The 59,683-nt window shown below is 39.6% G+C and overlaps 1 protein-coding gene and 1 pseudogene across 2 annotated transcripts; one reads left to right on the forward strand and one right to left on the reverse strand.

The window, feature by feature from the left end:
- The first annotated feature begins 4,911 nt into the window (after window positions 1–4,911).
- Window positions 4,912–5,204, forward strand: LOC124099009 (mitochondrial import inner membrane translocase subunit Tim8 A-like; annotated as a pseudogene).
- A 22,990-nt stretch (window positions 5,205–28,194) lies between these two features.
- Thsd1 (thrombospondin type 1 domain containing 1) lies at window positions 28,195–55,886 on the reverse strand. 2 transcript variants are annotated; one of them, XM_046454290.2, is made up of 5 exons: window positions 55,695–55,885; window positions 52,652–52,791; window positions 47,100–48,065; window positions 35,725–35,883; window positions 28,195–30,303 (listed from the first exon to the last, which is right to left on the reverse strand). In XM_046454290.2, exons 2-5 carry the CDS (start codon window positions 52,707–52,709, stop codon window positions 28,919–28,921), a joined length of 2,568 nt encoding a protein of 855 aa, XP_046310246.1. In that variant the 5' UTR covers window positions 52,710–52,791; window positions 55,695–55,885; the 3' UTR covers window positions 28,195–28,918. The 2 variants fall into 2 exon arrangements, with proteins under 2 accessions (XP_046310246.1, XP_046310247.1); XM_046454291.2 differs by lacking the exon at window positions 35,725–35,883 and having other exon boundaries at window positions 55,695–55,886.
- Between the last annotated feature and the right edge of the window lie 3,797 nt (window positions 55,887–59,683).

The following is a 59,683-nucleotide window of genomic DNA, read 5'->3' on the forward strand; positions in this document are numbered from 1 at the left end:
GACTTCTCCTAAATGCAGTGTAGGACTCTGGATTGGATCCAGACTCCCAACAAGAGAAAAAAGACAGGAGAGGAGCACTCCAAAAATTACAATAAGGTCGATAATATCATATCCATAATATCATATCATATCAATAAGTCGATAGTATCATATCCATGTTAATTTTCTGATTATGACATGAAAACTGGGTGAAGGATATACATGAAGTCTCTACTATTTTTGGCAAATTTTCTATAAATGTAAGTTATTTCAAATCAACACTTTCATTGGTAGGACTTTGGTTCAAGTCTTGCTTCTAGCATCTGTTAATTCTGTGATCTTCCTGTAACTCGGTTTCCGTGCTAAACAATGAATTAGGATGGAGGCTGCTTCAGTCCATCTGGAGCACTGTGAAGTGGCTTTTGTACCTATGGGGTTTGTCTATTTACTTCAGGAAAGCAAAGGACCATGGATCCGCAGTTGCTGAAAAAAGTTCTCTTGAGAACAGTCATGAAATTGTTGAGGCCAATCATCTCAGAGGTTCAATTTGCCTATTTAAGGTGGAATGATACAGGCCTGGAGAATTGTTCCCAGCACATGAAGGACCAGAAGCTGCTTTGACAGCTAGCTACATGGCAAAAGGAAACTTACTCAGCCAAGTAAATTTTGCTAAGGGGAATTTTTAGACTAGAAGAAAACATAAGGCTACAATCACACCTGTTAAAGAGTAGTGGACTCAGGGCTGGGGATGTGGCTCAAGCGGTAGCGCGCTCGTCTGCCATGCGTGCGGCCCGGTTTCGATCGTCAGCACCACATACAAACAAAAAGATGTTGTGTCTGCCGAGAACTGAAAAATAAATATTAAAAAAAAAAAAGAGTAGTGGAATTAAGAAGGATCATTTTGTTTCAAAGTTTCCTTACTGTTATCATTGTCTTTTAAAATTTTTAAATATATCTATATATTTTTAAGCTTATACTTCTAGTATTGTCGAAAATCACCAGTTCTCCAGTCTAACGAAGCAGAATATCCCAGGAATGTTTTGGCAATTAAAAAGCAAGTCAGCTTGGCAGTGATCATTTCCCTGGATACCCTCCCACACACCCACATGCTCATTTCTCCCGACCGCGGCGGACATTCCAGACTCTCTCCTTCCAACAGGATCCACTTCCCTCTGTGTGTTTCCCTGCAGAAACCTGGAGTCTGATTGAAGCAAGAATCCGAGTTCAAGGACAGCCTCCAACAAAGAGGGCTCCCTCTTTTCTTTATGATCCCCAAGTCAGCAAGGTTTCCTTTGGTCTGGGACAGTCAGATCTCATCCTCTTCACAGTTCCACTTTATTCTCTGGTATCAAAATTCTACTCATGAAGATTTGCTTTCAAGGCAATAATGAAGTGTTCTTAATACTTTGCCCCACCTGGTATGGTTTTTAAGTGTTTATAGGAAGTTGTTTTGTTTTCCACATTTACTGGAAAATTTCTGAGCCAAATCTCTGTAGAGTAGAAATCATCCAGAAACATCTCTGGGATCCCATTTAGAATGGTTTGCTTCCAGAAGAACTACAAGACCTTTTTATGGCCTGACCCTCTGAGTACACATACCCATGCGGCCCAAGGGAAGCACATGCTTTCTGCGTTCTTCAGCTTCCTTATGACACTAAGAAATGACATGTCCACAGGAACAGTCTAGATCTGCACCTGTTGGGATTATAATTGCCTGGAGCTCTGCTTCGTAGTTTAATGTTAGCCATTTATTCCAAGGAAGTTATTCTTCAACTGTAAAATGGGTATTGTGGTCATATCTACTTTATTTTTTCCATTTATTTGTTGTATTAAGTCATACGTGACAGTATTTTGACCTATTATACATACACAGAGTGTCACTTCCCATTCTTGCAGTTACATGATGTGAGTGTCACTGGCCATGTATTTGTATATGAGCACAGGAGAGTTAAGTACAATGTATTCTATTATCTTTTCTAATCCCATCCCTGTCCCTTCCCTTCGCTCTCCTTTGTCTAATCCAATGTTATTTTATTCTTTCCCTCCATACCCTCCCTTGTTGTGAGTTAGCATCCATATACCAGAGAGGACATTTGGCCTTTGGTTTGGGGGGACTGGCTTATTTCACTTAGCATGATAGCCTCATGTATTTGTCCTTCCTTGCACATAAAACAGAGCATACTTTATAAAATTTAACATTTCTGAAAGGATACTATCTTAAAATGTGATACCCTATGGCTAGGGAAACACATAGCCTCATTTTATTTTGTCTCAATAATTCCACGCCACACCTTTTTGAATTCTTAGATCATACTTCACTGTCAGGGTATCCGCCCACTCGCTATTACCAATGTGCCTGTCTGAGTACATTTCAGCTATTTCTAATCTGATGTAGGCTTGGGAATGAGAAATGTGGGATCATAAAACAACACGTAACGTAAGAGTCTGCAGACCTGGAGGGAGGTGTGTGAGGTAAGCTCTCAGGTTATTAACATCCAGACATCCAAAAGAAGTGAAGGAAGCTAAGAGAAAAATCAAATGACTTCCTGGACATGGTTCTTCAAAGGGTCTCTTTTGAGTATTCAAGTTACAAAACATAAAATTTTATTATTCTTTTTTTGAGATGTATTTAGTACACCATAAAATGCACAGATCTTCAATGGTACAGTTTAATAAGTTTTTACAAATGTATACATCTTAGTAACCATTACCCAAAGCGAGATACAGGGTATTTTCATTACCCCTGGAAGAAGCTCCCTTGTGCCTTTTCAAGCCAATGACCACCCCACACATATACCCAGAGGTAATAGTCATTCTGACTTCTATCACTGTAGATGGGTTTTGCTTGCCCTTGAAATATAAATATATATGTATGTACTGGGAATAGAACCCAGGGGTGCTTAACCACTGATCCACATAGCCAGCCCTGTTAATGTATTTTATTTAGAGACAGAGTCTCCTTAGTGTTTCACTAAATTGCTGAGGCTGGCTTTGAATTTGAGATCCTCCTGCCTCAGACTCCTGAGCCACTGGGACTACAAACACGAATCACTGCCCCAAGCAGCCTGCCCTTGATCTTTGTATAAACAAAATCATACAATTTGTGTTCTTCTGTGTCTGGCTTCTTTTGTTCAATATAATGATCAGGAAGTTCAAGTTGTTGAGTTGTTGTGTGTATTAATGTTCAATTGTTTTTACTCTTGAGCAATAGTCCCTTGTGTAAATATAGTACAATTTGTTTATCCATTTTTCTGTTCATAGAATTTGTGTTGTTTCCAGCTTGGGCTATTATGAATAAAGCCCCATAAATATTTAAGTGCAAGATTTTTGTGAACATATGGGTTTATTTCTCTTGGGTAATTACCTACGAGTGAATTTTTTTTTAATGGATCCAGTCTTACATTTTGTTCTTTTTAAGTATTGAGGGTAAAACCTGGTAGGCACTCTACCACTGGTTTATATCTTCAGCCCTTTCTTTTCTTTCTTTTTCTTTTTCTTTCTTTCTTTTTTAATACAGAGTCTTGCTAAGTTGCCCATGCAGGCCTTGAACTTGTGGTCCTCCTGCCTCAGCCTCCCAAGTACCTGGGATCACAGGCATGCAACACCGGCCTAGCTGCCACTTGTTTTCATAATGACTCAAATGCACGAAATTATTTCTTAAGTGCTATTTATTGGCTTTTAATTTTTAGAATTAACCTACATACAAAGCAAATGAAATGTAACTATCATTTCTGAAGAGAGAAAAGGACACAGTAGTTAAAAGGAATAGCGTGTACAAAGGCCCTGAGGAGGAAAATTTGTATTTAAGGACCTGAAAGAAGGTCTTTTAGTTGAAGTGCAATATTTGAAGGGAATGGTGGTAGGAGATGAGGATGACTGGAGTCAGATTTTGAAGAGCCTAGCAGCCATATTCAGCAAGTAAGAGTAATATGGTCCATGCCCGTTGTGCCCTTCCATCTGTTCTGCCATGTAAGAGCACAGCATTTGTTCCCACTGGAGCATGCAGCAACAAAGGCTCCATCTTGGAAGCAGGGAGCAGCCCTCACCAGAGACAGAACTGCCAGTGCCTTGCCCAGACTCCAGAACTATGAACAACAAATTTCTATTTTTATAAATGACCAAATCTGTGGTATTTTGTCATAGCAACCCAAATGGACTAAGATATCATGCTGCTGATCTTCCCTCCAACGGTATGCACAACAGCAGTGTTATAGTGACTTCCCATGTCATTTAGGAAAAATAAAGCAAATGCTTCACCTGCTCTGCAAGATCCTACATGATAAAGGTCTTGTCCATTGCACTCACCCCATCTCCCACTGCTCTTGCCTCATTCACACCTCACTAGCACACTTTATTTCTTGAGGTTCCTTTTATCATACCTGATGCTGCTCTACTGAGAGCCTCAGCAACTGCTTCCTTTACTTGGAATATTCTTCCTGCAGTACTGTATACACAGCTCCTTCCTCCACTTGACCCAGCTCAGTTATCTCCTCCAATATCGTCTTCACAGAAACCTTGACTGTTCATCTAAAATATCTTACTGCAGTCACTTTCACTTCAATCAAGCTGTCTCATCTAACCCTATCTTGTTTTCAGGATACTCAGTCATGGGTCTGGGAGTACAGCTCAGTGAGAGTGCTTACTTAGCCTACATGAGTACCTGGGTTTAATCCTCAGCACCAAAAAAAAAAACAACAACAACACAAAAAAACTCTTTTTAGTTGAGCATTGTAGCAGGGAGATCACTGGAACCCAGGAGTTCAAGGTCAGTATAGGTTTAGTCTCAAAAAGAAAGAAAAACAATAATTTATTAATGAGTATATTCATTAGATAAGTATTATTCTGATGTCAATAATTTTTATAGTCAGTGATTAAAGTTTACTTATCATTGGAGTTGCCGCAGAGTTCTGTCACAAGTGTGGTCACACTGGGATGGATTCCTTTGCTTCTTCCTCAGTGGCCAGTTTGAACACAGTGGACCCAAAGTTGCAGCAGTTCATTGAGGTGGAAACTCAGAAGCAGCACTTCCAGCAGCTGGTGCACCAGACAACTGGACTTTGTTGGGAGAAATTCATGGACAAGCCCAGGCCAAAGTTGGACCGTCGGTCGGAGGCCTGTTTTGAGAATTGTGTTGAACGCTTCATTGATTTGAGCCAATTCATCTTGAATCGACTGAACAGACCCAGAAATCCAAGCCAGTCTTCTCAGAAAGCTTTTCTGGCTGATCTCAGCATTACCTTTTTGGAAAAAGAAGGTAGTTCAAGAGAGGAAAAGCTGTTGACGGGATGGTTGAAGAATTGACCATGGGGCATTGCCCCCCCCCCCGCGCCTTTTGTCACTTGTGGGACACAGTGTCATCTGAGAATAAACAAAGACCCATTGTTTTGTGTGGGGTTTGAGGGTCATATGTGTATTTGGTTCTGTTTTTTATTGTTAATCTTGTAAAAATAATTGACAGAAAAGCATTAGATGCATATTACTGAATGTAAAATATGGTCTCAAGGTAGTACAGGCAGCCTGAGGATCTAGAAGCCTTCAGTTATAAAGGAATCTGGCTAGTAAACATGATTCTCATTACTAGACAGCCACAGGAAGAAGTAAACTTACACTGTATATCAGGGTTAAAAAAATTCATAGGTATTGCCTAAAGAAATTATAACATTTAGCCCTGTCAGAAACTAATAGCAGTTTCAGGGAAAGATGCATGCCTGATGTTAATCATTATAGATTGAATTTACTGCATTCTTTTGACAATTAAAATAAAAGTTTCTACTCTGAAAAAAAAAGAGTAATATGGTCCATTATTTACTGTGGAGGGGATAAAAGTATCAAAGGGGAAACAGAAAATTCTGCTGCAGTAGCGTTTTGAAGAGATGGGCATGCCCTTCCTTAGGGCAGAGATGGCATGAAAGCATAATTTGGTACTTACCAGAACAATTAATTTCTATATTTAAAAAACAACAAAATTTAAGTAATTTACCAAGTGCATTTTTAAAATCTTAATTTATCTTTTCTTCCCCCTTCTTCTTTCATTCCTCCCCCAAAGCCCGTTGGTATGGATTTGATGACTTTTCTCTGAGTCATTAAAATGTACTTCCAGGGCGGCTAAGACAAATGAAACTCAGAAAAGAGAAATTTTAAAAGCAAAGAGTGAAGTAGAAAAAGAGATCACTCATCTGATTTCAAGTATCAGTATCAGTCCTAAAATGGAGAAGTGAGATATCAATGAGTGATGTCTCACTGCAGCCAATCTCCTTAAGCTTCATTGAAATGGTGGACTCAGAAACCTACTGGGCTTCCTATCTGCCTCTTTGATAAACTAGGGAAACACTCAAGCCCTTAACTACACAGTGGTACAGCTGTTACTGCCCCTAAAATATATTGTGTAATAAGCTTATGCGTGTGAGATATAAAACACACATATTCCCCTGGACTAATCCAGTTTGGGATCTAGCCAGCTGCAATGTCAAGGGATAATTTATGAAGGTTTAAGTCACCCCTAAAATCTCCATCAACTTCCCACATCAAAGCTTCCAAATAAATGTACAATCTGAAGAATAAGATACCTGCTCTGCTGATGACGCTGCAAGGTTCATCTAACCCCGCTGAGTTAGTTTTCAGGGTTGCCATAACAAAGTATTATTAACTGGGTGGCTTAAAACAACAAAAATCTGTTCATTCTCTCTCTGAGTTCCAAAGTCCAGAAGTCCGAAATCAAGGTGTCAGCAGAGCTGGTTCCATCTGAAGGCTCTGGAAGAATCAGTTCCATGCCTTACCTCACTGGTGACTACCAACAATCCTTGGCATTTGTTGAATTAGCAATGCCTCACTCTAATCTCTGCCTCTTTCCTCCCATGACCTTGGTTGTTATGTCTCTTAGTCTTCTCCTTTTCTGTCCCTTGCAAGTACTTGTACATAAGATTTCAGGTGCATGCTAAAACCTGGATGATCTCATGAGATCCTTAATTGAATTATATGTGCAAACACCTTATTTCCAAATAAGGTCACATTCACAGGTACTGAGGGTTAGGACTCAGACACATCTTTTTTGGATGTGTCAACCCACTACATCTACCTTTCAAACAGAATAATGTTTGCAAGTATCTCCTCTAGAAATTCCAGAGAAGCTTCAGAAACTGTCTCTCCATTGTTATCTATATGTCATTGTTATCTATATGACATATAACCATCAACTACATAACATTTACCCTGGGACAGGCACAATGTATGAACACCCATGTATAAAAATATCATTTTATTTTAAATAAATCATTGTTGTTAAATTAATTCCTGTACATATCTTTAAAAGATTATAAGACTTCTAATAGAACTACAAGACTTCTAATAGAACTGTGGTCCCCTATCTTCCAGTTCCCAACCTGTTCCCCAGAGGAATATTCCCCAATCTTTTCCCCAGCAGAAACTTCCTTTAATCCATTTAACTCTTTCTTTTAATATTTACATCTGAAATTATAAATTAAAACCTTATGATTCTAAGTGTTTTTTTTTTTAATTTCATCCCTGATTTCTTCTGCTAACCATTGGTCATTCAATAGCACATTATTTAGTCTCCAGGTATTAGAGTAGCTTCTATTTTTTATTTTATCACTTATTTCTAATTTCGTTCTATTGTGATCTGATAGGATGTAAAGTATTGTCTCTATCTTTTTGTACTTGCTCAGAGTTGCTTTGTGGCCTAAGATACAGTCTATTTTAGAAAAGGATCCATGTGCTGCTGAGAAGACAGTGTATTCAGTCATTGAAAGATGAAATATATGTTAAGTCTAAATATTAATTGTATGTTTTAGTTCTATAGCTTCTTTCTTTCTTTCTCTTTCTTTCTTTCTCTTTTTTGGAGGATCTATCCAGTGGTAAGAGAGGTATGTTAAAGTCACCCAGTATTATCGGGTTGTAATCAGTTTGATTCTTGAAATTGAGAAGATTTGTTTGATGTGCATAGATACTCCATTGGGGCATAAATATTTATTGTTGATGTATAATTCCCTTAAGCAGTGTGAAATGTCCTTTACTTAGAGGTAAATAAGAATAGTGATATAATACATCAAAATCTCTTGGATACTATGAATGCAGTGCAAAGAGAAAAGTTCATTGCCTTGATCTTATTCATTAAAAGAATAGAAAGTCAATGAATAAATGACCTAACATTACATATCATAGTCCTAGAAAAAGAAGAAGAAATCAACACCAAAAGCAGGAAATAACTAAAGACAGGAAATAATTAAAATCAGAGTGGAAATCAATGAAACTGAAACAAAAGAAACAAGTAAAAGAATTGACAAAAGTTGGTTCTTTGAAAAAATAAATAAAATTGTAAGCCCTTAGTGACACTAATGAAGAGAAAGAGAGAAAACTCAAATTATAAAATTCATGATGAAAAAGGAAATATCACAACACACATTGCTAAAATACAGGCAATAATCAGAAATATTTTGAATTTATACTCCAATAAAATAGAAAATCTACACATCAACAAATTTGTAGACATACGACCTATCCAAATTGAATCAGTAGGACATAAGAAATTTAAACAGATCAATTTCAAGTGATGAAATTGAAGATGCCATCAAAAGCCTACCAAGAAAGAAAAGCCCAGGATCAGACAGATTCTCAGCAGAATTCTACCAGAACTTCAAAGAATAAGAAGACTCCTAAGTGCAAGAAATAAAATCAAGGATCAATAAACAGTATGGATCCAAACTAAAAAGCTTTTTCTCAGCAAAGGAAACAATCTATGAGGTGAAGAGAGAGCCTACAGAAAGGGAACAAATTTTTACCACATGCACATCAGATGGAGCACTAATCTCCAGGATATATACAGAACTCAAAAAAATTAACACCAAAACAAAACAAAAAGCCCAATCAATAAGTGGGCTACGGAAATAAATAGACACTTCTCAGAAGAAGATATACAATCAACCAATAAATATATGAAAAAGTGTTCAACATCTCTAGTAATTAGAGAAATGCAAATCAAAATTACTCTAAGATTTCATCTCACTCCTGTCAGAATGGCAGCTATTAATAATACAAACAAAACAATAAGTGTTGGTGAGGATGTGGAGAAAAGGCACACTCATACATAACTGGTGAACTTCAAATTGGTGCAACCACTCTGGAAAGCAGTATGGAGATTCCTTAGAAAACTTGGAATGGAACCACCATTTGACCCAGCTATCCCACTCCTTGGTCTATACCCAAAGGACTTAAAAACACACACTACAGGGACACAGCCATATCCATGTTTATAGCAGCTCAATTCACAATACCCAAACAGTGGAACCAACCTAGCTGCCCCTCAATATATGAATGAATGAAGATGCTGAGGCATATATACACAATGGAATATTACTCAGCATTAAAAGAGAATAAAATCATGGCATTTGCAGGTAAATGGATGGAGGTGGAGAATATAATGCTAAGCAAAATAAGCCTAAAAAATAATCCTAAAAAACCAAATGCAGAATGTTTTCTATAAGTGGATGATAATCCATAATGGGAAGGCATGGGAGGAGTGGAGGAACTTTGAATTGGGCAAAGGGGAAGGAAGGAAGAGGAAGGAGTATGGGGGTAGGAAAGATGGTGGAAGGAGACAGACATCATTACCCTAGGTACATGTATGATTGCATAAATGATGTGACCATACTTTAAGTACAACCAGAGAAGTGAAAAATTGTGCTCCATTTGTGTACAATGAATTGAAAAGCATTCTGCTGTCATGTATAACTGACTAGAACAAATAAAAAAATACAAAAAGAATAACTATTCAAGGAATAACTAATTATTTCATTTTTAAAAAGGAGGGAACCCTTCCAAACTCATTCTATGAAGTTAGTATTACCCTGTTATACATCAAGGAAAGAAAACTTCAGACCAATATCCCTGATGAACATAGATGCAAAATTTCTTAATAAAATATTGGCAAATCACATGCAAAATACATATTAAAAAGGTAGTGAACCATGATCAAGTGGGGTTCATCCAGGAATGAAAGGTTGGTTTTGTATATGGAAATCAATAAACATAATCCATTACATCAATAGATTTAAAGACAAGAATTACATAATTATCTCAATAGATGCAGAAAATGCATTTGACAAAATACAGCATCCATTCAGTTCAGAACACTAGAAAAACTAGGGATAGTTGGAACATACCTCAACATTGTAAAAACCATCTATGCTAAAACCAAGGCCAACATCATTTTAAATGGAGAAAAATCAAAAGCATTCCCTCTAAAAACTGGAGAAAGACAGGGATACCCTCTTTCACACTTCTATTCAACATTGTCCTTGAAACTCTAGCCAAAGCAATTAGACAGAAGAAGGAAATTAAAGGGATACAAATAGGAAAAGAAGAACACGAACTGTCACTATTTGCTGATGACATGATTCTATATTTAGAAGAGCCAAAAAAATTCCACCAGAAAACTTCTGGAACTAATAAATGAATTCAGCAAAGTAGCAGGATATAAAATTAACACCCATAAATCAATTGTATTCTTATACATCAGTGATGAATCAACTGAAAGGGAAATTAGGAAAACTATCCCATTCACAATAGCATCAAAGAAAATGATATATTCAGGAATCAACCTAACAAAAGAGGTGAAAGACCTCTATAATGAAAACTACAGAACACTAAAGAAAGAAATTGAAGAAGATCTTAGAAGATGAAATGATCTCCCATGTTCTTGGATAGGCAGAATTAATATTGTCAAAATGGCCATACTACCAAAATACTATATAGATTTAATGTGATTCCTATTAAAATTCCAATGACATTCTACATAGAAATAAATAAGGAGTCATGAAATTTATTTGGAAAAATAAGAGGCCCAGAATAGCCAAAGCAATCCTCAGCAAGAAAAGTGAAGCAAGAAGCATTACAACACCAGACCTTAAATTATACTACAGAACTATAGTAACAAAAATGGCATGGTACTGGCACCAAAACAGATATGAAGACCAATGGAACAGAAGACAAGACACAGAGACAAACCCACATAAATGTGGTTATTTCACACTAGACAAAGACACCATAAACATACATTAGAGAAAAGATATCCTCTTTAACAAATGGTGCTGAGAAAACTGGAAATCCACATGTAATTACATGAAATTAGACTCCTATCTCTCAACCTCCACAAACTCAGCTCAAAGTAGTTCAAGAGTTTAGACACTAGACCAGAGACCCTGAGCCTACCAGAAGAAAAATTAAACCCAAGTATCTATCATGCCAGCTTTGGAATCAAATTCCTCGACAAGAATCCTAAAGCACAAGAAGTAAAATCAAGAATCAATAAATGGGGACTGGGGCTGTAGCTCAGTGCAAAAGTGTGTGAAGAACTGGGTTTGATCCTTAGCACCACATAAAAAAAATAAAATAAAAACAAATACAGTCATGCTGTCCATCTACAAGTACAAAAAGAATCAATAAATGGGATAGTATCAAACTAAAAATCTTCTTCACAGCAAAGGAAACAATCAAGAACATGAACAGAGAGCCTACAGAATGGGAGAAAATCTTTACCACCCTCATTTCAGATAGAGCATTAATCTCCAGGATATACAAAAAAACTTAACACCAAAAAATCAAATAACCCAATCAATAATGAATGGGCAAAGAAACCGAACAGACAGAATAAGAAATATGATTGGTCAATAAATTTATGAGAAAATGTTCAACATCTCCAGCAATTACAAAAATGTAAATTAAAACTACACTGAGATTTCATCTCACTTTAGTCAGAATGGCAGTTATCAAGAATACAAGTAAAAATAAACATTGGTGAGGATGTGGGGAAAACGGTACATTCATCCATTGCTGGTAGGATTGCAAATTGGTGCAACTGCTCTGGAAAGTATGGAGATTCCTCAGAAAACTTGGAATGAAACCACCATTTGACCCAGTTATCCCACTCCTTAGAATATACCCAAAAGATTTAAAATCAGCATACTACAGCCATGCAGCCACAGCAATGTTTATAGCTGCTCAATTCACAATACTAAGCTATAGAACCAACCTAGGTGCCCTTCAACAGATGAATGGATAAAGAAAATGTGGTATATATACAGAATAGAATATTACTCAGCCATAAAGAGAAACGACATTATGCTATTTGCTGGTAAATGGATGGAACTAGAGACCATCATGTTAAGTGAAATAAGCCAATTTCAAAAAACCAAAGGCAGAATGTTCTCTCTGATATGCAGATGTTAACACACAATAAGGAGGGGTGGGAGGAAAGAATAAAAGTACTTTGGATTAGACAAAGGGGAATGAAGGGAAGGGAGGGGATATGGGAACAGGAAAGGCAATAGAATGAGTAGGATATAACTTTCCTATGCGCATATATGTATACACAAACGGTATAACTCCACATCATGTTCAATTCAATCAAAAGAATAAGAAGTTATACTCCATGTACATATAGTATGTCAGAATACATTCTACTGTCATGTATATCTAAAAAGAACAACTAAAAATTTTTTAAAAATAAAGAATTCAGATTCTGAGTCTAAATCTGTCCTAACACTCTTTTTTTTTTTTTTTTTTTTTGCGGGGGGAGGTTACTGGATATTTAACCCAGGGGTGTTTTATCACTGATCACCAAGATATATTCCCAACTCTTTTTATTTATTTACTTACTTATTTATTTTGGTAACGAGAATTGATCCAGGAGTGCTTAATCACTCAGCCACAGTGGCAGCCCCTTTTATTTTGAGACAGGATCTCACTAAATTGCTTAGGGCCTTGCTCAGTTGCTGGAGTTGGCTTTGAATTTTGTGCTCCATCCTCCTGTCTCAGCCTTCCTAGTGGCTGGGATTACAGACCTGCACCACTGCACCAGGTTATAAAGCTCTTTTTATATCCATGAGTGGGGAATGTGTAGCAAGTTCCTGCTTCCTCTAACATTTTAGAATTTTTTTTCTGTACCATCTCAGATTTGAAATTTAATTTTTTTTCTGAGATACAAAAGCCAAAGTTTAATTTAATTAATGAGAGTGCTGTGTTGCTGGTTTAGATCACAGCATGAAAGCAACATAATTGCCTTGCATGCCTTTTAATAAGGAATGGCTCAAAACAGCCAAAGTCCAACTCACATAAAACATCACTCCACTCTGATTTGCTTGTACTATTGGAAAACAATTGAAAAATATTTCCAACTGGAAAACATTCACTGGGAGGATGAGAACATTTGGATTCAGCCATGATAGAGTAGAAACAGATGGTGGCTTCATGCAAGAGCTGCCGCTCTTTTGCTGAGAGCTATATTTCCCATCGTTGTTTCCCTAATTAAGGAAGCCTATCTCCATCTAAGAACTAAAAAAATATTTATAATTCTCCAAAGTAATCGTACATTTCTATCATGGAATGCCATAGTAATAAAATGTTGAATGTCAAAAATACCAATAAAGATTACATCATTGGCTTGTTACTGGAAATAATTCATCATATTTTGAACACAGGCTAGTATGTAATTTTCTGTCTTGCATCCCCTTCCCCCCATTAAATGAAAGGAAAATAGCTATAACATAGTTTAAGTATAGCAATGTGAACTTTGGAGCTGGACTACCTGGGTTGAAATCTTGGATCAGCCATTGATTCATTCAACTATGGCTATGGATAAACAAGTTAACTTCTTGGTATCTCACTTTTTTTTTTGTATGTAAAATGAGAATAATACCTTTTAGAGTTGATGTAAGAATTAAAGAGTTAACACAAGCAAGCACTTGAAATGTAAGTCCATAATAGTCACACAATAAAAGTTACCTATTTTTATTTTATTATAATCTTGCGCAGGACTTTCTTCAGGATGATCACTTATAGACCATGAAATAATTAGCCTTCTGGCAGCACCCCAGTCACTAGGAAGTCACTGCCGCATCAAAGACCAGTGGAAAGAAGATGGGAATGAGGTCAGCAGAGGTGAACTCTCACTCTGCCATTGAACAAGTCCTTACTCTGCACCTCCCACAGTTGTATAAATCCCATGAGGTGCCATACACCTATGTGCTGAAGGCAGATGCATAGAACACACAACATAAGTGGTTCTTAATTATTAAGAAAAATATATACCTATAAGCTCTTCTAGAAAATTCTTCATAAGAAGCCCCCCCCCTTTTTTTAATTCCTTCATAGGTTGTAGCAGTAAACAAAGCTCCTGGGATGAATCAAATTAAAAAAAAAAAAAAAGCCCACCAGTTCTGAAATCTTGATTAAATTGACTTTAAAACTAAATTCTAACTTTAGGCCAGTGTGGGACCCAAAGATCTTTCCTTCTGGTTTTTGATTCCTCTAAGCCAGGGGTCCTGGCCTGTAGGAGTATTGAAGGTTATGTCAATGAAACAAGATGATAGGGAATGTTAGGAACTGTGGAAAACTTGATTGTATAGGCCCAATCATAAAAAGAATTTGAATTAACATTTTTTGGTACAAAATTCATTTGTAGGCTGGAGTCAGCGTACAGGCCACCAGACTTCAGCTTTTGTTTTTTCTTAAACTGATAGACCTAACTGAATGAAGTTAACTTTAACTGGGATTCAGTCTTTTCATTTGCTATTGTATACACTTCCTTACTAATCTTCTCCTCAAATTCCTAGATGTTTGTTCTGGATTGACATATCCCCTGCATCATCTAGCAATCACCCACGCCAATGCCATGCATAACCTGCAGCCATTAGCAGTAGGTATGTTAAGGGATGGGGCTAGCTACTCCTAAGAACTCATTAAAGCTGTATCTGATGGAATTAACTGGACTCATACAACATTCATCAACCAGGTATTTACAGAGTGCCTACCCTGAGCATGACAAAGAATCACAAATTCATCTAAGCAGCCCTTATTTTACTAAAAAAATTTGGATATAACAAGTTAAGTCATCAATTTTCTTCCTTATTCCTTTAGGTAAACTGATTCTTTCCATTTCCAAGAGCAAAACATTCTTTCTTTGTTACTTAGAAGTAAAATTAGAGCCTCATCCCCAGGTATTGGCACCTGTGCACATGCAAACACACTTGGGCACACACACACACAAACCAGCAGATCTGCTTCTAGTCTTGCCATTTCGGGACTTGCTATAAAGAATATTTTTATACACACACACACATATATATATATTTTCATATATATATATATATATATATATATATATATATATATATGTATATCCATATGGAAGTTTTCTGTCTAAAATGACTGTCTATGATGCTTTTACACATAAAATGGGTACACAGCATTGTAATTCCATTTTAGAGTAGTAAAGTTTATAAACTGGTGATGAGATCACAGGCATGGCTGTTACATGAGTTCTGCTTTTTGTTTGTTTGTTTGATCTCAGAAGGTTCTTCTCATTTTACAGCTGAGGAAACTGAAGCCTGAGGGTTAAATGCTCATAAAGCCTACAAAGGTCAAGAGACAAGAGCTCAGGCTTCTGGATGATGAGCTGCACTCTGCCACAGCCCTTGGAAGGCCTCCCGATTTCGGCATGAGTAAGAGTTGCCCCAAACTGGGACACCCAGAAAGTGTTTATGTGAATCTCATGTTAAATGTGAGATGATGAATAGTAATATTTGTATTGTTTGATTTAATGAATTTGAGTGAAAAGGCTGTGCCAGCTCCTACCCTAAGTACTCAGGTAATGGAGATAATTAGAACTTGCTCCATTCCTCTCTGGGGCTCAAAGAAGAGCAGTTACTGCAATGCAATCAGTGCTGACAGGGAGGCGCTTAGTGATGGGAAAGGACACTTCTTAGGAAGTCTGTGTCTCTGCACTGGAATATCAGAGAAGAAGGAGTGGGTGGCATTCACCAGATGGCAAAGCCTGGAAGGGCAGGCATGCATTGGGAACACCATGTGAGAGCCTTGGAGATGAGGAAGAGTGTTTTTTTGTTGTTTGTTTTTTAAGGAACTGCAAGAAGTTCACACAGTGAGCAAGATATTAGGTGTGCTAGATAGTGAAGGGCCTTCCATATCATGCCAAGAAATTTGGATGGTTAATGCAGCTGAGAATCACAAAAAGGGGGTTCTTTAAAGGAAGTGGACTAGATATGCATTTTACAAAGAATACCATGTGCAGATGAAGTAGAGGGGGAATGATGGAGTTGGGAATTTTAGAAAATTAAAGAAATCATATCTATCAAGAAATGATACATTAGTGCTATGGGAACAGAGCAAGAAGGAATAACTGACCCAGTTTGATGACCTACTAGATGCAGAGACCTGATGAAAGGAAAAAGTTCAAAGTGACTTCTAAGTTTACACCTGGGGGAGAAGTTGAATGTTGGTGTTTTGCAGGCGAAAAAAAGGATGTTTTGGGATCCAGGGCAGAATAACCACTCTGAAGACGGAAGGAACACAGTTAAGAGCTGGAAACAGATGTTTGAGAATTGTCATCCTAAGGATGATATTTGAAGACTTAAGTTGGGTAAACTTCCTTTGAAAAGTATGTAAGATGAGAAGAGAAAAGTGACAAGGACAATACCAAGATGACCAATATTTAACAGTAAGAAGAAAAGCTGAGAGGGAAACAGGGGTCTGAAAACTGAAGGAACCTTGTGAAAGATGACCATGGAAGTACAGCGAGGCCCTGAGAGGTCACATAGGACGTCTTCAGGAAAGACACAATGAATTTAGAAGTCAGAACCATTTACTCATTCAAGTCAATGAATGTGCAAGCACCTATTATGTGCTTAGACTCTTGAAGGCACTGGGGATAAGTAAAAAAGAGAGAGAGAGAGAGATAAAAAATAAAAGAAAACTCCCTATCCTTTAGGATTACATTCTGGTGGGGGACACAGACAATAAACAAATAAATATGTGAACATTTAATACACTAGATGAGAAGCATGAAGAAAAATAAAATAGATAAAGAGGACATGGATTTGTGTTGGGAGAGATGGATGAAATGTGAAACAGAATGAGGGAAAGGCAGGTGCAGAAGCCAGTGATTTTACTGAGATCAATTTCCATCTAGTGAAGGCAAAAGCTTGACTGCAATGGACTGAATAGTGAACAGAAAAAAGCAAGAAGAAACAAGCTGATACAAAGGAAGGAAATGGAGTAAATAACGTCTTCAAGAGGCCTGATGCTAAGGAATGAATGAGATGCTAAGCACTGATAGAAGGGACAGGGGAAGAGAAGACCAAGTTTGGAAACAGATATGTAGGTTGGAGGTCAGGAAGCAAGGCTATGGAGTTGTGCAACCTCAGGGGGAACCATTCACTCTATAGTCTGTGAATAGGTTGTTCCCTGGAGAAGCAAAACAGGTGTTCCCACTCATCACCTCTGTTGACTCCATTTATGCTACAAATTAGGAAATAGGAATATCTATTCTCAATAGAGTGGGCATAGGCATATCATGGGTGGTTTTCACTGGTTGGGATACAGACAATAAACAAATAAATATGGGGGCTGGGGTTGTGGCTCAGTGGTAGAGCGCTTGCCTAGCATGTGTGAGGCACTGAGTTCGATTCTCAGCACCACATTTAAATAAATAAAGATCCATTGAAAACTAAACAATATATTTTTTTAATATGTAAAATGTATCAAAAGTGCTGATGTCACAAATAGAAAAAGAAGTTGAATCTAGGAATAAGTAAAATAGTGGCCATGTGGTACTGAGAGTCCAGAGGATGATCGGGCCATACCCTGGGCCCCTCACTCACATTACCTCACTTAACGTTATCAAGAGTCCTACAAAAGGTCATTCTTCTTACTTTATAGATGAGAAAACTGAAGTCCACAGTGATGAAGTAACATGTACAAGCTCATGCAGCTGGGGGGTGGTGGAGCCAAGATTCCCAAGACAATGAACTTTCCCCTACATCGTACTGCTTCAGATACAAAAGGGATTAGGATATATGAGCCCTCCTCTCAGATCGCACACACTATTGGGGAAAAATGCATATAAATAACTAGAAAACAATGAGATGAATGTGAGACTGGTTTATGAGCAAAGTGCTGTGGGAATATAGGCTTGTAAATTCTCCCAGGCTGCCATATATTTACAGGAGGCAAAGAGGAAGAACAGGAATGACAAAGGCAAATAGCAATGAATTCTCATGATGATACAATCGGGAGCCTTCACAGCCTAATATCTTATTTTAAGTAGTTATTCATCATTTACCAATTGGAATGTGCAATTTCTTAAGTATAAGGAATGAAGGGGAAAATAGCATAGTTTTGTGTAAAGACCTACTAGGAGGACAAATCAGAAATTCCCTGGTAGAATTGTGAGGAATGGGTTCAAAGGAATGGAAGTAAGAATTTTTTGAGTATATCTTCTTAGTTTTCATATGCAATCCAGGATTTATATATTTAAAAAAAAACACAAGAAAATGCTAAAATTAAAAACATATTGAAACAAATTATCCAAACTGTGTCAAATGATAACCACACAAAATTTTGAATGAATCAATTTTTTTAATATAGTACTCTGGTCATCTTGGTGCTATATATTCTAAGGACAAAAAGAATTTTAAAGATAACATAAGCTAGATCCTTTACTTTTGTTTTAAACGACATGGGCACTTAAAAAGTTTTGGGGGAACTGGGGATGCAACCCAGGGGCACTCTACCACTGAGCTATAACCCCAGCCCTTTTAATTTTAATTTTGAAACAGGATCTTGCTGAGTTGCTGAGGCTGGCCAGATTCTGCATATTTTCACTATACCTGTAACTTGTGATCCTCCTGCCTTAGCCTCCCAAGTAGTTGGGATGACTGGTGTGTTTGCAGTGATGTTGGCTTTTTTAATCAACCCAGCCAGTTGCCTTGGTAAAGGTAGATTTGTCTGATTGTTTCCTGGTAGTGTTAACTTGCTCCTTTATCCCTGTGTTTCCTATAACTTGGAAGATATGTCTAAAGACTTGTTTAGATACAATTGGAAGACCTGTGAAAACACTGATGCAGAATTACACATACTTAGATTGCATTACATCAGGAGATATAGTTGTCCCAATATTAGCAATGCTGGGTTTGAGTGACTAAAAAAACAAAACAAAACAACCTATGTTGGGGGCTGAGGTTGTGGCTCAGTGGTACAGAACTCTCCTAGCAAGTGCAAGGTCCTGGGTTCGATACTCAGCACCACATAAAATAAATAAAATAAAGGTATTGTGTCCAACTACAACTAAAAAACAAGTATTATAAAAACCTATGTGGGGAGATGATCTATGATAAAAGAAGACATAATCAAGTACAATGCATGAATTTTGATTAGATTCTGAATCAAGAAAGAATGACTATAAAAGACGTTTTGTGGACTATTGGGGAAATCTGATAATAGACAGGATATTTGATTATTTTGGGGAATTGCTTTCTGAGATGTGATCTAGTATTATGAGTTTTGTAGAGGAATATTTGTGCTCTTAGAAGGTACATTCTTCTTAAAATTCTTTAAATATAGTTTTTAGTTGTAGATGGACACAATACCTTTATTTATTTATATGTGGTGTGGAGGATTGAACACAGTGCCTCACACATGCTAGGCAAGCACTCTACCACTGAGCCACAAGCCAGCCCCATTAGAAGGTACATTCTGAAGTATATGTAAGCCTGAAACATATCTTCAAATTGTTCACCCCCACCCCCACCTATTAGATTGAAGTACACAAAACTGTTCCTATTAAACAATTTTCTATTACAATTTCATATGGTTCAACCTAAGAAACAATACAAGTATAGCAAATATTCATAGTTGTTTCAGTCTGGTGATGGATATGAGTGTTACTGGATGTTATCCCATTCTTTAAGCCTTTTGGATTATTTAGATATTTTATTAAAAACTTTTGAAAAAAAAATGTTTGGCCAAAGGTGGGGGGGAACCCTCCCTTAGGAAGCGGATCTTGCTTTTACATCTTTATTTATTTATTTAATTGATTTTATTTTTTTTTAAAATACACAACAGCGGAATGCATTACAATTCTTATTACACATACACAGCCCAATTTTTCATATCTTTGTATAAAAGTATGATATACAATGAAAACTACAGAACCCTAAGGAGAGAAATCAAAGAAAACCTTAGAAGATGTAAAGATCTCCCTTGTTCTTGGACAGGCAAAATTAATATTATCAAAATGACCATACTACCAAAGCGCTATCCAGATTTAATGCAATTCCGATCAAAATCCCAATAGCATTCCACATAGAAATAGAAAAAGCAATCATGAAATTCATCTGAAAAAATAAGAGGCCCAGAATAGCTAAAGCAATCCTTAGCAGGAAGAGTGAAGCAGGGGGCATCACTATACCAGACCTTAAACTATACTACAGAGCAATGGTAACAAAAACAGCATGGTATTGGCACCAAAACAGACTGGTAGACCAATGGTACAGAATAGAGGACACAGAGACTAACCCATAAAATTACAATTATCTTATATTAGACAAAGGTGCCAAAAACATGCATTGGAAAAAAGATAGCATCTTCAACAATTGGTGCTGGTAAAACTGGAAATCCATATGCAACAAAAAGAAATTAAACCCCTATCTCTCACCATGCACAAAACTTAACTCAAAATGGATCAAAGATCTAGGAATTAAACCAGAGACTCTGCGTCTAATAGAAGACAAAGTAGGCCCTAATCTTCATCATGTGGGATTAGGCCCCAGCTTCCTTAATAACACTCCTATAGGCAAGAAATAAAACCAAGAATCAATAAATGGGATGGAATCAAACTAAAAAGTTTCTTCTCAGCAAAAGAAACAGTCTGTGAGGTGAACAGAGAGCCTACATCCTGGGAGCAAATTTTTACCCCTCACATATCAGTTAGAGACTAATCTCTAGACTATATAAAGAACTCAAAAAGCTAAACACCAAAAATACAAATAACCCAATCAACAAAATGGGCCAAGGACCTGAAGAGACACTTCTCAGAAGAGGATATACAATCAATCATCAAATACATGAAAAAATGCTTTTACATCTTAGTAGCTATATGACAGCTTTGATGCCAAGAGCAGGTTCTTGGGGTGGGGACAGAGAAGGCTTTATTCTATCCCTGGCCTCCATTCGGCCTCCACCCACACCACCCCAACAAGTATAACCTTACCTAAGGAGAGTGTGCTTTAGCCCAAGCCTCCTAAACTAGTTTTGGCTCCTAAGGCCTACTCACCGGATACTACGTGACCTGGGTAGGTGTGTTAATATCTCTAAGGACTCAGTATTGAGCAGATCTGAAGAATAAAGAGGAAAGAGGAATTTAGGATGACTTCCAGATTTCTGGCCAGAGTGACACCTCAGGAAGAGGAGGCGGAAGGAAGCATCCCTGGGGGTTTCACATGGACTAAATGGAATTTATTTGTGGACCCTGAGCTGATGAAGAGAAACAGAGCAATGATATCTATTTTTCAGATATTCTATATCTAATAATATTGCTTTATTTTTGAGGAAAAATCATTTTTATTTATTTATTTTTGGTGGTAGATGGGCATAAGACCTTTATTTTATTTATTTATTTTTATGTGGTACTGCGGATCAAAAAACCCAGTGCCTCACACATGCTAAGCAAGTACCACTGAGCCACAACCGCAGCTCTGAAAAATTATTTTTGATATGGCTCTGTGGTATAATAACTTAGAAATAGCAAAAGTTTTACATTAGATATGGTTTTGAGTTATTATTTAATTATGAACTAAGTATTAAGTTTTAAAATCCATATACTTGAACTTATAAAATCAACTTATCCATCAAGTGCTGCTGGGCAACAGGTGGATTTTGGCAACAGGTGGGGGAGATCATGACCACAGCCATACTGCAGGATCCGAGGCCCCCACACTGGCAGTAGAGACACATCCTGAGATGTGGGCAATAAGAGACAGCTGCAGCTGAAAGAGGGGACAGACTGTAGGTGGGACACAGCAGCTGAGGGTAGGAGCCATCTAGGATCCCCAAAGAAGAAAAAGAATGGAGTGGGGTGGGGTCTGGAGACCCAGTAACACCGGGAGCAAATGCTCCTATTAACAGGCAGAAGACGGCTGGCCAGTTACATTTCCAGGCACTGAAAATAGATTATCTCTGATTCTCACCATAATCATGTAGGGGTTGCTATGTTTGCTTTTTGTTTTGTGGAAGGAAGGATGGAAAGAAGAAGGGAGGGAGGGAGGAAAGGAAAGGTAAGCGGTTAAGAAAGATTTAAAACAAAAAACATTGTTTTTGTTCCTTGTGAAAACAAACAATTAGTTGATTTTTGTTTCGACAGCCCCAGTTCCACCTTCCAAGGACAACCACTTCAACCTTCTGCGAAACATCTTCAACTGTGAAAGTATGATTGATGTGCTATTTTAAGACATTATTGGCCTACAGTGCCTGATGTACTTAACTCAGCCCTTCAACACACATATGTGCACACACAAGTCACATTCTTATTTTTAGTTCTATGATTCACTTCTGCAACTTTAATATCCTTAAAGCTTTTTTGGTTTTGTTCTTTCACATACAGACAGCATTTTTTGACTGTCTGTTTGGGAGTGGAGGATATTTGGGCTTGTACTTCTCTTAAACTGCTCGTCTGTTCTTCTGCCTCCATATTTCTTTAAAGCTGTACTCTCTTAGATTTTCATGAGCGAAATCTACCTTCCCTTCTGCAACTATAATTAAGTTTTCTATGATATGTCCTTGGGCTGAATCAAACAGACAGTAACCAATGCCATCTTCACATTATTATGTTTATGAAGACATTTGTTCACAGCAGAGCTAAGAAGCTATGATGAATTTTCCTTCTCTGAAAACAGTGTTGCGTCCCTGAGAAGCCCTATTGCTTAAAATCATGGTTAGTGTATTTTTATTTCTGTTTTCATTTATTTAGTTTGGATTGCCTAGTGTTTTCTTGAAGGCCATTGACCTCTTTGTTTAGCTTGATTCTCATTTGTTTTATGACTTTTCAATAGAGTCCTTTCTTAAAAATAATTCCTAGATGCTTTTCTTATTTTCATTCATCCTTGTCCTGCATTTTGTCTTCATGTTCTTTCAACTCTATATTCTATGAAATTCCTTTCCTACCTGGAGCCCCCATTTTTGTCCCTCTGTCAGCTGGTGGTGACTAAGTCAAGCACAGAGCTAATCTTCCGGGTCACATCTGCTTCCTCAATTTCACGGCTTCCTTGTGTTTCTTTGTTGTTTTACTGGTGGAGTATATGCTTAAATAACTTCTCAAGGAGGTGTGTGGGGGTTGGGTGCAGTTCAGTGGTAAGCACTTGCTTAGCATGCACAAAGCTACAAAGCTCTGGTTCCATCCCCCACCCCACCCCCCTCAACCCCCCCCGCCCCATACCACAAAAAATAAAAATAAAAATTTGTATGGCAGGTGAGCTTTCTGAGTCTTGTAATTTGGATAGGTATCTCACATTGAAAAATCATTTTACACCTTTTATTCTCTTGCTTCTAGTGTATCTAATGAGAAATCCACTGCCCACATGGTTTTTGGTTTCTTGCATAGGTTTGTATCCCCCCACTCCCAGAATGTTTTTTGAATATTTCCTACAAAACCTGTTCTGAAACCTCTAAATGATGTGTGATCTCTTCCATCCCACTAATAAATATTCAGGAAAAGCTTACTCCTTTAGTTCTAGTAATTTTCACTGTAGTAATTCCTGGTATCTTTCTCTCCTCTATCTTCTCTGCTCCTTAAAGAATTCCTTTTAGTCTCTTATTGGGTCCTCTCTGGATTGATCCTCTGTGTATTTTATACCCTCATATTTTACATATTTTTATCCATATTTTGGGAGATTTCCTCTAATTTATCTTACAGTCCTCTGTTGACTATTTCATTTTTGAGGATTTCTTCCAGTTTTCTGGGTCTTCTATTCTCTTGCACTGTGTTCAGACTTGTTTGACAGATGTAATATCATTTTACTTCTCTTTAGGGATAATTAATTTTGTAAGGTTTTTATTTGACTCCCTTGTATTCTCTGACTCATGTCTATTCTCTCTGGGGTTGATTTTTCTATCTTTGTCATACTGTAGGCATTCCTCAAATGTTTCATGATTTCTAATAGTCATGTTATTCTTTTTGTTGTTGTTTTGGTTTGGTTTGGGGGGCTACTGGAGATTGGATCCAGGGGCCCTCTACCACTGAGCTATATGCCCTTTTAATTTGTTATTTTGAAGAATGATAAAGAAGTAGGGCAAGTAGGAGCCCCAAGCACATGAATGGAGCTTGCTGATTGGCAGGCTTAAATCTAGGCTGAGTAGTCAGAGATTGCTCTGGACATTTGCTGGTTGGTTGGTTTTGTTTATATCTGTTGAACACTCAGTTTCCACAGATTCTTGGCACCAGAATTGGAGGGATATGAAGAATGACCATTTTCTAGACAGATCTCTGTCATCAGTCTTCGGTTCATTCCAGTAATTTCTGTGTCCCTAACCTCTGCAAGGTTCTACCACATGGGGAGGCTCCCTTATCTACTGCACAACTCAAAAATGAGCTAAAATTCTTCCATTCAGTGTCCTTCCATGAACTTTGTCTTCCGTAAATTTGCCAAATCACCCTCTTGTTCCCTAAACAGTGTTCAACATTACACCTTTTATGTTTCTTTATTATAATTTTAAGTCCTAGGAGAGTGAGAAAATAAATATGTGTGTTCAGGTCCCCATCTTCAACCAATATCAAGGGTAGACATTGTTATTACCTTAGATTTAGAAAACAGGATCCTATGATTAAGTGACTTACCATCATTCAGCTAGGAAGGGAAGGGCTAGGATTAAATTTTTATCCTTTCAACTATGCCAAACTATTTCTTTTTATTCAAACCATTACTCAGCTGGTATGACCTAGAGAAATAAAATCTTACATAATACTATAAGTTTAAATATGCTGCCTGTATGGATAAAAAGGACCCAGAAATTGCCCGCTCTACATATTATGGAATATTTTTTATGTAGTTACATATCTATCATGAGAAATTATCAAAATCATAAAGCTGCAGTTTTATACATTTAGTGGGTCAGGTTTGGATGTAGAATTCGAGGTGGAAAAATTAGTAGCAAGGGCTGGATTGTCATTACACAGCGGTGGCAAGGGCTTGGCACACTAAGTGCTCCCAGCTATAAACCCCACCTAGGCAGAAGCTCTGGTTGGGAAACACTTGCCTCAAAGAGGTGGGGCAGACTCTGGAGCAGTGGGGCAAAATGGTAGACACTGTTTGGAAGGCAGAACACCCTATCTATACCTTCCATACTTATTGCTAGGTTTGGATAAGTGTCCCTTGAAGGCCCATGTGGTAAATGCTTGGTCCCCGACCTGTGGTGCTATTGGGAGATGGTGGAACCTTTAAGAGATGGAGCCTAGTGGGAGGAAGTTGAGGAGCCTTCAAGAGGAGATTGGGCCCCAACCACTTCCCCTCTTTCTTTTCCTTTCAGCCATAAGGTGAATGGTTTCTCACATGCTCTTGCTGCTGCCTCAGCACAGATTCAGAAACAACGGGGCCAACCAACCACAGACAGAAACCTTCAAAACTGTTAGCCAAAAAAAAAAAAAAAACCTTCCTCTTTTTAAGTTGATTATTTCAGGTACAGTAATAGAAAGCTGACTAATACACATATTAAGTGACTACTGTGTACAGAGATACCTCTACCTTCAACCACGGTTAACAGCCCAGAAAGATAAGGATACTTTTATTTGTGGAGACCTCTAAAAATTAAAATCCCACACTATAGAAACATATCCCCTTCATAATGGTTTAAGATTTAAAGTATTACATAGAATTATTTTAATTCAACCAAAAATATAATTTGAGGGCTTTTGAGTAGTTGATTATTTATTTTACAAATTTTTATTGAGCTCCTATATATTTTTTAACTTATTTTTAATTTGTTCTTTTTAGATATACATGACAGTAGAGTGTATTTTGACATATTATACATAGATGGACTATAACTTATTCTAATTTGGATCCTATTCTGTGATTGTACATGCTGTGGAGTTTCACTGGTGGTGTATTCATATATAAACATAGGAAAGGTATGTCCAATTCATTCTACTGTCTTTCTTATTCCCATTCCCCATCCCTTCATTCCCCTTTGTCTAATCCACCAGAGCTCCTATTATGTTTAATAGCCACTGTGGCTACTATATCTAGGGATACAATGGTGAAAAGTAGATCATTTCTTTTTTTTAACTGTTTATTTTTTTTTTAGTTTTTAGTTGGAAACAATAGTTTTATTTTGTTTATTTTTATGTGGTGCTGAGGATAGAACCCAGGGCCTCGCACATGCTAGGCAAGCGTTCTACTGCTGAGCCACAATCCCAGCCCAAAATAGATCATTTCTAATGTAATTTACCACGTATCCAAAGAACACTAAAACAAATTCTTTTCTCTTTCTCAGAGGCATAGATAGGTCAACTGATTAACTTGAAAATGTAGAGACTGACTCTTGATCAAGCCCAGAAAACTGAGTTCAGTAGATGGTGCACATTGTTATATACTGGTGTTAGTTTACTGCGCTATTAATTTAGATGTAGAATATACTGGAAAATAATATAATTTCAAAGAAAAAGTTTTCTGTCCATAGTGTTTCCCTCTAATTTCCACCTCTCCTAGTACTGGAACGGGTGAGTACTGTAAACTTGGAAAAAGAACAAAGCTTTCTAGTATGATAAACAAAGAAAATGGAGATTAAAAAGCTTGGTTTCCTCTTCTTTGCATCAGCACATACCAGCTGTCAGACAGCTCTGAATAATCGACCCCTCCTATTCCTGAAAGGTAGAGTTATTATTAAAGCATTTCCAAACCACACTTTATTTTTCAATAAAAACGGCACAAACGAAGTTTCATTGCAACAAATAAGAGAGAAACTTTTAAAACTGAAATGTTGGCATTTCAAAAAATTTTCCCATCTAATTCCACTGATCCCTGTAACCTCACCAGCAGGCTGACATCCTGATAAGCTCTAAAAAAAAAGGAACCAGCAGGATGGGTGTGGCATTAGGGAGGTCCCTGTGAAAAAGAAGGAAAGTGCAACTACTCCAGTGGCTGCTGATTAGTCACCAGGAGAGGGGTGGACAGAAAGTGCACCCACAGGATACCTGATGACAGTCTTCCAGAGGAGAGGCCCATCTTTAGGTTCTTTGGTGTAGCCCTTACTTTCAAACAAAGCAAGCTGCACCACCAGTCCTAAATCTCATCAAGCTGCAGAAAACTTCCATCCTTTGGGAAATGCTAGCAGAAGGGCCACTTTATACCCTCTTACAGCAAAAAAAAAAAAAAAAAAAGCTGGCTATCTCCTGAAGTTCTGCTATTGGAGAAGACTTGCAAATGAGATAGAGATTTAGAATAAAAAGAGATCCCCAGATGCAGAAAGTGCTCAGGAAAAATTGTAACTCTTGAACGACACACTCTTGGCCCAGGCCCTTGTAAAATGAGAGAAATGCATAATAATAAACTTATTATTATAATTTCTCGCCAGGGAAAACTGGCGAGAAATTGTGTAACTCTACCCTGGCTCCACGACTAGTCCAGCCTCCAACAACCGTCCCACTAGAAATATTAACACCCCAGTTTTAAAAGTTTCTCTGGTATTTGCTGCATTGAAACTTCGTTTGTGCCATTTTTATCGAAAAATAAAATACACAACAAGGATTGCTATCTTTCCCTCTGGAGATAGCCTGCATTCTCCCTTGAATGTGTACCTAAATAAACCTCGTGTATGCCTTTGTCTGGCAAATGCTGAAAATCTTTCCCATCATGCATGCCAAGAATCAGGCTGGTCCAGTCAAGTTCTGCCTTCTCTCTGGGAACTTCTCGAACCCTGCTCTGGAGACATCTCTTCTCCCACGACACAAAGACTCATGGTAGAGTGCAAAGGGTATGGCATCTGGGATAAAGGATCAGTCTGTCTTCTATTCAGTCCTGTTAATTACTCTTGTTGCCTCAAATTCCTCATCTATAAAATGAGGTAGAAAGATGGAATAACCAATTAAAAAAAGTGATTCTAAATTTCCAAAGAGTTCTTTTTTCTTGTTATTATTTTTTTCTAATTAAAAAAAGCTTAAACTGTAAAAAAATCATAAACTGGTCTACCTGCTTCCTATATACCTGAATGCATTCTCTGCTTCCAGTTTATGGAACATACAACCAGCACCCTACTGTCAGGCAGTGTCCCTGGTCAGCACCTGCTGCCCATTTTCCAACAGATCCTTTCTCAGGAGACAATGCTTTCCTTTCAGAAATATTTACTATTTTCCCAGACCAATGATGGCTAGATCTTTATTTGATACACCACCTAAACAATCAAATGGTTATGTCATTTCTCTAAAGCAGGATTAAATCACATAATTTTGTCAAGTCATACGAACTCTTCATTGCATTAAAAAATGTTAAGATGTCACCCAAATCTTTCCTGCAAGTTCTTCTGGAATATCTTGTAGGGTCAACATGTCTTGGTGGTCTAATGACCATAATTCACTCAATCAGCCAGATACAAAACCTGTTCAATGTTGCTCCTGCAGGAGCCAATGCTTATATGTTTATAACTTAAAAAATTACAATTCAAAATTGCGATACCAAGCTAACTTTACTCTGGCACTGATGAGTTAAGGCTTCTAGAGATCTGCTTCAAGCCAGGAAACTTCCAGTGCAGTGTTCAAAGAACATCATGCTCAAGGCACATCTCGTGGTCTTTCATATCCACATGACAGGCCACGTTCTATTTGCTTTAGTGTAAATTTTATTATTGCTATTAGTAATAAGCCAATAGAAATAGGGTAGCAAAAGGAAAAGTTCAGGATCAATAACTTCTTCCTTATGAATTAAAACACATGCATATGCACGTGTCTCCCCTCTGTGTGAGCAACTCCCTCCCCACATTCTGCCTCAAGAACCGTTACACAAAATAGTCCACGGAGCTACGGGAGCAGTTGATAGTGCAACCTGGGTGAAGGACACCTGTTGTGTGAAGTCTCAGGCAGATTCTTGACCTAGATTACCAGCTTTTCCACACTAAGGGTACTGGTGGTTTCATCCTCTTCGTTTGAGCCAAAATATCCAGGGAGGTCCAGCATCCTTTGCTCGGCCTCAGTGAGGCCAAAAGATGTGTTGTCATAGAAGGCAAACTCAGGCTGGGCCGGGAAGCTCTGACACTTGTCTTTCCTACATTGAGAAGGGCTCAGTGGACTGACCCTCTGGTAACTATCTTTGGGAGACGTGGGGGAAGACTGCTTCCTTGAGACACTCCTGTGACTGGGGGATGGTCCTCTCCGAGCTCTGTGGGGCTCTGTTCTCTCAACTCCTGCCACTAGTCCTGCCTGGCGATCCCCCAGGTCTGGTTTCCTCACAGGTTGCCCCATGGTGTAGGGTTTAGGGAGAGGGCTCAATGGACCACTGATTCCACCTGCTCCTTGGAAATGCTCCAGTGTCTCAGGAACCAGGTGAGCACCTCGACTCGGAGGCCTAAACCTGTCCTCTGCCTGGTCCCAGGTACGCATCCTAGAACTGTAGGTGGGGGCCTGCCGTGGAGTCAGAGTGGACATGCTCCTCTCCCGGAATGGCCGGGGTTGCTTGGTCTCATGAAAACTAGCCGTCCTCCTGAAATGGGAATTCCTGGGGTGGCTCCTTTCTGATGAGGCCCCTCTGCCACTCGTGTGCCTCAACTGGGACTTGCGGATCAGAGTCTGGCTGGGGCTGATGGCACAACTGGCCGGAGACATGTTGAAATCCAGCCTGGAGGGAGGCCTTTCCCCGCCACTCCCCAGCCCCACAGGCTGGTCCAGAAATGGAGACTTGATCCGGAACTTACTTGCTGCAGCTTCTTCTGGGCTTTCCAAGTCTAAGGGGGGGCCGGCCGCAGAGTCTATGGCGGTGTCTGTCAGGGGACTCTGAGACACATGGTACACTTTGGTGGTCTCTGTCAGTCCTTTCTTCTTCATCTCCTTCAGCTGCTGCTGGGCAAGGCGGTAGCTGAACAGAGGGGGGATTATCTTCTGTGCATTGGACTGAAAGCTCTCGCTGCCAGAGGCGTCGTCCTCAGGAGTCACCTGCACACTGCGCCTGTAGGTCAGAGGGATACCCGTGTCCCCTGGGCTCCCCCCAGGCCCATCACCCCCATCCGAGAAGCTTCCCCGCTGCTCGCTCAGCTCGCAGATGTTCTCCTCGTCCGAGTTCTTCCGGAAGCTGGGGGAATGGAGGGAGTTGTGTCGAGCCGGGGTGCTGCATTTGGGGGACCGGCCAAACCTCCTCCACAGAGTGATGAGGACGGTGGCAATGATGATGAAGAGGCACAGGGATATCCCAGTGACAGTCACGATGTTGTTGGACTTTGCCGGACCCTGGGGTGGAAGGGGAGATGAGCTGGCTGGCCGGAAAGCTACAAAAAGAGGAAGAACAAATGAATTCTCTATATGGTTCTAAGATCTCTGAGTTGCTTGTTTTAATAATCAGAGCAGTAAAAGGGAGGCGGAAAAGGGACAGGCATGGGGATTTCTAGTCTGCCGGATCTCTGCTGAAAGCTGAAGCCAAACAAGGTCACCAGGAAAGAGGAAGAGCTGCAAAACTAGGGACCCACACGCAAGAAAGCCACAATCAAAGAGACTCCTGTGCTCACCAGCTCCTGCTGAGACGCCACCCATTTTCTACACAGAAGCAGTGTGTAGAAAACGTCAAGGCAAAAAAAAAAAAAATCAAGGTTTTCCTTTACAATGATGTGAACACAGGACATCTGTAGTTACAGGTACTGTGAGAGGCTCGTGGGAAAATACCAAGACTCAAAACACAAAACCATTTAGATAGGTTATAAACAAACTTTCACATTAAATTAATTGATGGAAATAAAACTGTCAACAATATAATACGGTTCACTTTTCCCCCTTCTAGTACCCAGAAGGCGTCTTTCTAAGTATGGAACCCTGCGCTCTCTCACCCTCTGTTTTCAGCTCTCCACCCTTCTTCCCACCTTCCAGGTGGCACTGGCTTCTCATCATCTTCCCTGCTTTCTCAAGACACTTTGTCCCACAGCCTCAAAACTTTTTATCAAGATGCCAATGCCTATATATACTCAATGGAATTTTATTCAGCCATAAATAAAAATGGAATTATGGCATTTGCAGGAAAATAGATGAAGCTAGAGAAATAAGTCCAACTTAGAGGATCAAGGGTCATATGTTTTCTCTCATATGTGGAAGCTAGAGAGGAAAAAGAAAAGGAAGGTGGAATTGGATCCCATGAAACTCAAAGGGGGATCAGTAAAAAGTGGCCAAGGGGTGGGAGGCAGGGAAGAGGGGAGGGATAGGGCTGGGGAGGGATATTTCCAAATTATATTGTTATGTTGTGTGCATGTACAAATATGTAACAACAAATCTCATCCTTACGCACAACTACAATGCACCAATAAGAAATGTGGGGGAAAAAAGATGCAGATGCCACCTGGAGCCTCAAATGCCACACAACACCTGGAGACTGAGACCCAGTGAACTCACCTCTTTCATCCTAGGGCACTGCCTACCATTCAAGCCCTTCCAGACACCTCTCCCAACTTTTTTCCCCCAGACGCTCATCACCAAAGGCTCTGTGATTTGTCTCCTGAATTCCTGTTCCTGCTGTACCCCTGTGGCTTTCTATTGCACCCATGGGACACTAACTCATCACCTCCACCTTTCCACAAAACAGTCCCTGGTCTCCTGGCCTGACCTGAGGCCTGGCGATCCCACAGCACACAGCTTCCTCCAAGCCTCTCCGGTGGGAGTCATTGCTTCTTTATAAGCAAACAGAGCCAGCAGCAGGGTGTGTCTCTAAATGGCATTCCTGGTTGACAAGTTCATCTAGCACTCCTCCACTTCCACATGAAACCTCTATTCCTTTGCTGCGCAGGCCATTCACCTAAACCATCCTTCATTCTGCTGTCATTTCCCAACCTTCTGACAGCCAACAGTCACTCTAGCACCTGGGCCCCAGCCTAGAGCTAGGACCATTCGGGCTACTCCACGGTCCATCCCACCATACACAGTACCTTCCAGTGTCTGCAGCCCCCTCCCCTGAAACCTCAACCTTCACAGCTCACTGGTGCATTTGCCCCTCTCACTCATTATATCCAGTCTCAAGGGAACGGCACCACAGTCCACGCAGTGGCTACTCTTACTATCCTGATTTTCATCTTTCATCCCTGTCTCTCCATCCCTTGCCACATCCAGGGTCGATGCATCCTCTTCTTCCTCTATTCCCACTGCCAGTGTTTCATGTTTCATGTGGGTTACTGAAAATCTCTTACCAGGCACCTCTCTGCCACGCCTACCCTTCTGATCTGTATTCTGTGCCACAGGCAGAGGGAGCCCTCTAAAATGCAGGCCCAAACCTTTAGGACCTGTGAGGATCTGCCCCTGATTTTCCAGCCTCATTTTTCCCATCCCCTCCCCACACACCATCCGCCAGCCACAGTAAATTGTTTGTAGCTCCCAAGGTCTCTTACTGTGCCATCTTCTTCTCTGCCTTCATGCATTGCTCCCTTTGCTAAAACTCCCTTGCTTACCTCGTTTAACTGGATGGCACCTTCTCAGCTCTCAAAGGCCAGCTTAAATATCACCTGCTCCAAGAAAGGAAATGTTCCCAGCATGGATTATCATCCCTGCTAGTTTCTGCAGCAGGCTTTGGATGCCTTTATGATTGCAGGCCCTACGCTGTCCTGTGTATTATGCCTGTTTATGTACCTTCTGAGCCACTATACCCTAAGCTCCCCTCAAGAAAAGGACATATCTTCTTTTTACATATATATAAATAAAATTTTATATATATATTTTTTAGTTGTAGATGGACACAATACCTTTATTTATTTTTATGTGGTGCTGAGGATCAAACCCAGTGCCTCAAACGTGCAAGGTGCACACTCTACCACTGAGCCACAACCCCAGCCCCAGCCCCAAAAGAACTTTTTTTTTTTTTTGGTAGTACTGGGGATTGAACCCAGGGCCTTGTGCATGCAAGGCAAGGAGGACTCTACCAACTGAGCTATATCCCCGGCCATATCTTCTTAATATATGTAATATATTCCCAACCCCAGTCACAACTGATACTCAATAAAAACATTAGTTTAATTGATTCATTCAACATTTTAAAAAATAATAGCAAGATGATCAATATCCTACCAGATGGACTGAGGATACCACAGCAACTGGATCCTCCTACTCTATTGTTGAACAAGAGAGACCAAATTAGTGCAAAGAGGTCCCAGTCCTTGGCTTAAAAGTATTGTTTTAAAGCCAAATAAAACTCTGAACTCCCAACCAAGTAAAAATAGTTTCCCAATTTATCATTTATTTCCTCTGCAGTGGCTGCTGATCAGTGGGCAACAGCATTGCCATCACACATCATGAACCACTCTCTCAGCTCTGTTATCTTTTGACGTTAGCTGGCTCCTATAAAAACCACAGCTGGAAGAAAGTGCAAAAGTTGCTGGCCTCCTGTATCCCTGCCTCATCTAGTCTTTCCTCATTCATACGAAGTGAAGATCTCCTGGTGCTGCAGACAGATCTTTGCATTTCCAAGGAGGAGAAAATAGGTGAAATGGGAAAAAGAGAAGGCTTGGAAGGTTATGGATCATTTCCACTTAGAGTAGATGTTTGACCCTTACTCTTCTTGCTAATTAATAACATATGCATTTCCAGATCCCACCCAGTGTTAAGGAAGATGCCAGAACATGAAATTTGATTACATTTCCTCAAAGATGATCGCTAACTACAATTGCTGATGCTTCTTCTAGAAAGCCAGATTGGCCTGTACATAAAGGTAAAGTATTCAAGATAGGCAGCCTGATGCAGAGTCAGCTCTTGTTCCTGATTCTTTACTTTATGACCTTGGGTAGGCTATTCGTTTTCTCCATGCCCCCACTTCCTCTGTAATGTGGAGATAATAATATACCTGTTGGGGACTGCTTCCAGGACCTCTGTGGATGCTGAACTCCACAGATGCACAAGTCCCTTCTATAAAATGGTATAGTGTTTGCATAGAAACTACACAATTCTCCCATATAATCTAAATAATTTCTAGGTTATTTATAATATCTCATGCAATGTCAGTGCTATGTAACTCATTATGTTGTTTACAGAATAGTGAAAGGGAAAAAAATCTGTACATGTTCAACGCAGATGCAATTTTTTCCTGAATATTTTCCATCCATGGTTGGCTGAATCCACAGATGCAGAACTTCCAAGCCTTCTCTTTTTCCTATTCTGCAAATACAGAGGGCCAGCTGTAACTACTTCTTACGTGTAAGGTACTTAGAAAAACGCCCAGCAGGCAGTATGCTTTCAAGATCTGAGCCCAGCATAATAATATCTACCTGGAAGAATGAATGTGAGGCTTAAGTGCAATAATGTATTTAAAGTGTTGACACACAGCGGGTGTTCAATAAATAGCTGATATTAAATTCACGTGAGTATTATGGAACTCTGGGTGGACTCTCTTAATGCCATGCTCCATCCCAGAATTAAGAAGATGAGGTATATTTAAAGAAAGTTATATACAAGGAAAGAGCTATGGAAAGTGAAGGGGACTTATAAAGAAATAAGTTGACAGGGCTAAGAGATCTGAAAACTGTAGGAGACAGAGCTGAAGAAAGAATGGGTTCAGAGCGGGGCCCTGTCTTCCTGTCAAAGAAGACAGGCTGGGAGGGCTGGGAAATGAGCCTGGACTTGAAGCCACTGCAAGAAAAAGTCAGAAGAGAGAATAAACCTCTGGAGGTGCTGGAATGAACAGAATAAGGCCTCTGGTACTGGCCACAAAGACGAAACAGCAAGGATTTTCTAAGGCCACAGGCAGTAACAATGGTTGAAACATTGCCAGGTATCTGTGGTTTGGACTAAAAGGTACTCTAAGATCCGAACAAAGACAAGCACCTAACTCCTCAAGATTCCAAAGAGCTAAGGAACTAAGTAAGGATGGTCTTTGAATGTGGGATTGGAGAACGAATGGCACGATTTGACAGAGGGATTTTATCTTAAGGGTCAGGACCAGAGTAAAAGGCCAATGAACTCAGCAGGAGTTGCCCGTCGGGGAGTGGCTTTGTGTGTGGGAAGAGCAAGGATTATTCATCACTGTAACCATAATTGTGGCAAATAGACAGGATTCAGCTCTATAAGCTGAAGCAAACCTAACCGAGCCATGTGAGCATCATGACCACTCCCACCAAAAACTCATGGAGCACCTACCAGTGTGTGCCTAGAAGACACTGCGGAAATGTGGCAAAGGCCAGTCTCCAGGTGATGGCAAAAAAGTGTCCCTACCTCCTGGTAACAAACTTAGATCATGTGGAGGTAAAGACAGGCTATCTTGCCCCACTTTGACAACTAATGGTCTATGTGGTCCCCTTGGGCTTCTCTGGGTTGCTGAAGGGAAAAAAATTAGGGGAAAATTTTTTCCCACAGTTTTGTGGGTTAAAGCAGAGGGAGAAATATCAGCAACCAAAAATGTTAGGAAGAAATAACACTTCTCCCCTGGATTTAAAAAAATTAATTATTTATTTGTTGTATTTAAAAAATATTTATTAGTCTGAATCTTTAGACATATTTCCTTGTCAAGTCCCTCTTACACAGTGTCCAATCCATCATCTCACTGTCAAGTTATTTTCCAGCCACTCCCAGTCTTAGATACACTAATGAATACAGCATTAGAATCAGCGGCATCACAGAGCATGCACCAGTCTGCTCCTGAACTCAAAATGCTGGTTCTCAGGCCATTCTGGGTTCCATATTCCCTCTGATGAAGGCTCTGAGAAGACTCCCAAGGGAGCAAGAGTACCTACCAGCACACTCCTCCAGGGAACATGGGGAGGCCTCCGAGGACACTCCAGGGCAGCCAGGTCTGGAGGGGAAGGAAGTGAGACATACTCGGCGACGTTCTCTGACACCATCCCCACATGTAGCGCTACATTGGCTCCACGGCTGCCACAGTCCCCAAGTTTCTGCAAGGACATAAAGTCATGTTTTTAATGCTAGTTCATTTGAGAGTCAGTATTTAACTGCACCCAAATGAAGCAGCAACACTCAAATCTCAGACCTTGAAAAGTCAGTAAGTAAAAACATTCCCAGAGATGTAGGAAGCTGCAAAGACTGTATTGCCCAGCCTTAAAACAAAGAAAATCTGTATAATCTATAAAATCTTAGCCTTCCTAGAAGCCACCAGATAACTGAGGTCACAGGGTAACCAACTAACCTGCAACGTAAGGAAAAACAGGCTCCTCCAAAGAGAGAGTGATGCAGCATCTGTTTACCTGGGACAGACTCCAGGACCTACCCACACAAGTTAGTGAGAAGACTCCATTAAAAAAGGTAATGAATTGCTAAAAAACCTAGTGTGTGGACTAGCATGAGAACACAGAGTCCCTGGGGCGGGGGGGATGACAAAACAAGGGGAATTTGTACCCACTTGCAGACTCTTTTCTAGAGAGCTCACCAAATGCTCACCGAAGGAAGGAGTGCAGGTGCAAGACTAGACAAAGCCCTCTCACAGCTGAAGTCTGAAGAGAGAAGGGACATCACCACAGAAAAGACAGAAACCTCACCCAGATCCTTCTCCCCACCTCCTTTACAGAACAGCATCCTTAACCACTGGGGAAAGGATTGCCATTCTGTCAACCTAAGAGTATTGGGTGAGACCAACTGCATACTAGGGCATGGAAAAACTGTGCCCTTACAGAGAAGTTGGAAATGTCCTGGGCCCAGATACTGTGAATCTTCCACCATGTGAGAGGAGAGGGATCATCAAGAAAGCCCTATTTATCCTGAGACACAGGGATACAGCACTTGCCCAAGACTGAGTTGACCCAGTACAAGAGAATGCCCTCTCCTCATTTCAGGCTAGCAAGTACCACATAGCAAATAACAACAGTCTAGAGCTGGGGTGGGTTGGGGAGAGGCAAGAGCTAGAACCTCTCCGATGCACAGATTCAAGTCTAAAGCTGAGGGTGAATAGAAGTATGGAGAAAAACACTCTGGCAATCTAATGCCTACCCTAAAAACAAAGTAACACGAGAAAATTCTGACATCTGTGATGTACTGAGGGCAGCCACAACAGAAAAATCCAAAGAATGACTCAAATCTTTAATTAACCCAATGCTCTCAGTAAAGATCTAGAAAAACCCAGTAATGAAATACCTACATTAAGATCTAGGGAAAAAAAAAAAACAGAAATATACTACTTGCCTTAGTGTCCACATTTTCAAACAAATTTGTAGCTTTCAAAATGTAATTATGAGAGTCACAAGAAAGTAAAAAGACAATAAGCTATCAAGAGACAAAATAATCTAGAGAACCAGATTCAGATATGACCCAGATATTAGACCTATTAGAAAGAAGGTTAAAATAATTTATTAATATGTTAAAGACTTTAGTGAAAAGATGAACAAAATGTACAGAGATGGAAATTTTCATCAGAGAGTTGTAAACTAAAGAGTCAAATGGAAATGTTAGAATTGAAAAACAGTAACAGAGTTGAAGAATGCCTTTTATAGGCTCATAATAGATTCAACACAGCTGAGGAAAGAAACAGTGTATTTGGATATAGGTAACTAAAAATCACCCAAACTAATACACTAAGAGTGCTATGAATTTAATATGTTCCTCAAAAACCATGTGTTTGAACTTGATCCCCAACCCAACAGTGCTGAGAGGTAGAACCCTAATGAAAAGTGTTAAGGTTTTGAGGGCTCAGCCCTCATGAATGGATTAATGCTGTTTATCAAAGGGTTTGAGTCACATATTCTTTTACCTTTTGCCTTCTGCCACAAGATGATGAAGCAAAGAGGTCTTCGCCAGATGCAAACCCCTTGACCTCGGACTTCCCTGCTTCTAGACTGTAAGAAATAAATCTCTGTTCTTTGTAAATTACAGTCTCAGGTATTCTGTTATAACATCACAAAATGAACTAAGAGGTGAGCCTGAAGAATGAATTCCACAGAAGTCTGAAGAACTGTAGGATATCAAATAGTCTCTAGTACATGTAATCGGAATAAGACAGAAGAAATATTTAAATAGATAATGTCCAAAAACTCTCCAAAATTAATGAAAGACTAAACCATCGACCCAAGATGCTCAGGAAACACCAAGAAGGATAAATATTAAAAAAAGTAAAATAAAACAAAACACTTAAGACACACTGTACTCAAACTTCTGAAAACCAAAACAATCAGAAAATCTCAAAGGCTGTGGCTGCTGGGTGGGAGGGTGAGGGTGGAAACACATCATACACATTTCTCATCTGAAACTATGCAAGCCAGAAGGAAATGGAGTGGCACTGCTGAAGGGCTGGGAAAACAACAAACTACCAACCCAGAATTCCATACCCAGTAAAAACACCTTTCAAAAATAAAGGGAAAATAAAACTTTTTCAGACAAATGAAACTGATTACTAGCAAGCCTTCAACATAAGAACTGTTGAAATCTTTCAGGCAGAAGAATTTTAATACAGAACAAAAACTTTATGTAAAGAGACTAAGAGTATTAAAATGGCATATATAAAAGTAAATATAAAATTCAAAATCCATTTTTCTTATTTTTAAATGCTCTCAAATACTACTGATAGTCTACACCAGCATTATAGCAATGTGTGATGTGTTTAATATCATATATAAGACAAAATGCACCAGGTGTGGTAGCATACACCTATAATTTTAGCTATATGGGAGGCTGAGACAGGAGGATCAGAAATTTGAGCCCAGCCTGGGCAACTCAGTGTCTCAAAATAAAAAATAAAAAGAGCTGGTGATATAGCTCAGTCATAGAGTGCTGCTCAGTTCAATATTCAGTGCCACACACACACACACACACACAAGTAAAATGTATGACAACAATTACACATAGAATAGGTATAGCTACAGTGATAGGGAACTTACTTAGCATGTGTGAGGTCCTTTATTCAGTCACCAGCAACAAACACACTCACAATAATGGGACAAATGAATTGAGAGTATACTGCTCAAAATTCCTTACACTACATGTGAAGCAATGTAATATTTGAAGGCAGATTGAGAAGATGTACATTGTAAACTATTGGACAATCACTAAAATCATTTTAAGAGATAAACAATCAGGGATGGGGCTGTAGCTCAGTGGTAGAGCACTTACCTAACATGTGTGAGGCACTGGGTTCAAACCTCAGCAGCACATAAAAATAAATAAAAGTATTGTGACCATCTACAACCAATAATAATAATAATAATAATAATAGGGAAAAGTATCAACCATGTGTCATAGCCAACTTAAAAAAAAAAGCGAGAGAGAGAGATAAACAATCAACCAAAAATGTATACCTCAGCAACTTAGTGAGACCTTGTCTCAAAATAAAAATTAAAAGGACTGGGGATGTGGCTTAAGGGTTGAGCACCCCTAGGTTCAATCCCTGGTATCAAGAAACAAAAAACTAACTAACCAACCAAATAAATAAATAAACCAACCAAAAGTGTTGATAAAGTAAATCATAAAAATATTCAATTAGGGGCTGGGGTTGTGGCTCAGCGGTAGCGCACTTGCCTGGCATGTGTGAGGCACTGGGTTTGATTCTAAGCACCACACATAAAGAAATAAATAAAGGTCTATCAACAACTTAAAAAATAAAATTAAATAAAAACAAACATGACCCAACTACATACAGTTTTTTAAAACTCAATTTACAGATAAAAATATATATATATTAAAATAATAGAAGAATATATACCTTGTGAACATTAAAAGAAAACTAGAATGGCTACATTAATATCAGACACAACAGACTAAGGAACCAGGGACATTCCCAGGAATAAAAAAGGAACATAGCAAAATAACAAAGAAGTCGATTCAGCAAGGAGCCTTAACAATCCTAAATGCAGATCCACCTAACAACAGAACTTCAAAATACACACAAACCCCTCCCGAACAGCCCTCTTCTTTCTCTCTTCCCTCCGCCCCCCGCACTACTGGGTACCAACCCAAGGTCTTGTGCACACTAGGCAAGCACTCTACTTTTAAACTACACCTCCAGCCAAAACAACCATTATTGATTGATAAATGCAAACTTTTCTTCCAAGCAGATATCTGATCACTGCCAGCTAGAATAATTGAATATTTCCCTATAAAGAATTCTCTATGATCACCCATCCAACCCCAAGACCTATTATGTTCTGCCAACATGAGGCATCCTCTGCATAAAAGTTTCTCTCCATCCTTTTTGGACAAAAACTTCTAATGCAGCAGAGGTGTACAAAGCACTACAAAAACACAAGGAAAATGTACAGGGCTCCGGTGAGCCAAGTGGTGCAATCTTTGGAGTGAGTCATGGAATATGAGTTCTTCGTAGCAATTAAAAGTCTCAGGATTTTCACAAGAGTTGGGAGCATTACAAACGAGTATCCTGGACCAACATCAACTGAGGTGTGGTAATGATGTTCCAAGTAGAGGTCCAAATGAACACAATATTGGTTCTGTGCCTCCCGGATCATACTGCAGCTCCTTGGCTGGGGCAGAACAATGAGCAGGCTTTGTCCACAAGGCTTCAGAGATGCTCAGGCACTAAGCCCCCAGTGCTTGAACAGCTTTGGCAATCTCATATGGAAGTCTCTCTGAGTTAAAGTACCATGATTCATTTTTGAAAAATCTACTGAGAATCCCATTACTGCTAAATCTAAATTGAAAATTAAATCAACATACAGCATTTTCTTCTCTGGTTTAACACAAAGGTGTGGACAATTACAAAAGCTAAGAATCCTCTTGCTATTCTTTTTGAACTCTTACTTTATATAAATATAAAAATGAATTCGTTAAATACATAGACATTTGTCTAACCAAAAAGAAAAATTCCCTTAGTAGAGACCGGGAAATAAAATTACTTTTGATATCAAGAATGCTAATGTTAAAAAAAAAGCTGATTTAAAAATAAAATGAAAAATAAAATCTGTAACATTTTATGTCTATTTATAAAAAAAATTTAAATAGGAAATCATTCAAATAAAACAAAAATCAAATTTAATAAGACAAATTTTTTCTAAAAATGCTTTAAGTATCTAATCCCTGAAGATCTCTGCTAATAACTCTGAAGAAAATACTTGGCAAGATGGAAATTCATTAGATGGCAACAGTACATGTTTTAGAAATGAAGGGCAAGATGACTAAGAGTCCAAATAGTCTTTCTTCATGAATGGAAAGCTATTTCATTTGGTCCTGCTTAGATGTCCATACCTTTATAACAAACCTATCTGGCCAGGCTGAATGCCTTTCGGGCCACTACAAAAGATATCAATTCTGAATGAGCAAAATTAGTCTGGAATGTCAAAAAGGAAAATTTGTTTCTGCCTCCAAGACTATCCGAAGGAATAAAGCCTATGAGATGTTCACATCTGTAAGACACTTTGCTGAAGAGACCAAGGTAACTAAACAAAATATGCTTATGAGAAAATTCCACAGATAAAAATAAGCAAGTAGCTATAAGCAGCAGCAGGAGCAAAGGCACCTGGGATAAGCAGTTCAGCTTTGCTTTGCACAGAACAAGGCTCACTCATATTGAACAAATCATACAGAAGCCTGGGCCAGAGGACTCCCAAGTGGTTTTAGGTCTTCTAAGAAGAGTAGGCAGCCCAAGATGAACTGGGAAGAAAAAAATAAAATCTTTGTTTTTTCAACCTAAAAGCCTTTTATTATTAGATATATGAACTGATGATTGATTGTCAGAGGCTGTTGTAAAATAGCAATGAATGCAAACTCAAGCTAGTCTACCTGGCTTTTAGCTTTTTGTGTGTGTTGTTTGTTTGTTTATTTTCATGGTGCTGAGAATCAACCCAGAGCACCATGCATGTTAGGCAAGAGGTATACCACTGAACCCATCTCATAGTCTACCTGGCTCTGTGTTCCGGCTATACATTCAAACACAATTGACCTTGGGCAAATTATTTAGCCTTCCTGTGCCCCCATTTTTTCATCTATAAAATTAACAACATAATGAACATAAGTCATAGGGTTAGGGGGACTAAACAGGTAACATTCACAAAACACTAGGAAGGTTCCCCGGAGTAAAGTAATCTCTATGCCAAAATCATAAGTAGTCATTTTTGACAACATACAAAATTTGTTGTGCTGGTATTTAAATACTATCCTAGGGTCCTAAGACATATTTTGGAAAAGAGATAAACTCATAAAGCAAATTCTTCCATTGTCAAAAAGAACTAGCAAGAAATTCAGTACTTCATATGAGTCATGGTAGGGCCCCTAAATGATGCCATTTGGCAAAACAAAAATAAAGAAAAAGTCAGTCTTTACTGTCCAGATCTGTCAATTTAAATAGAAAATGAACAGAACTCAGCGCCTTCATCAATTTATAAACAGGCTGAGTATCCCCTCTCCAAAATGCTTGGGACCAGAAGCATTTAAGATTCTTGAGGGCTGGGGTTGTGACTCTGTGGTAGAGCGCTTGCCTAGCATGTGTGAATAACTGGGTTTAATCCTCATCACCACATTAAAAAAAATACTAAATAAATAAAATAAAGCGGCTGTAGCTGTAGTTCAGTGGTAAAGCACTTTCCTCCTTTCCTCACATATGAAAGGCACTGGGTTCGATCATCAGCACTACATAAAAATAAAATAAAGATATTGTGTATCCATCTACAACTAAAAAAAAATTTAAAGTAAAATAAAATAAAGGTATCATGTCCATCTACAACTAAAAGATTTTTTTAAAAAGATTCTTGAATATCTGCATATACATAATGAGATATCTTGGGGATGAGACCCAGTCTAAACATGAAATTCATTTGTTTCAAGTACATCTTAAACATCAAGTCTATAATTTTGTACATTTTTAGTGTACCTGTGTTTCAACAGCAATCCATCACATGAGGCCAGATGTGGATTGTTCCACTTATGCTATCATGTTAGTGCTCAAAAACTTTGGGATTTTGGAGCACTTGGGATTTCAGATTTTCAGATTAGGGTTGCTGAACATTTTGTACAGGCTCAATCTCACTAAAAACACATAAAGGCACTAAAGTTCCAACATTAATTTCACTTCTGAGTTAAGTAGTCAGTCACTATCAGTCTACCACACAGAAAAATCTGTGTTTAGCTTCTCTGATTACTGCTGTCAGGCCTGCGGTTGGGTTGTGGGTAGCTCCTGCTCCATGGAGGAACCCTTGCAAGGAAACACTGACCACCCTCAGTTTGGGCACCCAGAGCACCACTCCCTGCCCTGACCTCCCCTGTGCCTTTCCTCTGCTGCTGATGCTACTGTTGAAACCCCTCAGTAGACATTGAATGGAAGCATCTGTGGAACGTGCAACAGCTTGGAGAAGCAACAAGATGGTCCTCCTGCCCCAAACGTCTTTAATCCAGTGGCCCACATTTCTTGATTTCTCTTGGTTTGTTTCAATTACATTCACTCAGATTTTCTCCCCTGAACACAAATCTTCCTGTGAAATGTCAAGAATCTCTTGATGATCAAATCAGTTCAATCTGTTTTTCTAATACCTAGCTGGGATAGGCCAGACCTGAGTTCAATTTCCACTTTAATAAACATGTACTGAGCAACTAAAGGTACCAGGCAGCCGGGCAAGATGGCGCATGCCTGTAATCCTAGCAGGAGGATTGCAAGTTCAAAGTCAGCCTCAAAGCGAGGCGCTAAGCAACTCTATTTTGTATTTAAATAAAATATAAAATAGGGCTGGGGATGTGGCTCAGTGGTCAAGTGCCCTGAGTTCAATTCCCAGTATTCCCCCACTTCTCCAAAAAAAAGCTGCCAGGCGAAGTGTAACAGATAAATAAAACCATGAACAGTTTTATTACCACACAAGTCAGATTTCGCCATTGAATGAGCTTCCCATTCAGTGAGACATGGGGGGAAAGGCATGGCAGGGGGCATTAAACAAGCGATGATAGGAGTGATAAGTGACATGAAAAAGGAATTGAAGGCTGATGCAGCAGCTTAGGGCAAGGAAGTTCACCAGCCTGGGGTGGAGGAAGAATAATCTGAGTAGAGACTTGGAGGACAGATTAATATTGAGCAGGGGAAGGCTGAAGGAGAAGGGTATCCCCGGCCCCAGCTGAAACCTGGTGACTACAGAGAAAACAGGGACAGCCCTACTGTGGCAGTCCTTGTGGATTTCATTCTCGTGCCAAGAAAAGTGACTGAACAGTTTTAAGCAGGTGAACAACCTCAGTGGGCATGAATTTTAAACGATCCTTCTGCTGCAGTGAGAGAATGAAATGGACCGTCAATAGCCAAGCAGGAATCTGTTGCAAGAGTCCAGGTAAGGGATGATGAAGACTTAAAACCAACTGGTGTCATGCAACTGGGAAGAAGTGGCAAGAATCAGACACCCAGGAGGCAAAAGCCATAGGATTTCGTTATTTATAGGAGATAAAGGAGAAGAAGAGTCTTAGGCTTCTGGTTTGAGCAATGAGATGAATGGTGGAGTCCTGTACTGAAAAGCAGCTTTGGGTTGTGGGTACAGCATTTGCCTGTCAAGCTGGATGCCCTGGGTTTGATCCCCAACACCACATGCCCCATAATAAAATATTATACTGAGGATCAGGTTTAGTTAGGGGTAATAAGTCCAAATCCAGATATGATGCTTTTGAGGTACCTGGGAGACAGCTCTGGGATGCCCACTATTTAGCAGGTGAAGGGTTGGGAAAAAATGCCCATCTGGACTTAGCAGCATTAGGACAGCAATCTCCTAGCAGGCATGCAGAGAGTGAAAAGAGATGACTAATCCTTAAGGGATGAGACAAGCCGGTAGAAGTGGCAGGTCAAGGAGAAGGTGCGGGAGCAGCCAGGTAGGTGGGAGGTAAACAAGGCAGGTGTGGTGTCCCAGAATCAAGGTTAATGAAGACACACAGGCTGAAGAGGATACCTGGATTTGGGGACCTGAAACTCATTCACCAGCTGCTTTAGTGACCGTATTTTCAGAAGTGGAGTGGGGGCAGAAGTCAGTTTTCAGTAGGCTAACATGTGAATATGAGGTCAGGAAATTAACCTCAAAGTGTAGGGAACTTTTTTTTTTTTCAATAAACTGGCTATAAAAGGAAGAAGGCTGATACCTGGAGAGCAGGAGGTTGAGTGACGGATACTTTTTTGTTGTTGTTGTTTTTAGACAAGCAAATTAAGTACATTACAAATGAGAACGAGCCTTTGTAAGAAGGGACAAGAGTTGAGAGGCAGGTAATGATAACAGCGGGTTCCTGGAAGGAGTGAAAGAGCCGAGCTCCACAGTGGAGCTCCGGGAGGTTTGACCTGATATTGGCGGAATGACACTTTTCCCATTGGTGACAGGAAAGGAAGGGGAGAGGCAGGATCTGAAGCCAGAAGATCTGACAGATCATTTAATGGCGGGGCACAGAGTTCCCATCTAACGGCTTCCAGCTGCCCTGGGTGTAGGAGACAAGCCAGCTCTGAGAGTTAACCACAGGGCAAGGGTTGAGGTCTGAGGAAAGTGCAGGAGGTATAAATGAGCCATTGTGCAGAACAGAATGGAGCATGAGCCAGCCAGGGTGACCTGCTGAATAGCTCAGAGGCCCAGCTGAGGGTGAAGGGATGAGCCGCCCACAGTGGCATCAGTCCACCTGGGTGTGAACTTGTGCAGCCTCCGCAGCTTGAGTGCAGTGGGCAGCCATGCAGATGGCTGGACTCATGCAGAGTGGGGGCATGGCCTAGCAGGTGCATCCAGAGGAAAATAGGGCAAAGGAGTTCAGAAAATCGGTAGGAGGATGGATAAAGGGATGGCCCACAGAATCTAGGTAGGATAGACAGGTGAGTATAAGCAGCCAAGTGGCCAGTGGAAGGGGAGAGAATTCAAGGAGAGGGACTTCTTAAGGACAGTCAATGAGTAGATCTGTAATAAGAAACACTTGGGGTTATGGACAATCAGAAGCTTGGGCAGTCAGGGGGCCCTGGGTTCAGTGGGATAAAAATAAGAGCAGAAGGGAGTGAACCAAAAAAATCTCAGCCAAATTAAGTCACTTGTTAAGACCAAGCTTGCCCTCAGGAAAAGGGAATAAAAGGCATAGAGCAGCATTGCGGGGGAGCAGAGGGTGACTCAGTGGTAGTAACTCCCCACATGCATGAGGCTCTGGTTCAATCTCCAGTACCACCACCAAACAACAGACAAGCAGTACCGGGAATGGATGGCACTGTGGTAACCCCACTTCCCAGTGACTCAGCAGAGCACTACATAAGGAACACAGGACCTGAAGACACTTTCAGAAATCTTGATTTAATTTCTCACTAAAGAGGATTCATTGCTATAATGAATAATGAAGAAAAAAAGACCTGACCAGAAAAGAGGAGTTACTAAATACAATTTGGAATTTAGCTTGGAAATCCAATTATCTCCGCCATGGACTTTTCTGTATGATGTAATAATATGAATTTAAACAAAATAGCTAACATTTATTGAGTACTTCCTATGCATGAGGCACTTTGCTAAGAACATTATGTTTACTTGGTTAAATCTCTAGAAGTCTCTGAGGTATGTATCTTTATTATCCCTATTTTATTTACTGAAACCTTAAAGAAGTTAAGTGGGTCTGTTTTCCACCAGTACAATTGCCCCCCAACTCCCTGCAGGTTTCACATCCACAGATTCAACTAACCGTGGATGGAGAATATTCAGAGAAAAAAAAAATGTTTCTGGGGCTATGATTGTGGCTCAGTGTTAGAGCGCTTGCCTAGCATGTTTGAGGCAATGGGTTCGACTCTCAGCACCACATAAAAATGAATGAATAAAATAAAGGCATTGTGTTTATCTATAACTAAAAAGAAAAAATTAAAAATGTGTCTGTACTAAATATGTACAGACTTTTTTCTTGTCACTCTTCCCTAAACAATTCAGTATAACAACTTATTACATACATTTACACAGTATAAGGTATCATAAGTAATCTAGAAATGATTTAAATATATAGGAGGATATGCATAACTTATATGCAAACACTATGGCTTTTTGGTATCTGCAGGGATCCTGGAACTCATCTCCCACAATGGTAGTGGGTGACTGTACTCTTTTAATTTTTCAGATAAGGATAAAAATGCCAATTGGTTGAGGAATGAACCATTAAAATGATGGTACAGTTTACCTAAAGTTCACCTAAATACTAAATAATGATTTTGATTCAATGGAGACACCAATCTGACTTTTAAATGTTTAAAAATCTCAATACCAACCTATATTTCTCTGAATGAGCATGCATTCCTTTTCCTTTGCAGAAAAATGGCTTCTCCTTGAAACTCCAAAGTTAAAGCAATATTTATTCTTGCCCATGTCAAACAAAGTGCAGTTAAACACGGTTCTCCTCTCTCCCAGGGGCAAGCTGTTTTCAGCTAGCTGAATGGTCCTCTCTCCAGGGCGTCTGGGGGCCTCCTTGAAGACAGCCACCACTCCTTGGACGAAGACACACGGTGGGGGCAGGACCATCACCTCCACTCCAGACTCACACGTGAGCTCTGGCACCATCACCAATTTGTATCCAAATTTCTGAGCCAGATCAATGGGTCCTGTGGAAGAGATGACCGAGTCTCGGCCACGCAGCTTTAGCACCACGGTGACATAGGCCTCTGGCCCCACAGGTGCACAGCCAAACTCAACCCATTGACTTTGAGTGAGTTCCGCCCTTTTGCTAGTTCTTATCTCTAGTGGCTGACCTGGACTTGTCCTAGCCTCAGGAAGACTGTTGGTGAAGATGACATCCACCAACATGTCAGGTTCGTCACCAGGAAACAGACACAGTGGCTGATTGGTAAAAAGGCCCACCTGGAAGGTGCCTTCTGCTGCCTTGGATGTCCTGTTCAAGTCAACATGAAAGATGGGCCATTCCACCTTCAGAAAGGCACTTTTCTCCCACCAGGGGACTGCAGTACTGTTGTCTATCACTTCCGGAGTCATCATGAACCAGTAGTCGCCAGCCTCTTTGAAGTAGAAGCACTCAAACTCCAGTGTTCCCTGGGACTCATTGGTCAGGAGGTATTTGGTGGTAAGAGTCTGATTGGTGTTGGCCTCCAGCAGCAGGACAGACACATTCCTCAGCGTCCCGTTAGCACCATCAGCATACTGGAAATCCACTGACACGGTGCTGTTGCTTAGCGCTACATGGCCTGGCTCTCCTAAGAGGAGATACTCGGCTTCTCCAAGGACTGAAATGAAATGGGTGGAAATTGTTTAAAAAGGTGCATCTGAGCAGCACTATTAATGACACTGATGAAAACAGCATTTTAGACACTAGGGAAGCTGGAACCCAGCCAAGGATGAAATAGCATGTAAAATGACAACAGACAGCTCCTGGGCTCTGGACATTGAGCTCATTCCATTTTAAGTGGCTCTGTTTTCTCACCACCTTTCATGATATTTAGAATAATGAATTAGTGATAAGTACTCTGAACTCACAACTCTCATCATATTGCAGTGAAACTCTACAAAACTAGAATAACAATTGACAATTCTCAGGTTAAAAAATCAAAAAAACTCACATTTCTTATTTTAATCATGTTCTGGTTTTTAGGTATGTGGGGGAAATGAATAGATGGTGAAGTTAGCGAGAGCTTGATACAACTGACACAATCAACTGCTCTAAATTATTTGAAATATAAGACCCTATTTTACCTCATAGTTGTTACTGTCTAGTATTCAAGACAAAGGCTTGGGAAAGGAACCAGTCTTCTTGGTTTATCTGAGGTAGAATTTTTTAGATGGACAAGATATGTTGACACTTTATTTTGCATGAATCACCCAAGGGATAGAATGAGTACTTATGAAATAACTAGGCTTGTCCTTGGCAATTTTAATGACATTACAGCAATTGGTATTGGCCTAGATAGAACAGATGACTTCTAGTCTCCCAAGTATCAGACAGTTAGGATCAATCATATCTTTTAAAAAGAGACCCAGCAGAGCAGTTGAAGTGAATAGGACAAAGAACACAGATACACAAGAATCCTTGTTTCTATTTTGAACCCCATCCAAATACACATCAAAGAGGCAGAATTTGGCAATGAGACAATCAGTTGGCCCATGACCGGGGAATGAACAACTCAGTGCCCTTTTGGTATGAAAAAGAACTAGTATAATTATCAGTTTATTATTCTTATTGTATATATCACATCCATGTATGCTGTGTACATATTCTATATGTCCAAAGGGGCTCATATGTTTTCCATTTGGGTTTATAGTCTTTACAATACCCTTATATATTTAATCAAAGATTCTTAGAATTAGCATATAAATATGTTAGCACATAGAACTATTTTTTTTAATTAGCTCAGCACTTCACCTATTTCTTATTTGAGATGAGGTGAAATAATATACATAAATTTTGGATAGACTTGAATGCTTGATCATCACTTACTTGAAAATCATTCTAGGATAAAGGTGGGTTTTGTTTTGTTGTTTTCCACTTAGGCAAAATGGAAGTTGAAGGATGTTCGCTTATGTCTGGAAACAGCTCAGGTCAAGGAAGGTAACTGATTCTGGAGCAGATCATATGCTGGTTCAGAGCCCAGCTGGTAACTTTTGTAACTAGTAGGTAAAGAGCATGCACCACAGCCCAGGGAAGGAGTCAAGACTGAGAGAAGTCACATTAATTTCAATCTCAAAGGGACAGGCTGGTTGTGGGGTGCATTTTAAAATTAGAGGCACACAAACTATTAAAACAGCCTAGGTGTCCATCAGTGGATGAACAAATAAAGAAAATGTGGTATATATACATAGTGGAGTTTTATTCAGTCATAAAGAAGAATGAAATTATGTCATTTGCAGGAAAAGGATGGAACTTGAGAGCATTATGTTAAGCGAAATAAACCAGAAGGTAAAGGGTTGCATATTTTCTCTCATAGGTGGAAGCTAGAGAGAAAAAAGGAGAAGAAAGGAGGAGGTGGGGGATCATGAAAATCAAAGGGAGATCAGTAGAATAAAGGGACCAGGGAAAGGGAGGAGATATGGATATGGGGAAAGACTAGAGATTGATAATGGCTAAATTATATTGTGCACATGTACAAAGACATGAGAACAAATCCCAACACTATTATTACAACTATAATGAACCAGTAAAATCATGGGAAAAATTAAGTGGTCCACTTCAATAGCTAATGGAAGTTTATCATAAATGACAATAAGGTTGTCGATGGGCTGATCAGATTCTGATTTGATGGGAACCAGTCAAGGAAAGAGGTGACGTGCACAGTTGGAAATGGAGAACAAAGATGCAATTGATGAGTTCCAGCAGCAGCAGATAAGAGGTATGCACTGAAGAGAGATGAACTCCCATTCGGAATCTTCAGACTAGAAGATACTCTCATGGAGAAAACTATAATTTAGTTATAGCATATCCTGCTTACTCTAATATAGACTTCTCTATTCTTTCATTTCCCCTGTCCTCATTTCTTAATTGTATTTAAAGGATCTGCTCTATATAAATGTGTTGCTAAAAAGAAAAAAAAAAAAACAGTGATGGTATTTTGATTCATATTAAAGGGAAAAAACTAGATCTCTCAAAGTATCTTCTTTTCCATCAGTGACCTGAGCATTCAACTTCTGTTCTCCATTTTTTTGTACTGGGGATTGAACACAGGGCACTTTATCACTGATTTCCATCCCTAGCCCCTTGTTTGTTTTTTGTGTTTTGAGACAGGATCTCACTAACTTAACTTGCCCAGGCTGGCCTTGAACTTGGGATCCTCCTGCCTCAGCCTCCTAAGTAGCTGTGATTACAAGACACGCGCCACCATACCCAGCCACTCATTCAACTTTCCACCATACCCAGCCACTCATTCAACTTTCGTTTGCATATTCTGGCAAGATATTTTGTTCTTTACAATAAACATCACTGTGTGTTTGTTTAAATGGAGATTTGGATGTCTTATTTATCACTGTGAAACCAAGGACACTAATTGTTTTTTGTAGGAAGCTGTTACATGTAAAGCAACTTGTTTAAAGTAGTGATAAATTACTTTAAAAGAAACAAACCCCAAATTTCCTTAAATCGAGTGTCAACTTTCTTAAATAAACTTCTTTAAAAAAAAAAAAAGCCTGAGAAAGGAGATCTGGCTAAAATGACCTCTACATGCTCTGGTTCGTTGTTTTTTTGTTTATTTGTTTTTTTAATAAAAAATTAGTACGCTCTTTTTTTAAAAGAGCATACTATAGGGATACTGCTACATTGATGTTCATAGCAGCACAATTCACAATAGCTAGACTGTGGAACCAACCTAGATGCCCTTCAATAGATGAATGGATTAAAAAAATGTGGCATTTATACACAATGGAGTATTACTCAGCACTAAAAAAATGACAAAAGCATTTGCAGGGAAATGGATGGCACTAGAGCAGATTATGCTAAGTGAAGCTAGCCAATCCCTAAAAAACAAATGCCAAATGTCTTCTTTGATATAAGGAGAGCAACTAAGAACAGAGCAGGGAGGAAGAGCATGAGAAAAAGATTAACATTAAACAGGGATGAGAGGTGGGAGGGAAAGGGAGAGAGAAGGGAAATTGCATGGAAATGGAAGGAGACCCTCATTGTTATACAAAATTACATATAAGAGGAAGTGAGGGGAAAGGGAAAAAAAACAAGGGAGAGAAATGAATTATAGTACATGGGGTAGAGAGAGAAGATGGGAGGGGAGGGGAGGGGAGGGGAGGGGAGAGGAGGGGAGGGGGGATAGTAGAGGATAGGAAAGGCAGCAGAATACAACAGACACTAGTATGGCACTATGTAAAAACGTGGATGTGTAACCGATGTGATTCTGCAATCTGTATTTGGGATAAAAATGGGAGTTCATAACCCACTTGAATCAAATGTATGAAATATGATATGTCAAGAGCTTTGTAATGTTTTAAACAACCAATAATAAAAAAAGAAAAAAAATGAGTTTTTACTCTCATACCATCAAGTGCTTAGATGTCTAGAAATATTAAGAAATCATCAAAAGTAGAGAGGATTAAGTCACATTTTTGATGCTATTGGTTCAATAGTTATACAAGACCACTTCAATAATTGAGAAATGAACTCAATTTTGAGATGAAACAATAAAAAGAAGTAACTTTAAACACCTATTATATGCTCAGACATTCAAGGTGTTCCACATACTTAATTTTTTAAAACACTGACCCTGTGAAGTCAGTGTTATTGATAAGGTTGAAAGAGACTAAGAACTTTGTCTAAAAGCATACAACTGAAATTCAGACTGGTTCCAAAGATACTCCAGTGGCAAAACTCTGTTGTCCAGTGAAATCTCTCTCTCTCTCTCTCTTTTTTTTTTTCAGTGCTGCGGATAGAACCCAGGGCCTTGCGCACTGTAGGTTAAGTGCTTGACCACTGACCTACAAACCCAGTCCAAGTCAAGAGAAATCTCGTGTAGAACCCCAATATACAAAACATCAGTATGTGTTTGTGTGTGTGTGTGAAGTGACTTATAGTACTGAACTTCTGGGAAATCAAAGAGAACTCAGGGTAATAAACTTGTTTCCAATTTATTGAAATGGTAGTGAGTTTTTTAAAAAAAATGTTAGAGTTAAAAATATATTTAAAGTACAATTTAAACCATCATGCTGAACTCCTGAAGCACCTTAAGAGAACCCAGGGTTGCAAAGCCACCATTTAAAAGGTTCTAGACAATTGACCCTATTGCCTCTTCCATGGAAGTTCATCAACATCAGTGAATCATAATCTTCACATTGACGCTTGTTTATTGATACCTTTAGCACCAGGTATACTCACAACACTCACCATAGTCACAGAGCACCACCAACAATAGATTTGAAAAGTCTTTCAACATTGGTTTCATTCTGATCAGCAAAATCCCAGGTCTTTAGTCTCCTCATGTCCTTTCTCCCATCCGAATTGTGATTTTCTTTTTCCAAAAACACCTGAAATTAGAATCTCAAAAAATGATGACTCCGTTCAACATGATTCATAAAATCACAAACTGACAAAGCTATTATAAGAAGTTGAACTTCCTAGATGATATTAAAAGAAAACCAGAGAGAACAATAATTTTCCCTTGGGCAATGACCTGTAATCCTACAAACCTGAGCTCACCTGTCCAGAACATTCAGGTATGTCTAACACCAAGAGTATCTTTGCACAACATGAAAATCTTTTATCTTTATAGCACATTTTAAGTAGAGAGTTTGTTACTTGCTTAATTTTATCAAAGCTGATAGCCAATCTGCATAACACATTTCCACATGATTTATATGCTGGGCATTTCCCACTGATCAGTTTACTAAGTATTTGTCAAACTTTCATTTATCAGTGCTACGTGGAATTCCCTACCTGGATTCCACAAACAGGCTATTAAGATTTCTTTGAATAATGAGTGTGTTATCTGAATTGCTTCATTTCTTTGATTCCTATGAACTACATCCAAAACATCAAACCTTTGAAAGATACCTGATATATTATATGAAATCTGAACTCCATGTGGCCCTAACTTTCCTTATTTAGGATAGTCTAAGGAGAAAACATAAATAACAATTATCATCTCTTGTCAGTCTTCCAAAATTTCTTGTTGCTGCTATGTATTGGGAGATAGATGATTCATAAAGCAGTCTTTCCAGACCACCTAGGAAGGCAGGGAAGACCTTATTGGCCTGTGGCTCACAATGATTTGTGCGAAAAGGCCAATAAACAAATACTAGAACATTAGATTATAGAAAAGGATGCAGGGCATTTATAGCCAATTTTTTTCATATTAGAATCTAGCAAACTATGTTCTATTAAACGTAACCAAATACATTTCTTTTTTAAAAAAAATACATATTTCTTAATGTTTACAGTCTCCCTATTATTCCATTTTTTTCGTCTTGTTTTATTTTGTTTTGTGCTGCTGGGTATTGAACCCAGGACCCTGCACACACTTAAGCAAGCACTCTAGTACTGAGCTACGTCCCCAGTCCCATATTTAATGTATGTTTAAAAAGCAATTATATTACATTTGAAATATATGTTACCTCCCTGAAGATAAGAATAGAAATTAATGGAATTAAGCAGACAGACTGCAATAAGCCAAAATTCATTGGAAAGGAAATTGGTGTGTCCCTCAGCTTTCTTTCAGTAAGAGTTGGTTGAACAAAAGAAAGTGAGCTTCCTGTGAGGGAAGCAGACATCTCAAGACATTAACTATACAAATGGGCAGGGATCCCTCCCTTTCTCAACTTCCACCCAAAAAAAAAAAAAAAAAAAGAAAGAAAGAAAAGAAAATTTTGTTTTGGTGGAATTAGCCACATATTTGACCCAATCCTAACCTTGAACATAGATTGGGAAACCTGACCAAAGATAGTAGGTGAGGCCCTGGAAGACAGCATCATCCAATCTCTGGGGCAAGTATGGGCACTTAGGGCAATTAAAATGCTTCATTTAAGTCACTGATAATCAGTAACCAAGCTTCCAAAAGCTGAACTGGCTTTTTTTTTTTTTTAGGCCATTAATCTTAACTAATTTTATGATTACAATACATTTTCCTTCTCATGAAAATGACCAGTAAAACACAGAATTGCGTGATAATCTATATTTAGACTGAACAGAAATGGAATTATAAAATAAACTGGCCTACCTATAAATCATAATATGTATTCCATTCACAGTCAGAATCCATCCTTGTGTTTTTTTTTTTTTTTTTTTTTTTTGGTCTACCTTGCTGTCTTTCAACATGTTATTCTCAGTTCCACTACTGACTACTTAACAGTGTTTGGCTTGAGAATCATGTCAAGAAAATAAGTTAGGTCCATTTAAGACACATTTAAAAATATTTGTATAGGCGTTGGGAATGTAGCTCGTGGTAGAATACTTGCCCAGCATGCTGGAGGTCTCGGGTTGAATCCCCACACGGAAAAAATAAATGGAAAAAAAAACTTCCCCAAATACATAGCATTCAAGTACATAAACGTTTGTAGACAAATTCTAAAGGCATCTGCTGAGAGGTAAGAGGGTGAAGAGAAGTTGTGAATATTCTCAATGGCATCACTCAACCTTAGATCCCATGCTTTTGCTAAAACAGCTAAGTAAACGCTTCTATATTCCCTTTCACACCTGCCAAAAAAAGAAAGAAAAATAATTCTCTAATGACTTTTCAGAGTTGAAATTACAAAAATTAATTAATTAATTAATTTAAACAGAAACAAAGTGACTTTTGTCCCTCTGACAAACATGCATATACTCTTGTACATATCTAGGAATAATATTTATTAGGAGGAAATCCAATTCCAAAGCCGTTTGTATGAACAGACTTTGTTTACATATCCAGTTGAGGCTGCTGTGCCTGGGTTCCCTGGGAAGGCTGCGCAAGCCCCATTTACTCAGCTTCCAAAGGCAGCAGGTCAAGTTCATGCTAGGAACTCCAGCCATGGAGCGGTCAGTACAAAGCCCTTTTAATGAAGATCGTCTTGAAATTCTTACATCTCATGTTATTTGTATCCCAGAAAAGATTAATTTTTGTTAAGAAACAAACTTACTCGGCAACGCTTAGTCTCAGAGCTACGATTTTCCAAAGATCCCAACCATCTGGACTCAATACCCCCTACAGCCGATCTTGGTTACATCGGCAACACTAGCGTCGGGAAGAGCCGGGTTCAGGGTAGACTCCTGGGTGTAAAATCAACACCTTTTTTAATTCCCCGGGGATCGAAAGCGGTAGGTGGAGTGAACGCCACTATCCATCTGCGCTTTCAGGCTGCCAGGAGGAGGCAAGGTCCGGCAGCACTTCCCGACCCCCGTGGCACAGGAGCGCCGGCCGGGGCGCGGGCATCCAGCTGCCCAAGGCTCTCCTTACCTCTGGGGACTGGCGAGGGTGGTGAGGCTGGACGGAGGTTTCAAGGCCGGCCGGGAGAGGTGGAGAGGTGGAGAGGCGGTGAGGTGGGAGGGAGGCCTCAAGGGCCGCGAGGCTGCGCGCGGAGCATCCCGCGACCCGGGACTGCGCTCCCGCGCCCCGCGGTGCACCGCTCCCTCAGCCCCGCCCGGACCCGCCCCGGACGACAAGGGGAGGCGGGCACCCGGAGGGCGGGGGTCATTCCGGACCCAGCAAGGTCCGCCCCCGCCACTTCTGGGCAGCGCATCCTTTCCTGCCCGCCTCTGGCTAGCCGCCGCTGGACAGGAAACCCGCAGGAAACGTGCGCGCCTGGGTTTTGCGGGGAGGGGGCGGAGCACCCCAGACGCAGACCCGCCATACGCTGCACCCCCAGCCCCCAACCCCCAGCCCACACCTAGTGTTTCAAGGGTGAGTAACCCCTCTCCAGGCACTTAAAATACAATCACTTCTTTACCTGGGTCAGACCGCAAGAAAAGCCATTGAAGTGGCATAAAGTGTGGGCTGTAAACTTGTTTTCCCAAATGTCATTGAAGAATTTCAAAGAAAAAGTTCAGATAAATTGCACATTGCTTTTTCTTCTCCTGGAGCCAGACTTGGCTTTTAATTAAATTAAAAATAACTAAGCATTAAAAAAAAAAAAAAAAAAGATGAGTGTTAAATTTGCCTTTTTAAAAGAATTGAAGAGGATAGAGTTCCACATCAGCATCGGTTATTAATAATGTGCACTGAGGTTTACCATTTGTTTTCTTTTATGCAGAACATATTATTTAAACATTAATTTTGTATGGTAATAGATAGCAGAGCACAGCCCCTGGAGAACCAGCGATTAGAAGAAAACACCAGGGAATCTTTGGGGTGGGAGTGTGATACATTGTTCTATTGGTTAGGGTGTTAGGTGGATTTACTACGCATTTGTCACAGCCCATGGGACTTAACATGTGCATCTCACTGTTTGTAAATATCACCTAAAATTTTAAAACGTTTTAAAACATGTCATTTGCAGATCCTTTAATTCATCACCTTCTAAAAGGCAGCACAATTATTCACTTATGCTGTTGTTACCGCTGTTGACTGGTGACAAGTCCTTGCTTCCCCAATGTTGAAGAATAACACCAGAGAAGCACGCCGAGGCAAGGTCAGAGTGGAAAATTAGAAGTTTATTAAATGACAGCAGAAAAGACTTCTCCCGGAGGAAGAAGGGGACCCAAGAGATGGAATCCGTGGAAGTGCGGTTGTCTCTCCATTTTATAGTTTTCAGTGATGGAATGTAGGTGGGAAGGCCCAAGGGTTGGGACACAGGTGGGCCAAAGAAGTAATCTGGGCGGGAAGGACTTCATGAACACTTCTTTGGCATGGGCTATCTTTAAATCTGCTGGGGCTGTTCATTAACATTTCCTTGGGATGGACTTTGGCCTTGGGCTTTTTCCTGGACTTCATTAACATTCTAGGAGAGTTGTTCAACTTTCCTGGAAATTCATTCTCAACTTGGCCTCCATTTAGATTTCACTCGATATTAGACCAGATTTACCTAACTACACTGACTACCTAATTTTAAATCTGGCTTCATTCCCCCCTCTAATTTTGGGAACTTCTTACTGCTGTAAGGAAAGGGGGCAAAGATCGTTCTGGCTTCTTCAGGCTGAAAGGGGACGATGTTGGGCAAGCAGTTTGGAGTCCCCTTTAAAAATCAGGTCTATCGAGGGGTCCATGATAGAAGTCCGATTGAGAAGTAATAGGCTGGAGGGCCATTTGAGTAGATGGGTGGTCTATAAGAGAAACAAGAATTCATTAGTACTGGAACCAGATTGATGCAGCAATAAATGCCACAGCACAGGAATATGCCAATGAGACCACTGGAGGACAAAAAGCCATCAGTGCATTTGCTATGAAGAGAAGGGTCAACAGAGAAGGGAGACATCCCTGATGCTTCCAAGGGAAGCCACATGGTCAAGCAAGGCCTGGACCCATCCTAGCGCAAATGGCACTAGCGGAACTGAGAAACTGCTGTAAAGTTCCCCCAGGACTCCCATGGAAACACAGCTGACTGTTAACAATAGATAGAAACAAAAGTCAGTTTGACTTGCTTCATCTTAAACACTTAGCAAAGGCAGCTAAAGCCAAAACACAGCTATTCCTGGACATTTTAAATAATAATAATAGTTAAATGTAACTTCCAAGAATAAGTAAACTGGAGGCTATAAGAGAGATTCTTAGGCAGGAATGCCTGATAACTTGCTCTATGGTTATCTTTCAAAAGATACTCTTCCCACAAAAAGCCACTATTTGAGAGTGGGAGGACCTAAATCTAGAAACAAGCCTTTATAGATAGATATGTTTGGTCATTTTTAAAATAACAGTTTCATTGAAATGTTTGATCATTTTTGACTTAGAATTCCTTGCCAAACTGTATTACAGTCTTTGTAGTTAAGATTTAGTTTAATCTTTTCTGAAATAAAAGTGAAGACTGAAAAAGGCCTTCAAAAAACACTGGTGTGTGGTGGTATCATACTGAACTAAAACTGGCTCTCAAAGACACACACATTGAATTATTTTAGACTAGCAACTAATCTAATGATCTATGCAGACTACAAAATCTGGACTCAGTAATTCCCTGTACACAAATGGAGAAATGTTTTATTTCCCAAGTTAGTGCTCTGAGATGAAAGCCATAACTGACTCATGATTTCATATCAGGACACAAGGAAGAACATGAATGATCCAATTTTCACACTCTAATAACAGCTTATAAAAACAAGATCTTACATGTGTGTAACCTGACTTTTTAGGAGTCTCTCCCACATCATGGATATGGCCCATGTCTTAAAATTTAAATAAGAGCAAATCTCAGGCTGACCCATAACGAGTCCGGTTGAGAAGCCTTGTGGGAAAAAGGGGTAAAGAACATAGATTTAGGTTTGTTAGTCAACTTAAGACACAGTACTATTATCTGAAAGTCACTCAATACTTTTTGTTTTAGGTACTGAGGATTGAACCTAGGGGCCTCATGTATGCTTGGTAAGCACATTACCAATAAGTCACACCCCAGCCCACCCATTCAGTTAATATTTAACTTGAGAATTTACTTGTAAAGTCACTAGCCTAGGACAGTGAGGACTCAAAAAAAAAAAAAAAAAAAAAAGCTGTATGACAGTCTTTGAACTTAAAGAAAGGAAGTCTGGGCAGACAAAGGAGACATGTCCAGGAACGGGAAGGGGCACACCTTGTGCTGTTCCCTTGACCCAGTGCCTTCCACTTACTGGCAACCTCTGAGTCTTTGTGGGCCTAGTTTACCAGGTTCTTCTTCTCCCACAAAGCCTCCCAGAGCACTTCATCAAAACTGAAGGCTCTGGGCTGGGGATGTGGCTCAAGTGGTAACGCGCTCGCCTGGCATGCACAGGGCGCTGGATTCCATCCTCAGCACCACATAAAATAAAATAAAGATGTTGTGTCCACTGAAAACTGAAAAATAAATATTAAAAAATTCTCTCTCTCTTAAAAAAAAAAAACAAAAAACTGAAGGCTCCCTCAGTCCTCCACAGTATGGTACTTCACTCCACCTTCAGTGAAAAGTTGTTTCCATTTCTCCAACAATTCCACCCTCTTCTTCAAGGCAGGGCAGTATATTATTTGTATTATCCTACCCCTTTGCCTAATGCTTCACAAAGTTCCTCACACAAAACCTGTATGTATTAAAAAAAAAAAAAAAAAGATTCTTTTAGATTGAAAGTAGGATAAAGTGGAGGCAAATTATAAATAGGTATATACATCAAGGCTAATTCATTCAATAAATATTTATTGAATGCTTACTGTGTGCCAGGCCCTGTTCTAGGCTCTGGGGATATATTTATGAACAAGCCAGACAAAAATCTCTGCCCTTGTGGAGCTTACACTCTAGATCTATCATAAGGTATGGGATCAGCAATAAATTTACATAAATCCAACCATTTGTATTG

This window comes from Marmota monax, unplaced genomic scaffold (genome assembly GCF_021218885.2).
Source record: "Marmota monax isolate L192 unplaced genomic scaffold, Marmota_monax_Labrador192_F-V1.1 WCK01_AAM20220418_F8-fsc00011, whole genome shotgun sequence".
Taxonomy (NCBI): Eukaryota; Metazoa; Chordata; class Mammalia; order Rodentia; family Sciuridae; genus Marmota; species Marmota monax.

Coding starts and splice junctions, on each gene's coding strand:
- Thsd1 (XM_046454290.2), bottom strand. CDS start 52,709: ATGAAACCAATGTTGAAAGACTTTTCAAATCTATTGTTGGTGGTGCTC. Junction 48,066..52,651: donor GGTGGTGCTCTGTGACTATG/GTGAGTGTTGTG, acceptor ATTTCATTTCAG/TCCTTGGAGAAGCCGAGTAT. Junction 30,304..35,724: donor TTCCCTGGAGGAGTGTGCTG/GTAGGTACTCTT, acceptor CTCTTTTTGTAG/CTTTCCGGCCAGCCAGCTCA.